At 34.3% G+C, this 72,089-nt stretch overlaps 3 protein-coding genes across 3 annotated transcripts in view; 1 reads left to right on the top strand and 2 right to left on the bottom strand.

Annotated features, from left to right (window-relative positions):
* Nucleotides 1-577, top strand: part of LOC126779263 (cuticle protein 1) — a 2,825-nt gene extending 2,248 nt beyond the window's left edge. The window contains exons 2-3 of the mRNA XM_050503195.1: nt 1-69; nt 270-577. The exon at nt 1-69 is cut by the window's left edge and continues 113 nt beyond it. Coding sequence (XP_050359152.1) covers nt 1-69; nt 270-348 — 148 coding nt within the window. The 3' untranslated portion in view covers nt 349-577. The remainder of the gene's footprint in view (nt 70-269) is intronic.
* Nucleotides 578-19,583: 19,006 nt separating this feature from the next.
* On the bottom strand, nt 19,584-27,438 carry LOC126779198 (glucose-6-phosphatase 2). The gene is made up of 7 exons (XM_050503111.1): nt 27,275-27,438; nt 26,833-26,997; nt 25,764-25,955; nt 24,669-24,799; nt 23,759-23,955; nt 23,228-23,349; nt 19,584-21,458 (listed from the first exon to the last, which is right to left on the bottom strand). Exons 1-7 carry the CDS (start codon nt 27,325-27,327, stop codon nt 21,230-21,232), a joined length of 1,089 nt encoding a protein of 362 aa, XP_050359068.1. The 5' UTR covers nt 27,328-27,438; the 3' UTR covers nt 19,584-21,229.
* Nucleotides 27,439-41,425: 13,987 nt separating this feature from the next.
* On the bottom strand, nt 41,426-59,181 carry LOC126779204 (segmentation protein even-skipped-like). Its single transcript, XM_050503120.1, has 4 exons — nt 58,830-59,181; nt 46,272-46,335; nt 45,961-46,093; nt 41,426-41,749 (listed from the first exon to the last, which is right to left on the bottom strand). Exons 1-4 carry the CDS (start codon nt 59,179-59,181, stop codon nt 41,426-41,428), a joined length of 873 nt encoding a protein of 290 aa, XP_050359077.1.
* Nucleotides 59,182-72,089: the final 12,908 nt, after the last annotated feature.

The following is a 72,089-nucleotide window of genomic DNA, read 5'->3' as shown; positions in this document are numbered from 1 at the left end:
TACCCCGGACGGCATGCCGATACCTGAATGGGTCTACAACCCATCCATTCTCCCTGTAGCCCCCGCTGAGTGAGTATAAAAATATATCTGTTTCATTTTTTAAAACAACATTTAAAGAGAACTGTAATTTAATGATCAGTAAGAAACGTCAATTACAGCGATAACTGTCGATAGACACGATTTAAAATAAATTTTTAAGGTTTTAAAAATCCATCAACATAATATCTTAGTTTATGTATAATTAATGTCTAATTTTAATTTTCTTCCAGCCCCAACGCCAACGTTGCTGCTAAATACCCAGCCAACTTCAACGCTGCCAGTTGCCCCAACTACCCCTACTGCTGGTGAACAGTTTAGATACAACGGCCTGCCTTCCGGACGGACTCACATGTTAATTCCAGATATTTCTACGAAACGTCACTTTGACATTTAATTTTTTTTTTCTCAATCGATCCAGCCCTATCCAATGGCCCTGCACGTTTCGTAAAACATCTGCGCGTATTAGCAATGTACTGCCATATTTTTACTGTACCTAATTAAAATTGTAAATACATCTTGACTGATTATTTGCTCGGCATTTGGTATTTTTTTTGTAAAAAAATTGTAAAAATTGTAAATAAATATGGTAAAAAAATTTCCTTTTTTATTTTATTACTCTGTGAAATAATATAATGTATTTTTGCGTCTATATTTTTGACGTCTACAAAAGCCTGGTATATCAAATAGTTTCGTCTACATTCACTAGATACCGCCAACATTTGAACAAAATATACAGCCTAACAGTTTAGATGTGAGTATTCAAAAACAAAAAATTATGATTATTATTTATTGATATTTATTTTATAATAATAAAACTATTTAGTGCATAATAACAATGAATTTAACCATTACTACAATAAATATAGTAGTACACCTCTTACAATGCTAAAACTAACATAAATAAACAACAGTTATTTATTCTTCGACATTGCATTGTATTAAAATATGTCAGCCATTTTGGTAATGCAAGGACGCGCATCCGAACAAGTTTCCCGCGCTGTCAAAAGTTGCTTAATTATGACGAGTAATGAATATAAATCATTGATTACACTTTTACTCGTTTATTTATTGATTTGGAGATAATTGACAATAAAATACACTTTTTTCATTTTTAGATTACTTTTACTAACCAATGGTAAATTAAAATAAGATTTTTGCTACACACAAGCAAGCGCCAAGCGACTGTGTTTGTTTAAATAAGTTTTAGATTTATCTATTTCTTAACTACTTAATTAGGTTTTTTATGTTATCTTATAACATTATTTATATCTAAAAACAACGCCAATTACAAAATAAATAATCAATCATAATATCTTAATTGCTATACTGTTACATGATATATCAAGCGCATATTTTATACTAATTAAAAAATGCGGAAATGAACACTAACATCGAATGGTTTACAAATGAATTTACAGAAGGCGCTAATTGGGTTCTTGTAATCATTTATAAGCAACATCATATATTTTTCATTAAAGATATATATATGTCAGCCAAATTAATGGAAATAACAACCCTACCCAAGTCAGTACCCTAAAAGTTACATCAGGGCAGTACATCGTTTCTATATATAAAACACCCACAGATATTAATGATTTTACGAATCACAACCATTAAATTTAAACCTTTACTGGTAATAGGGCTTTGTGCAAGCTCGTTTGGGTAGGTACCACCCACTCATCAGATATTGGCTATGTAAGCGATGGTTGACATTTCTTACAATGCCAATGTCTATGGGCGTTGGTGGCCCATATGCTCGTCTGCCTTCCTATTCTATAAAAAACACTCGCCTTCCTTTTATTATTTGAATGTCAGTCGGTAATTTTTGGAATTATTCATCAATTCCAAAACATAAAATTATTCCAAAGATTGTAATTTTTATTTGGTATATTCAATTACTTAAAACCAATTCTTATACATAAGTGTGGAACTAAAACCTTTAAATCAATGTAAAAATATAATTAATTGAGTAACTGTAGTCTCTTCGGACCAATAAATAACTAAGTTATGTATATGCGAAAAAATATTTAAATAAAGCCTTAATAAAAAAATATATATTAATGTATTGTCTAAGCAAAAGTGAATTATTTAAAAAAAAAACGGAGAATAAAATGTAATGTAACTATAATATCATAATATTTTAAAATCAACATCTTTATAAACAATAATAATTTAATAAAACATTATTTTAAATCGTTTTTATAAAACAAAATCATTTTTCAACCATTTAAAGATACTTAAAATGAAAATACTATAACAAATATAAAAAAATTATATATTTTTTTGTTTGAAGCTTGTCATAGTATTTTGTTTATATTTTTCACACAATTAAATATTAAGTTGAACTTTTAAACCTACTATTTATTTTCTGTTCAAGAAGACAAATGAAAATATTTTTATGAACAATTATTAAGAAAAAATAATATCTCCACAATGCGACGACGAGTATCCGAACACAATTTTCCCGCCTTGTTTTGACAGTGACTTAATTACGGCGGAAGGGTAATTTGGTGGGCAGTGTAATCTATATTTGGTCGGTAATTATAAGTAAAATAAATACGAGTAGCTTTTAATGATTGATACATGTCGTTTCGATCTTTAATTATAGTTTTTCATCCGTACATCGCTTTTTAGGTCTTAATAAATATCAAAAGTGTATGAGGAAATCTTACAGCTTTATATAATTGCAGTGCAAAATCATAAAAAAATTCTGATTAACATTTTTTTTTAAAACATCGCTTAAAAATGAAATATTCGTGTCCCTACAATGTAATCATACCAGAAGCCGCTTTTAATCATAATTCTACAATTACTATGTCCGATAAACTCTTTTTATCCGCCCAATGTTGCTAGCTCAGGGCCTTAAAATTACTAGCTACATTCATTTTCAGGGTAAATTATGATAATAATTATTTATATAACAGTAACAGTAACAGCCTGTTAATGTCCCACTGCTGGGCTAAGGCCTCCTCTCCCTTTTGAGGAGAAGGCTTGGAGCTTATTCCACCACGCTGCTCCAATGCGGGTTGGTAGAATACACATGTGGCAGAATTTCAATGAAATTAGACACATGCAGGTTTCCTCACGATGTTTTCCTTCACCGTTAAGCACGAGATGAATTATAAACACAAATTAAGCACATGAAAATTCAGTGGTGCTTGCCCGGATTTGAACCCACGATCATCGGTTAAGATTCACGCGTTCTTACCAATAGGCCATCTCGGCTTTTTATATTATTAAAATAAATTTATAACTTTTATTCATTAATTATTATTTTTTGTTAATGTTTACGTGGAATTAGTACTTAATCATTTTTATTTATGATAATATACAAATTTAATAAATTTTATTTGATTAGTAAATCCTGAGTTTCTTGCCGGTTCTTCCCGGTCCTTCAATTCAATTTTGTAAAATAACGATTCAAAACTTATAAAAAATCGAATTGAATAAAATATATTTTTATTTATTTAATTAATTCTGTTATAAACTTAATCAATACGTGTTGTTGCATAATTAATTAGTTCTTATTTATATATTGCTATTTAAAATATATAGTAATTAATTATTTTATCCATCTAGAGTCGTTTAGCTCGTTTAAAGGTATAAAACCAAGTTGACTGAGTTTTACTTTTATCTTATAACAGAAATGGATGTCTTCTTTCCTGTGTAAAAAATACATACACCATATATATAAGATGTAATTAAACACATCCGATACATTAATTTGAATAAAACCGACCCTGAAATCTTATCAGCTCAGGTAAATCGCAGCTTTTAATTAGCTTGCGAAATAATACTTGGAAAGTCACGTGACAAGCTTTCATTTCATAGTAACTGCCCGTTCTGGCTTGTCTTTTTTTTATAAAATAGGCAGGCGTTTTTTTTTTTTTTTTATATTCGCCGGGAGGGCAAATGACTCTACTCCACCTGATGGTAAGTGGTAGTAGAGTCCAAACGCGACGACGGCCAGTACAGACGGGAAAAACGTTCTGCACTAGCCGCCTTCGCCTTGCCGGCCCGCAAGATGCCTCTTCACGTTCTCGTTTGAAGGCACCCGGGTTGTAAGAGGAGGGGAACACGTGAGCTGGTAAGGAATTCCATTTTTTGGAAGTGCGACAAAGAAAGGAGTTGCCAAATTTCTTTGTTCGCGATGGAATTGATGTCACAGTTAGGCGGTGACATCGAGAACCAGCTCGCGTGGACTTAAGAAGGAAGGGGGAAGCAGGAATTAGAGAGAATAATTCCTCAGAGCACTCGCCGTGATACAGTCGATAGAAAGCGCTCAGTGCTGCTATCTCACGACGCAATTGTAAAGGTTCAAGGGTGTTTGTGACCTTTACGTCGCCAATAATGCGTACGGCACGTCGCTGCAACCGGTCCAAGGCCTCAAGTAGGTACTAGCGGAGTCATCCCAAAGGTGCGAGCAATATTCCACGCAAGACCGTACCTGTGTTTTGTACAGCAGGCACAGTTGTTGTGGCGTGAAAAAGCGCCGCACATTGTTCAGAACTCCGAGTTTCCGTGAAGCTGTTTTTATAACAGCCTCGATGTAATCCCTTGGACTAAGGTCGCAGCGAACGTCAATCCCCAGCATGGCGATTTTGCTTTGCATCACCAGCGGAGTACCACAGAGGGAGGGAAGAGGGGAAAATGTTGACTTTTTCGCCGTGAGAGCGCATACCTGTGTTTTCTTGGCATTAAACTCAACAAGATTATCAGAGCACCATTTGGCGATGAGCTCTAACGTCCTATCGAGTTCAATGACAAGATTCTTCCGCCTCTCCTCAATTTCCGCTCGCCCAGCCACTGCGCGTCCGTGGTATCCACCATGCACTGTACTATCGTCTGCATAGCAATGTATGTTCCCAAGAGAGAGCATATCATTGATATGCAAAAGAAAGAGTGTGGGAGATAGCACAGATCCCTGGAGGACCCCAGCATTCACTACATAGAATTGTGAAGCGCAACCATCAACTAAAACACGAAGGCTACGCTTGTGTAGGAAGCTGGCAATCCAGGTGCATAGCTGAGCAGGCAGACCATATGCCGGTAGCTTGGAGAGACGACTTCTGTGCCAGACCCTGTCGAAAGCCTTGGAGATATCGAGGCTGACAGCCAACGATTCTCCATGCTTGTCGATAGCTTCACCCCAGAGGTGCGTTACGTACGCTAGAAGATCACCTGTGGACCGTTTTGGTCGAAACCCGTATTGACGATCATTAATTAGACAGTGATCTTCTAGGTAATGGATCAGTTGGTTGTTTAAAATCCGTTCCATCACCTTACAAAGTACTGAGGTGATAGCTATTGGCCGATAATTTGCCGGGTCAGACCGATCCCCTTTTTTGGGAACCGCTTGCACATTAGCTCTTCTCCAAGCCTCCGGCACACTTCCCGAAGAGAGAGAAAGTTGGAACAGGCGCGTTAACACAGGAGACAGCTCCGCTGCGCACTTCTTCAGCACTATGGCTGGTATTCCATCGGGACCGCTAGCTTTCTGTACATCAAGTGATTGCAGCTCCGCACGCACATCACGTTGCCTGATTTTAATGTCAGGCATCGTATGGCCACATGCAGGTATTGTAGGTGGCAGTGCACTACAATCATCGATGACGGAATTGTCGGCAAAGAGTTTAGCCAGGAGATCAGCTTGCTCTTGCGGACTGTGAGCTAGCGATCCGTCTGGATTTCTGAGCGGTGGCAGCGAAGGTTGGCAGAAATTGTTTTGCACAGACTTGGTCAGACGCCAGAAGCTACGGGAGCCCCTAGGATGCGAAACAAGGTCATGACCAATCTGTACAATGCGCTGTGCATCCGCTCTCGTGTATGCCTTTGACATACACACACACTTTTTTACACGGGCAAATGGACCTGGTGCTAGTTTGTCACCATCCGTTCCTAAAATTGGCAATGCGCCACTAACCTTGGAAACTAAAATGTTATGTTCCGTGTGCCTGTAATTACACTGGCTGACACAAAGTCCTACCACCGAGTTTAAAAAGAAGAATCCTTCTTTTGTGCACGGAAGCTTTGCGTAGATCAACTCGCCATTCATATTGTAAGAAACCATCTCTTATATCGCCAATATAAAACCAACCTTAGAAACCAAGTTGTCACATCCCTTGTGTGTCTGTAGTTATACTGGCTCAATCACCCTTCAAATCGGTAGAATGGCAACGCAATGAGGGCGCAATACAACCATTTTTATTTATATAGATACAATTTTATAATGATTTATATATATACTGGCCGCCAAAAAAATCGACCCACCCGTATTTTTTTACTTACAAAGTTGTTATCTTAACTATGCGACGACCTAGGTGGATTGTTTTACTTATGGGTCATACATTTAACATTTTATTACCCACTTGATATTGATTTGGAGGAGTTGTAAGTGTTATTGAGGATATTTGGAATATTTTTAAAGTATTGATAAGAAAACGTTACTTTGTGCACAAAGTGCATGGTTAGTTTATTTCCAGTTCTTAACGCGGAGTCATCTCGGTTCGATGTTTATTATTGATTAAGTGTATGAAACTTTGTCGAAACAATAATTTTAATAAGTTTAAACATAAAAAATGGATATTACTGAAGCAGAAGCTGCTCAAGTCGTAGCTCTTATTCATGAGGGGTTAAGTCAGCGAAATGTGGCTAGAACACTAAAATTAAGTCGTTCAGCGGTGCGAAGTGTGTACAAACGCTACTTGGAGACTGGGGAGTATCGCCGGAGACCAGGATCTGGCAGGGGGCGTGTCACGAACCCGACCGATGACCGTTTTATTGGTTTGACGTCTTTAAGAAACCGACATCTTTCGGCTGTTGACGTTCAAGGTAGACTCCGAGAAAGTCGTGGAGTGTCTGTGAGTGAAAATACTGTAAGAAAAAGACTTCGAGAGCAAAACTTAACCTCTCACAAGCCAGCAACAGGACCAAAACTCACAGCATCCCATCGACAAGCAAGACTACAATTTGCTAGGCAGCATGTCGATTGGACACTGGACCAATGGGAGACAGTATTGTTCAGTGATGAAAGCCGAATGTCTCTAGTAGGCTCTGATGGAAGACGTAACGTCATGCGAAGGCCAGGAGAACGCTACTCTCAGTGTTGCATTCGAGAAACAGTCCGATTTGGTGGAGGCTCTACAATGTTTTGGGGAGGTATTTCTTTGACGGGACGCACAGAGCTGGTTTTTTTCCGTATTCGTGCTGTTAATGCTGAAACTTACAAAACGGACATTCTGGAGCCTCATGTGATGCCTTGCGCTGGATATATTGGGGATAATTTCCAACTTATGCACGACAACGCACGACCTCACGTCGCTAGAATTGTTAAAGACTATCTCAGGGAAGTCGAAATTCCAGTTATGCAGTGGCCAGCCAATAGTCCGGACTTAAACCCGATAGAGCACCTCTGGGACCAGCTAAAACGTACGGTTCGAGCACGAAATCCAATTCCAGAAACCCTGAATCAACTGGAAGCTGCCCTAACTGAAGAATGGCAACGGACCCCACAGGAAGACATTAAAAAGCTAATCAGGTCACTTAATAGGCGTATGCAGGCAGTGATTAGGTCAAGAGGAGGAAACACTCCCTATTAAAGTAAGATTTAGGCACCCAAATTTAAAAACAAACGGCATAATCGTTTTGTACACAAAAAAATAAAATTGCGTAAAATTTTGTGTTTTCGTGTTTTGTCACATATTTACCTAAAAACCTATTTTTTGCGCACTATTTCTGTTTTTGTACAATCCTACAAATGCATTTTTTCATTATCAATCTTAAAAATATAAATATGTGGTAGTTTAAAACCATACGATAGCTTTTTTACAAAATATGTAGGTGGGTCGATTTTTTTGGAGGCCAGATACAATTCAAGCGAGTGCAAGTTTTATCTTAAAGATATATTGAAGTTAGGTTATAAAATATAATTTAAAAAAAAATGTTAAGGCAGCTTTTATTTCAATTAAAAAAAAAGATATTTATATATATAAATATATATTTGTTATATAATATATATATTTGTTATTTATTATAATAGACGTACGTCGACATCGACGTGTTATCACGAGTTATCGATCAATCTCTGTACATCAACCAAAGATACCACACTAATATTAGGTCCATCCATATGAAATTGGCGTTTTGTACGGGAGGAATATAAAGTCTTTTTTTTTTTGTAAAATATATTTAATTAATAAAAATATGCACCGTTGTTATCTATGCACTTTTGCAATCTCATTGGTAGTTCATTGATCCCTTTACTGAAAACACCATGGGGGCGAGAATTAATAAGCTCTTTGAAGGCGGTTTGGACTGCCGCATCGGAGTTGAATTTTTTTCCTTGTAAGAAGTTGTCCAAATTCCGGAAAAAATGGTAATCTGTTGGAGCAAGGTCCGGGGAGTATGGTGGATGTCGCAGACATTCCAATTGTAGCTCATCTAACTTAGTTGGTTGTTTGTTGTGCAGTGTGTGGTCTTGCGTTGTCGTGAAGCAGCAGTGGCCTAGAGCGATTGACCAATGTTGGTTGCTAGCAGCTAGTTCTTCCTTCATGGTTTGCAGTTGCTGACAATAGATATCTGCCGTAATCGTTTGGCTAGATTTCAGAAAGCTGTAGTGAACGACACGCTTGTCCACCAAACACTCACAAGTAACTTTTTCTGAGTCAATTTTCGTTTAGGGCAGGATTTGGCTGGGTCTCCAGGGTTCAGCCATTATGACGAGCGCTTCCGATTATGGTACAGTATCCACTTTTTATCACAAGTAATGATCCGATTTAAAATCCTTTCATTATTGTGTCGGTTGAGCAAAGTAACACAGCAGTCGACGCGTGTTTGCAAGTTCGATGGAATTCGAGGAAAAAACAAATGAATGACTGTTTTCAAAACTCAAATGTACTAGCTAAATTAATATATAACTTCGAACAACGACTTACGACAAAACACTAATATCATATGTAAGGACCTAACAACAACAAATATGAATAATTACCATGTATGCCAATTGTTGAAAAGAAAAAGGAAAATGTCGTTGATTTCTTTCTTCGGTTCTCAGGTCTGAGGTGTTCCTTTCCGAACCAGTGGTAAACTTTATTAAATGTATAAGATTTTATTAAAGTTTTTGATTTAACTTAAAATTTATGTCGATCAATGTCATCGATCGGCTATAGAACCATTGGTGCCATAACACCTTAAGTTCATGTGACATTTAAGATGTCAAAATTATAAAAAGTATAACTGGAGGATAAACAAACTTTTTGCTATAAAACCTTTTTTTTATTGAAGGATTATCACATTTTATGTTGGTATCGTCAACTAATTCCTACTTATCGTAAGCAAAGATCTATTGCTTAAAATAATTCCAAGTTCACATTAAGTTGTCCTGATCAATTAGTAATGCAAATTAGAGGAAGCGAAGTTGTTTTTATGGTCAGCCGGTATTTGGTTTTTGCATTAGTTATTAGGTATTACTGTCAAATATTTTTATTATAAGATCATAAATAAACATAATGATTAATCCAATATTATCTGTGGCCTATTGTGATAATTGAAATCAACGGCGTAAAGTTTGTTGTTTCTTATCCTATTATAAAAGACAAAGGATTAATGCATCCTCTTCTAATTTTTTAATTTATTTTTTTTCAATTTTATGGCTCAAATAAATGAATTGTGTATACGTATCCAGGTTAGGTATCGAGCAATCGTTTTATTTACCTTTGTCATTTATCACAAGAAAGGGCAATTTTATTATTATATATCAATATTTTATATTTTTAAGTGCAATTTTTGAAACTATTATTGTTCAGCTTTTGACCCAAAACGTCTTTCATTTTGATCAGTACTTCGCAAGTCACTTGCAAAAACTAAATGTAAATAAATATGTTATCACGAGACCGTTTCTTACTTTGGTAGTATATATACTATACTCCATTATTTTACTACCATTATTTAGAGGATAGAAGTCATTCAGTAGTGTATATATCGTTGGCGTAAAAGGTGCTGTAATCACCCAAAGCACGACGCATTCAAAACCAAATTACCACCACACAATATGTTGACTTAGTATTTATTCAGCAGTACATTGATCAGGACGATCAATGTACTGATGGGTGATCAGGGGTGACCTTTGACAGAAGTCACGAGGTTATAGCAGGTATAAATAAAACTCATACTTATTAGCATTAAAAGTTTGAAATTACAGAGTTTAAAAATGGTTTTTTTTTCAGAAAATTGACGATTGCTCTTCCACTACCTAACCTAACGTAAAAAACTGGCGTGAAGGAGCTCGATCAGCAAAAGACACTCCAGTCCTTGACGAACCCTAATGATATCGGTGGAACGTGTTTTTCTCCACAGGCAACGCGTTAGATTGGCGCAGACGAGTGGACATCACGATTTGATGTAATTGTGGCTGTAATGGAAGCGGAGGAAGAGTCATCCACGTCCACCAGAAGGAGCCAGGCTACACCCGACTCTTTTTTTCAAACTCTTTAAGGAACTGCCAAAACCTATCGAATTAACATCACACAAGTACTCTAAAACTCATTATTAGGTACCTACGTAATTAACCATAAATAATTAATTATTAATATAACACATCTTTCTCCTTAAATTTAAGGATCCGACATTTTTTTTGCGCGCGGGCCGCTAAGTCTTAAAGTACAAATAAATTGACATAACATTTATTTTACAATAACAATATAAGCGTATAATGAGTAAATGCACATGTCCGTAATCCGTCTTTAAACTACAAATCATAACATGAAAAACAAAAACTGACTAAAACTGGTATACATTATTAGTATGAAAATTAAGTAATAAATAACTGTATTTACAAAGCAGTCATAACTAAATAGGAAGTCTTGAAACACGAAACCTTACAAAATGTTCGTAGAATAGTAAAAACAACCTTCATTTCATAATTAAATTCTAATTCATTCATTCATTAAATACTGTAAGTCATTGAATTTGTTTTTAAAATAAATTAGGCAGAATATTTTACCCCAAAATAAATACTGGCCAATTAAAAAAAAATATAAAATGACATAAGACATAAAGTGTCATGTTATTAAAAAAAAATAAAGATAAAGTTGCAAGTAATTGAAAAAAAACATTATAACAAATACCAGACCAACGCAATAAACATTCAAATAAACAGCTTACATATACAAATATAATTTTATTAACAACAATTATGCTACGCTCGATTTATTTACCGCTCAATATATTATTTCTTATTCAAGGAAAATGACCACATCAAAATCGGTCTAAGAATTTTTACCGCGATCATTTTTATAAAGTTCGACATGGCCATGAAGGCTTGCAATCAGAGTTTAATGAATATGACGGGCCGGTTGGCGTGGTTGGTAGATACTTACCTTTCACGCCGAAGGTTGTGGGTTCGATTCCCACCCAGGGAAGTCATTTGTGTGCATGAACATGTCTTTTTGTCCTGAGTCTGGGTGTAATTATCTATATAAATACGTATTTACAAAGGAAAAGTAGTATATGTAGTATATCAGTTGCCTGGTTTCCATAGTACAAGCTCTGCTTAATTTGGGATCAGATGACCGTGTGTGAATAATGTCCCAGGATATTATTTGTTTATTTATTTATAATTCATATAAGTACATTGAAATTAATTGTAGGCATTTTGAATATTTATTTAATAAAATGAATAAATAAGGTTCTATTTACCTATGTGTATTCTTTCGTTTATCAGATTTCAGATAATATTTCAATTGATACTATATCTTGATAACACAACAGCACCGTATATTTTGATTTACATCTGGGTGTAATTTATTCTTTTTTTTTTAAATATATCGTATTTCTTCATACCCAACGACGAAGCGATTTAGATCCAAGACGATAATTTAAAAACGTTAATTTAAAAAAATGTTTTCGATTTAAATTCGAGACAACATAATATATCTCTATGCTATACGCTTTAAAAAAATGTCACTACGTTTAGTCTATGTACCACATTAATTACTTAAATAAGTATAGATTACAATTGCCATTTTATTTCGCATTTTAATTTTATTAGCAAGGACGTTGCATTGAAAGCTAAAACATTTTAAGCACATGTGATTTGAACACTTGGAGCATTGGCTGAATATTTGTCGGCCTAAGGCATAACTATTTGATATTAAATTTTTTTAACCCAGATAGGTATTGGTAAAAAAATTACATTAAATGCTTGTTAGCCAGTTTTGAAGTAAAAAAACATAGTCCATTCATTGTAGCATTTCGAGTCAGGGATGAATTTTTTAGGGAAAATTAAATAATGCAATAAAAAATATGAATTATGCGTTGTATTTATTTTTATAATATAAATTTGTGTTGCAATTTAAAAAAAAACATCCCAACGAATAAATACAAATCGTTACATGGCGTAAGTATCCCATATTTTAAATTACTTTCATTATTTATATATTTGTAAGTTCGTACATCGGAATACTGTATTTATGATTACACGACCAGCCATTAAGTGTTAACAAGGACTCATCGCGGCTTTGCTCGTTAATGTTGTATATTAATTTAATTAACATTTTGTAATTTTTTATAGATAAACTTATAAATGAATTTCTGAAATAAATATTATTGACTGTTAAAAATTTGGTCCTTAGGCGAATATAAAAAAAGAATAACATACAAATGAACGAATGAAAAAAAAATTGCCGCGTAATTTTAATTCTATTACGGTCTTTAATTTAGTATACTATCTGTCTTTATGTAAAAGATATAATAATATAAAATAAAAACACTTAAAAAACTGATAAACATACCCACACAATGTTATAAAATTTTACTAAGTAAAAAGACTTCAATAATTTTTAGACGGGAAATGTCAACTGTCAAGATCCATTTTGCAATTTAAAAAAAGAACGAGATTCAGAGCGACACATTGTTTTTGTTCAATTTATCCAATTAAGTCGACGTTTATCTACTTTTGTACGGAATACAATGAGATTTAACGATACAGTAATAATAAATAAATTGTTTTTGTTTTATTGAATGACGTGGTCACCTATATTAATAGACGTTGGTATTTCTTATGTAGATAACCTACCCAATTATTTTCAAATGAATAATCCAACTCAAAATATCAGGTGAAAATAAAAAAATATCACAAAATCAATCACAAAAGAACTAAAAAAAAATAGTTGACATAACTTTGTAACAGCGAAATAAAAAAAAAACGGTTTTTAATATATAATTAAAATTATCATTAGTGCAAAGTTATGAATTTATTAGTAAGTCAATATAATGATTTACGGCTTTACTTAAAAGCGTTGTTGTATTTAAATCTATTTTAGTATAAATGAAAGGCTTGAACGCCGTCCGTCACATTTAGGATTTGTTTTACATATCTTCCCTCTCTCTTTCACCATCTTGACATTTCGCTCTAACAGCTGAATGTTTTCTTCCTCGTCCAGAAGTTTCGAGAAGACAGTAATAATGTCACTCGGTAGCATGTTGGATTCGTCAGCTAATCTGTCAAGTTTGACAGCAATGGCGGCTCGAGACTGTGACGTCAGCTACAAGTTGGAAACAAAGTCTTATAAATTATTATTAGCAATATGAATATCACTTTGTTTTGTATTTTTTATTACACTTATAACAAATTTCATTATCTAACTCTGAGAAGGAACTGATTGAAATCTATAATAAAGCCTTTAGCCTAAAGTCTTACACAAACATAAATATATAAGTTCATAAATAGCAATGATATGATCGACTAATTGTCGAGTTATTGTCTATAAACAATTGCTTGGTACAAAAGCCGGACGTAACGCCATCTACGTGTTCTTTACCAGTCAACCTTTATACTAAACTTTCATTATTTACGATGGTGACAAATGCAATAATATGTAACAGCGTAATAAATATACCCCATAATAGAGACGACCGCATCATGAACAGTTCTAACAGGCTGAACCGAACATCTAGGTGTTCGGTTCAGCCTGTTAGAACGTCTAGAACGACCTAGGAACCCAGAATCACAAAAAGATTAAAAAATGTAATACAAAAATTTTGATTGTGTCTGGAAATAAAAACATGCAGGCACATAAAATACCGAGCTATAAACCGATATAAAGATACAACGAAGAGACTGTCTCTGGAGAGCACAAGACAACATAATAAAAAAATGAAAGCCTTAGCCTAGCAGTCGGACGTTCACTGGCTATTACTCAAGTGAGTCATTTTATTAGAATGATATAGTAAGTACTATATTATTCTAATAAAATTCTAGAATTTAAATAATTTTAGTATTATACAAACTTTCAAAATTGTATTGTTAAATTTCTCCAATCCAATTTCAACTTCATCCATTGGATTCCTGGATTTCAACCATCCGTAATTGGTGGTGATTGAACCTCGACGCTGCTGAAACTTTGACTCCTTAATCAACGTTTCAATCTAAAGAAATAAAAAACGCCTACATATTTTTAATTGCAAATACACATTAAATATAAAATGCTATTATTTATAAAAGTTTCCTCGGATAATGAATAAATAAACCAAAGATAATATTTTCAACTCACCAAAGTTTCATCACTATCGGATGAGTGGTTTAGGAAAGCATAAAGGTCAAACAAACAAACATTAATTTTTATATATTAAGAAGAAGATAACTGTAATTCTAGTAATGTTATCCATTCAGTACTGATTTAACTAATAATAATAGTGATGTCCTCCAGACCGATTTTGGCCACGGTGGCCAATCTCAATAGAGATTAGCCAACTGTACAGGAGCTATTATAGTTCACAAGTGTGTGCGCAAACACAGATGCACTCTATTTTTTTACTCTCATAATCCGATGGGACGGCACGACCGGAAAAAGTTCAGGCGCAGGACCAACGGCTTTACGTGTTTTCTATGGCATGGGAGTACACACTTTCAACTTCCAGACTCTGGGCTGCTAATGAGAATTTTCGACGGAAAAACTTAATAACTTTTTAATGTTACGAACTGGGATTTGAAACCTGGTCTGCGACCTCACACGTAGCCACTAGACCAACGACGGTGAAATAAAAATATACTTACATACTGAAGTAGATCAGATGAGGAGAAATTATTGTCGGAAACTAATAGTTTTTCGCCGAAAAACATTATGGATCGTGGTTTCTGAACGAAGATAATCAAATAATAAAAAAAAATGAAATCGCTTTTTTATAAAAAGATATAATAGACACAATCTCAAGTGCCTGATAATGTTTTTTTTAATTTAACCATTCATATTGACGATAGTTGTTATCAAAACGATTCTTAATTAAATTAACCGAACAGAGTACCGCATGAATGAATAATCCAAAAAAAAAAACTGAGTGCGACCCGTGCAGCTCACATGAATAACTTGGAGGAATAAAAAACTATTAAATACATTTTTAAATCGATTTCAATTTATTAATTTTATAATTACATTAACAATTTTATCGCGAGATAATCGAGACGTAAGATAATTCCGAACGTACATAAGAACAAACGCACATACACACACACAGCATCTCTATAAAAAAGTTGGATTTGGATTCTGGCGACCTTGAAATATTCTACCAACCCGCATTGGAGCAGCGTGGTGGAATAAGCTCCAAACCTTCTCCTCAAAATGAAGAGGAGGCCTTAGCCCAGCAGTGGGACATTAACAGGATGTTACTGTTGTTGTTGACCTTGAAATGGTAAGATATGCAAAAATGGGGATTCAATAATCAGCCCCGTTAAATTTTAAAAATATTACAGGCTTAAGCTCATATAAAAAACCCTAGATACACACTCAGCGTCTCAAAATCGTCCGCATAAAATGAGCACACAGTTCAAAATTGTGCGCTCATTTCAAATAGTCTCGCGTCGCCCGCGTCACTGCACGCTCGTTAAAAATGCCGAAGTGTTCGTTGAAAAATTGTAAAAATATTACGACAAGAACGTTAGAAAAGGAAGCGATATCGTATTTTCGGTAAGTAAAAGTGTTTATTGATATGTTTTTGTTGTTTTTATGACTTTATATACAAAGCAATATGTGATTTTGATTTAATTTGTCACAAAACTTCACTCATCGGTCACAAGTATAATACAGCAAATTTGAATGGCCGCATTGTCAGTGTAAGAACGATGCGTAACAGCCGCCTTTTATTTTAGTCGCACAATACAAATGCCCCGTTCTTATTCAATGGAGTCGATTTTTTTTATTATGTTTAATAAATTAATAATTTTGAACTTTTCTGTGTTAAAGTTTTTGACAAATATTTATACCTTCTATATTATAATATAGTTTTTAATCGAATCCCATAAGTAGAAATGGTCGTCAAACAACTCTACAATAAACTAAATTTATTCCAAGGAAATTAATGTGTTGACCTGCTGTTGGCCATGTCTGTTTAAAAAATAAAATGTTGCTTAAAAAATAAAATATTCTACTAATATTATTTGAACTTTTAAATATATGCTTAGAACACAATTTAACAAACTCTTAAAAACGAATCCAATGTCGTGTAAAAATAAACAGTATAAATAATATTCGTCTCCACTCCATGCCTTGTCCTACTAACTTATTTCTTTACTCTGCTTTGCGAAAACAATTTTAAGCAATCCGCGTAAGGTTGAATTTGCAAAAAAAAATGTTTATAGTATAACTATAACTACTTATGTAGAATTTCCGAGTGTTTGATGACAGTTTCGAGTGTTACTTTCGTTCGTGACTGTATCTAGAGTTTTTTTTTTTAATATATTAATGCTTAAGCTCGAACAAGAACCGCTACATACACAATATCATGTTTTTTTATCTGTGCTTACAAATTAACTCGTTCAATAAATATAGAAAGGTAACCAGCCTGAAGCTAATGGACTTGTTATATATTCCCAAACTGTGTTGATATATTTTTTTAGCCGTAAGAACTAGATACACAGTCCCGTAAAAAATCATTTAAAAACTGTCCCTTAACGTGTTTATGTAGTTGTAGTCGAAACAAAAACACATCAATGCAAATTCAATCTTAAGACAATTATTTAAAGTTGTATTCACAACTCATACACATATTTACACACACTCATATATCGACCGACAATAGCTGGTCTATATACATTACAAATTCAACCTTACGTGCTTAACTTAAAGTAGAATTTGAAAAACGGTAAAAAAGGCAATAAAATTTTACTAGGTAGGCTCGTCGCTAGCACAAGGACGAATGGAGCCAAACTGTTATAAATATATTTATTTTCATACTCAAATTTGAAATGAAATTTTTTTTTGTAATTATGTCAAAGGTGTGTTTTGTGTTATAAACATAATTTATTATTAAAAGGGAAGGACATTAATAATCAATGAAACTAAGATAAAATAGACATAATTATATATTTACATAATCAATCATCAAAATCAAAATATAAGATAGGTGGACCATGGAAGGCCACGCACGCAGGCTCCTTTGATGGCCAACTATTGAAAAGTCGTAGTTATTGACATATAAAGACATATTCCTTCTGCTATACACTAAGATCCATCAAACTCAACCACCCACAGGCCACAGATGCGGCGGCGAGTCGCTCGCGCCGCTATTGTGGCAGAGCGATCACACACTTCGTAGACTTTGGTCGTCGACGTTATAATTGTTATTCGCGCGCACAGCAAAACGCAAGTTTTTAGTTACCTATTATTATCTCATATTTTTTACTGTGAATTGTCGTATAAGGATATTTTTATGGTACTAAAGAAAAAAAAATAGTTTAGCCTTGATTTAAGTTAAAATATTGGTAGTGCTCCTAGGAAAGCCGGTGGTTCCTTATAAGGCCAATCAAAAATTTGACGGTTGGCCTTACAAGGAACATCTACAAATCATGAACATATGAATAGTGACTTTTTAGTTATAAATACGTACTGTTGTAGTTAAAACAATTTTTATATTTATAATATTTTTATTTATAAAGGTTATTAAACTTTTTAACTCATATGGAATAGACATTTTTTTTACAAAATTATTTTATTTCCAGTATATATTTAAATTTCTTTTATGGAAAGGTTATGTCTGAAAATAAACTAAACTAATTTACATGAAAAGCAACGAATATAAAAAATATTTGCATGTTAAAAACGGTAAAGTATGTGATAAAGTAAGTATGTGATAAGTTATATATAAGAAGTCATAAGATAGTATGTCTATAACCATACTTTAAGCAAAAAAAAAAAACCTTATAGCAATAAGCCGGTAATTGAATAGATGATTAAATTTTATGCGTATAATTTCTGATTTCAAGAATGTCGGAGTCAAAACCTAGAAAAAGAGGTAGTACATTGGATGAAGACAGTTTAAGACGTGCCATGGAAACAGTACAAAATAATCAACTTAATACAACTGCTGCAGCGTTTAAGTTCAATATTCCAAGACGCACCCTTAGAAACCTTTAGTAAGCGGTAATAGTACTAAAATAATTGGGACGCCAACTATTCTCACAAAACGATTAGAAGACGATTTATCGTAGCGAATGAAACGTTTTGAAAAAGTGGGTGTACCACTTACGCCTAAATTTATCGGAAAAAAAGCCTTTTTATTTTGTGAGGTTTAAAATCATGCACTCGTTCAATATGTCAACAAGAATAGCTGGACGCAAATGGCTCAAAATGTTTTTGGCTCGAAACCCATCAATATCATAAAGAAAACACAAATTTAAGAAACCGGCTAGAGCTCAAAAAATGAATAAGCCAACACCATTTTGAAGAAGTGAAGGAACCCTATGAAGAGCTAGACATTATTGTACATCCAGAACGCTTGTATAACACGGATGAAAAAGGGTGTCGCATTACGGTCTACAAACAAATTGTAGTTTTGGCTGAAAAGGGAATACAAGAGTACATCTTGTTGCTTCGGAACACGCCGAGAACGTTACAATAGCGATGTGCGTTTAGCACAACATAAATTACCTGGTAAGTGTCTGCTTATCTTTGATGGCACAAGGTGTCATTTATCATATAATACTCTGGGAGAAGCAGATAAAAATAATATAGTACTATACTGCTTACCTTCTTACCTTCGAACACTACGCACGAACTCCAACCTCGAGATAAATCAGTGAATCGCTCCTTCGAACATCACTGGAGTGAAGAAGTTTTGAACTACCTGGGCAATTCTCAAGAGAGAACTTTAAACAAAGCTGCATTTAACAAAATTTTCTCCCAAACATGGCCAAAGTGTATGTCTCAGACCAATATCACGAATGGATTCAAAGCAACTGGTTTATACCCCCTTGATCCTGATGCAATACCCGAAGATGCTTATGCTCCTTCAATTATAACTGAAAGTTCTTTATCGGAAACGTTACAATTGCTTACATCACCAATGCGCCACCAACCTTGGGAACTAAGATGTTATGTCCCTTGTGCCTGTAATTGCACTGGCTCAGTCACCCTTAAAATCAGAAAACAACAATACCAAGTACTACTGTTTTGCGGTAGAATATCTGATGAGTGGGTGGTACCTACCCAGACGAGCACAAAGCTCTACCACCAGGAACATGCCTACCTTCAGGAAGCAAAAAAAAAAACATAAAGTGATTGGTATTTAATTTTATTAACATAAATTATATTCAAACTTTTGGTGTAGCGTAAATATATCACAGGAAAATGTAATAAATTGAATAACAAAAAAAGCATACATATATATGTTATTACTTAGTTGTATATAATCTGTGGGATCAACTTAATTTTTGATTATCTATATTACTTGAGTCCGCCCGAAGGCTGTCTGAATAAAGTCTATGCCGAATGACCTTGCATTAATAAATATACATGAAGCATATATAAAACAACCATTCACAATCAAAATGTGTGCGTTTACAATAAAACAAATAACATTATATAAAAAATTAAATTTGAAAATGGAATCAAATTTTAAAAAAAGGAATTTTTAAACCTGCGTTACTTCATTATAGTAATGGATTAAAGATGAAATGTCAAATTTGCTTCCAAAATCAAAGAAGACATATTTATACAACAAGTAAATGACAGTGGTGCCATCTTTATTTTCAAATCCAAATATCATATTTTCTATCACCCGTATCACTGCTGTATTATAGCAGAGAAAAACAAAAAAGTACATAAATCTAGACATTTCAACTCATTTAATTATTTATATATAGATATTCTATTTTATAAAATATCTATTAAAAACTAAAAGTAAAACGCTTACATATTTAACAAGGCATAATTGAGGCATACGTTGCGTACCTAAGCCCATTTACAAATATTTATGTATTATATACATATGTATGTATGCAAATGGTTCATCCTGATGGTAAATGGCCACACTACACAAACATTGGCACTGTAAGAAATATTAACAATTCCTTAAATCACCAATACACCACCAACCTTGGGAACTAAGATGTTATGTTCCTTGTATAGTTTTTTATTACACTGGCTCACTTCCCTTCATTCCGGAACACAACAATAGTATTATTTTTTTATAGAATAGGAAGGCGGACGAGCATATGGGCCACCTGATGGTAAATGGTCACCAAACGACCTTAGACATTGGCATTGTAAGAAATGTCAACCATCGCTTACATAGCCAATGCGCCACCAACCTTGGGAACTAAGATTTTATGTCCCTTGTGCCTGTAATAACACTGGCTCACTCACCCATAGTATTGCTGTTTGGTAGTAGAATATATAATAATATGATAAGTGGGTGGTACCTACACAAGTACACAGACTGGCTTTGACAAAGCCCTACCAATAACTATATATTAATTATAATATTTTTTGGCGTAACACTATTTCATTGCAAGAACTAAACGCTTCGTGTAGTCTAGTAGATGATTGTCAATCACAGACATAAAAATTAAAAAAAAAAAAATGTATTTTTGAGTAGTAATTGTTTTCGTGAACATGTTTACTAATCTCAATATTTTTTGTTATTTTTTTATATACAAGCTATGTTTTAATGTCTAAAGCTTCATAGATTATATACAGTATGTGTTAAGCTTTTATAGTACATGAATTAAAGTCTTTGTTTTATCTAGGAGACAATTGTCAATTATGTTATTATTTAAAACTAAAACATACGAAATAAAATTTTAGAGTTGTATGTACTTGATAATTTTTATTACCATGTTTATTTATAACTTTTTTGTATTTATTTTAAATAGAGATTTTTCATTTTTAAATATTTCGTTTTTCTATCTAATTTTAATCTATTAATTAACTTTCTCTTTAATCTGACCGGAATACGGCCACTGGGCTACTGCTGGAACGAATCTTAATAGCAAGGCTGGTCTTGCCATGTTCAATATAAACTGTAATGTATAGTACTTAAACGCGCTAGCTCTAGTGATGTTCTCTTCGAGTTGTTTGAACGCGTATATCGATATAACGGTTGCGAGGATCGACATGATGAGCGACCTGTTCTTTGTGTTGTGACGGTACCTGAAAAGAAATGTTAATTTTTTTAATTCTAACGACTAGTGTCGTCAGCCGTGAAAAATTTCGACATTTTAATTGTCGATTGTGTTTATGGAGCAATGGTTCTCATCGCACTCACAAGAAATAAGAGTAAGACGACTCACGACTCGCTTCACTTTTGCTATTATACAGGCTGACTGGTTGAATACTATCAATATTTTAGGAGGATACTCGGTACATGATTCTCATTCGAATTATGTAAAAAAAATAGGTACTTAATTTTTGACCAAATTTACAAAAATTTAAATTTAAATAAATGAAGCGTGGACACAAGTGGGCGGCGCCGGCGGCGCGTGCGGCGCGGTGTTGTCCTGTGCCGCTTGGCACCCGCGACACCTGCCCCGCGGACAATTAGTCGGACGAGCGCCGCCGTAAGGTTCGTATGTCCGTTATCCCGCGCGCGCGCCTAGCGATCGATCTTAAGCGTATACCTAATCTGTCGTGTGTGATTCGTCATTAATAATTAAGTATGGCTTATCAATACACAAATGCAGAATACCTGGACATGGTTCGTGCTTATGCGCGTGCGGCTTACCGGGTGCTATCAATTTGTACCGGGAGATGTTCCCCAATCGCCGAGTACCTACTGCCAGCGTAATCTTAAACGCTAATCAAACGCTACGAGACTTTGGACAGTTCCGTACTCCAACACATGCCCAAGGACGAGCAGGAGCGGCATACCCTGTCTCCCTACAAGCAGACATTCGCGAGTATTTCGAGAACAATCCAGAAGCGAGTACTCACCAGTGCTTTCGAAAGTGTTAAAAGTGACCCATTCGTGTTATATCATGTGAAAGACTATATGCGTAAACGTGCCGAACTGTGTATCACACGAGAAGGAGCTCACTTTGAACATTTGTTAAGGTTAGTGTAGTTATGTAGGTAAATAGTTTAGTTTAATGAATGACAATCGTTGTAAATAAGTATAATTCCATTTTTAAATACTCCGGAAATACCAAGATAGGTAAACAGTTCATATTAATTTTTGTCCCAAGTTCACATCATTTACCTAGTCAACAAATTTGTTGCTTAAACGAGTGAAATATCTTGGTATTTTTGCCTATCCTAAGCCAGGATTAAAGTATGAAGAGGGATTGGATCATGCTTGTTTATCAAAGGTAGCCTGCTACCCTGTTAACACGTGGCGGCGTTTGGATGTAGGTATACCACCGCGCGATAACTAAATGCACCTACCTGTTTTGTGTCGACAGCGCAGCTAGGGTGTCCACACGACGCGTAATTAATTACATAACTCTTGGTTAACTTTACTTAGAAGTTTATTAATATTTATGTTATGTTTTTTTTTAATCATATATGATCGTCAAAAATCACGTCCTTAAGTATCGATAGTATTCAACCAGTCACCCTGTATATGTGTGCTTACGAGCGTATGTCTATATTATCTGTGAAGCTGTGCTTTTTTTTTGAATAGGAAGGCGGATGAGCATATGGGCCATCTGATGGTAAGTGGTCACCAACGCCCATAGACATTAACATTGTAAGAAATGTTAACAATCCCTTACATCACCAATGCGCCACAAACCTTAGGAACTAAGATGTTATGTCCCTTGTGCCTGTAATTACACTGGCTCACTCACCCTTCAAACCGGAACACAACAATACCAAGTACTGCTGTTTTGCGGTAGAATATAGATGCCTTCTCTCCATTTGAGAGATTTTTAGACATTATTCGACGTCACGCGCTAGAGCGAGATGTACTGCAGCTTACTCACTCAGCAAGTACGGGTGACATACAAAGCGCGCAGCCGAGCAGATTGGCGGTGCACTGCACCAAAGCGAACATGGGCGTCGTCGACACGTGGATGCTGTCTGGATCCTCGCACCAGCGGAATGCCTAAAAAAAATCATTAATATATTAGTATGAGAGCCGAGATGGCCTATAGTTCAAACCCGGGCAAGCACCACTGAATTCTCATGTGCTTAATTTGTGTTTATAATTCATCTCGTACTTGACGGTGAAGGAAAACATCGCGAGGAAACCTGCATGTGTCCAATTTCACTGAAATTTTGCCACATGTGTATTCCACCAACCCGCATTGGAGCAGCGTGGTGGAATAAGGTCCAAAACCTTCTCTTCAAAAAATTAGAAGAGGCCATAGCCCAGCAGTGGGACATTCACGGGCAATTACGTTACGTTTATATTAGTATGGCAATTTTTAATAGAAATATTCTAGAAACTTCGAAACATGCAAAAGGTTATTTTAAGCTCTTATTACAAAAAAAACGTTCATAATAACCCTCACCAGTTTAACAGTGTAATGTGGGTCAACACCACACAGCACAAGACTATAGTAAGTGACGACACTTATCAATATGGCGACTATGGCGCTGACCACGTGCCATATCACCGCCTGTTTGATTGGCATTGTGGCGTGAACGCTGTACCGCCATATAAATGGATCAGTCACATATATGCAGAGCGCTGGCGCCAGGAATAAACCTAAAAAAAATTAAGACAAGTAAAATAACAATTAAAAATAATAATTAATACAAAAAAAAAACTAATTTAACGACATCTTATCAAGACACGAAAGGAGCATTCAAATTAGCCAATTATGTGATAAAAATCATTTACAGATTACTTCGATATCTTTTACTGACAGAATAATTAATTATTACAGTGTAATTACAGGCACAAGGGACATAACATCTATATGTACCTTATATATATATATATATATATATATATATATATATGTGTGAGAGATAATAAATTTAAGTGGGTATACGTCAATTATTAGAATAGCAACACCACACAACGTGATGTATGTCATGTAGGTTGGTCGGCTGTCAGACGTCAAGTGTGAAATTTTTTTTTTTTTTTATAGAGTAGGAAGGTGGACGAGCATATGGGCCACCTGATGGTAAGTGGTCACCAAACGCCCTTAGACATTGGCATTGTAAGAAATGTCAACCATCGCTTACATCGCCAATGCGCCACCAACCTTGGGAACTAAGATGTTATGTTCCTCGTGCCTGTAATTACACTGGCTCATTCAACCTTCAAACCGGAACACAACAATATGAAGTACTGCTGTTTTGCGGTAGAATATCTGATGAGTGGGTGGTATCTACCCAGACGAGCTTGCACAAAGCCCTACCACCAGTATTGTGTCATTTCAATGTCAAATATATACAGGCAATATTTCTCACCCAATATAGCGCCCAACAAACACTGATGGGGGAAGTGTGTAGCTACAAACAATCTTGCAAACATTACAGATGCAAGCGCAAACCCAAACAATGGATATGTGAAATATTTCCACCAAAACGGATTCCATTTCCTGGAAACAATGAAACAAACGATTAATATTCTCTTAAAAAGACTAATAAAGGAATACTACTTCTTAAGATATTCCAAAAACATATCAGCTATATTTATTGACTATAAAATAAAAATATTATTACATTTGACTTAAATAAAATATACAAATAATTTTATTTCCTTCTTTCCGATATAACTAAACATTTGTTTAGTTGATGGTTGATCTTTATGCAATTACATCTGGGTTTGTACCATCCTACATTAGTGAATATATGATGATACAAACCCAGATGGCCAAGCAGCAATATTTAGTATTGTTATGTTCCAGTTTGAAAAATACCAGTGTAACTACAGGAATACATATTAGTTCAATGTTGGTGGGGCATTGATGCCACTATCCATCAGCCGACCTTAAATATCAAATAAAAAATAACTACAATCGAAGTACCAATAATTTGATAGAATAAATTACTACTAACTACTACCAAGTCGCTGCTGTCTGGGTAGGTTTTTTTTTTTTTTTATATGCCCCGGGATGGCAAATGACTCTACTCCACCTGATGGTAAGTGGTAGTAGAGTCCAAACGCGACGACGGCCAGTACAGTCGGGAAGAATGTTCTGTACTAGCCGTCCCCGCCTTGCCGGCCCGCAAGATGCCTCTTCACGCCTCGTTTGAAGGATCCCGGGTTGTAAGAGGAGGGGAACACGTGAGCTGGTAAGGTTCCCACCCACCCATCACATTTCACCGCCAAACAGCAATACTTATACTCTTTTTATGTTCCGATTTGAAGGATGACTGAGCAAGTGTAACTACAAGCACATAACATCTTAGTTCTCAATGTTGGTGGCACATTGGCGATGCAAGGAATGGTTCAAGTTTCTTACAGCACCAAAGTGTTTGGACGATGATGACTTACCATCAGGTAGCTCCTTTACCACTCTACCGATTTTATAAATAAAAAAAAAGAAAGAATTGTCTTACCTGTCGTTACATATGTGTGATATCCACATCACAGCAAGGATCAGCACAGAAGCGGCTGTGGTGGTATGACCGGACGGACTACCGGGACCTGTCTCGCAAGTTTGAAATGTTTGGTGTAAATGTGGTCTATTTGTGTTGCTATAGAATGTCGTTTCTCTGACCCACCAATACGGACGGTCTTCTAAAAGCCACCTGAAATTTTATTATATTATCCATTGAACAGTGATAACTATATGAAAATAGGTGCTGTAGTTTTTGAGTTTATCACGTTTAGACAGACGGGCAGATGCGGAGGGAAACTTTCTTTTAGAATATACAGTTATGTAGTGATAATATATTAAATTATAATATACTGGTGGTAGGGCTTTGTGCAAGCTCGTCTGGGTAGGTACCACCCACTCATCAGATATTCTACCGCAAAACAGCAATACTTGATATTGTTGTGTTCCGGTTTGAAGGGTGAGTGAGCCAGTGTAATTACAGGCACAAGGGACATAAAATCTTAGTTCCCAAGGTTGGTGGCGCATTGGCTATAAGCGATGGTTGACATTTCTTACAATGCCAATGTCTAAGAGCGTTTGGTGACCACTTACCATCAGGTGGTCCATATGCTCGTCCACCTTCCTATTCTATATATAAAAAAAAAAAAAAAAAAAAAAAAAAAAAAAAAAAAAAAAAAAAAAAAAAAAAAAAATTATAAAAAAGAATATAATTTATATGAAAATAAAGACACTAACTATATAAATATATAGTCTTATAAAATCCAATTTGTCATAAATAACCATCGTTATATACCACAGTATGGTAGAGAAAGCATCAAATCTTCAAAAGAGAATGCTTTTACAATTTAATATATGCTTATAAATTAGTAGTTTATTATAGATAACTATTATAATCATCATCCTGTTCTCATCAACTGCTGGACATAGGACTCTCCAATGGTGGTGGAGCTCGCTCAGACTAAAAGACTTCACCAAGTTTCCTATACGCTGCTCAGTCCAGCTGTACTCTTAGATGACTATATTATAAATAGTTAATGGTATAAAAAATATAGTTCATTATCTCTTACCATTTCAAGACGGCATTCATCCAGCCTCCAAACGACATGCATACAATCAGCTGAGAAGCAAATACAGAGTCCAGAATACTGATAAGGGGAAATAACACTTCCAAAACGTAGTGTGGATTGGAGAAGTGATTGACAATTCTAAAATAGTCCCCATAGTCTTCGAGCCTTTAATGAAAATTGTTAAAATTTTAATAATTAAAAAAAATTTCCAAAGTATGTACAGAAATATAAATTTTGTTCGAAAAACGTTAATTTATTTGCAAAAAAGCATTAATATTAATAATTGCATTAGTATATACTTTATGATTAGTGATTTCATAAAACTATTATATTTTATTACTATCATGATTTTTTTCCAATTCCATTACTAAAATATTCTCGGAATTAACAAGAATCCAAATTTTTCGTGCATTGCAATATTATTATTAAACCAATTATTTACCAATATTGTACCAGTTCAATACATGACACGCCGAGCGCGTACACCTGCTCCATATTTATTAAATTTACTGTATGTTTGTGTAATGTTACATAAGCATGTTAATTGATTTTAATCGCAAAAAAAGTGTGTAATTTAAATCATAACAATTCGGCCTGTTTAATTATTGTGAATGTGAACTGTCAAGGTGACATAACATATATTACAGATAACAAAGACATCACCAAATATTTTAATAGAAAACACAAAAAAATATTAAATTCAAAACATTATATGTAAGTAAGACAATTTTAGTCGCACTTTTATTTCATAATTACTTATTAAATAATATTAAAACTAATAAAATAATTAATCAATATTAAGTCATTTTTGTATTCGTCCATAGATGGCGCTTAACATTTTTTCATCAATTACTATTGCATAAGAGATGGCGCAACTAACTAAACTAACATAACTATACAACTTGGCCGGCACAACTTTGAGAAGGAGGCTAAAAGAAGAATACGTTTGGGCTGGGCGGCATTCGGGAGGTTACGTCATATTTTTGAATCGTCGATCCCACAGTCGCTTAAGACCAGGGTCTTCAATCAGTGCGTCCTACCTGTAATGACTTACGGTGCCGAAACGTGGACACTTACCGTAGGACTGGTCCACCAATTTAGGGTCACTCAGCGAGCAATGGAACGCGCGATGCTTGGGGTTTCTCTGGCAGATAGAATCCGAAATGAGGACATTCGCCAGAGAACTAAAGTCACCGACATCGCGCTTAGAATTAGCTCGCTGAAGTGGAAGTGGGCTGGTCATGTCTCCAGGCGCATTGATGGCCGATGGAGCCGACACGTGTTGGAGTGGAGACCACGCTTAGGCAAACGTAGTGTAGGACGCCCTGTGACAAGATGGGCCGACGATTTAAAAAAGGTGGCAGGTTCGGGATGGATGCGGACTGCTCAAGATCGGGATGGTTGGCGTTCTATGGGGGAGGCTTTCGTCCAGCAGTGGACGGCAAAAGGCTGAAAAGGAAAAAAGGAAAAAAGGAAGAGATGGCGCTACAATGTTGTGTTTTTAGATAATCATATATATATAGATATAGATTTTAAATCATTTATGTAAGTTAAATTGTTATTATTAATACTAAAACTGCACATTTAAAAAGTATTTAATACTTATATATTACAGTAAAAATATATATATCAGCATATTGAATGATATATATATATATATATATATATATATATATATATATATATATGTATATATATATATATATATCAGTAATGATTTATTTGTATATTATACGTTTATGTTAATAGAATAGTACTAAGATTTATAAATTTTTATAAAAATCATGATTTTAAGCATTCGCGAATTTTAAATTTAAATTTTCAACATAAATATCTTACGGCATACATTTTGAAGATCTCCCGCTGTTTTGCTAGTATATTTTTCACCAATTACATTGGTGAAAAATAAATAAATATACTGTAATATATATTGTTTAATACAAAATAATTTTATAAACATACCTACATTTATATATTTATATCGTTGCGTTGTTGTTCGATGGTATTGTAAGGGAGGTATGTATCTACTTCTTACAATTGTAATTTAAATGGCGGAAAAGAGTAACTACTGAGATACTTGCCGGTTCTTCGAGTAATCACGGTATCCGCGCAAACTAATATTGAAGTTAAAACAGCAGGTAAAAAAATAGTAATCTTTTTTTTTAATAATATTGTAATCGTTTTTAACTTTATATTACAATAATGTAAATAATTAAGGTCTTGATAACACAAGAAATTACTTACTTAATTGATATAGTAGTTAGGTTAGCTTCATTTCGTCAGAGCGTCACGGTAGCATGCGAAAGCGATCCCGTGGCGCTCCTTGTTAAGACGGAAAGGGTACCGCTGGTTTTTTAGTGGGTATTCCGGTGTGCGGGGCGCACTCGGCGCCTTGGACGCCGGCGAGCCCCACATACCCACTGTTCCCGTGGTGGAAACGCGTAACGCGTTTTTCCAGCAAAAAAAAAAAAACAAAAGGTTAGGTTCATTTAATTTAACCATATTGGACCATGCAAACCATTTGATTTATTTACATAATTTGTATTACTTCCTGCTTTTATAAAAACATTATTCAAGAGTACAAACATATACAAATCAATTAAGCATATCACAGAATTAATATTTTACTGAAAGCTAAGTGTGTCATTTACATGCTGTTAGTTTTTACAAATATGTATATATATATCTTATATTATGTATACAACACCTGTAGGCTGGTAGCCCTGCCAGGGAGTGAGACGCAACGGGGTCTATATATTTCTACACGTTCTCACTGATTTACGTATGGCCAACATTCTATAGACACAGATGGGCTATGCTGTCGCATAAATTCGGTTGAAATCTTTCTTTTAAAAACAATGGTAAAGAAAGAAGTATCAACATTATTTAATTTATTTAAATCCTTACTAATATTATAAATTCGAAAGTGAGTTTGTTTGTTTGTTACGCTTTCAGGTTTTAACTACTGAACCGATCATCATGATTTTTTTAATTCGTTGATTTTTTTAACCTAACCTAACCTAAAGTCTTCCCCTACTTACTACTACGAAGTCGCGCGCGCAATTTAGTACTTTATAGTATTTACTTATTTATTTTATTTATTTAAATACTTTTTTGACCACCATACATTGTGTAGTAGGACAAAAGACTTAAAGGCATTCTCTACCAGTCAACCTTTAGGCTAAGCAGAAATTCGTGAAGGCGGTAATTGATAATAAGAAATCTATATACATACAAATATAACAAAAAACAAAGAAAATAAAAAACAGAAGACGAGAACTAGGAACTTTCTGACAAAATATGCTCGCGATATAAATAATACTGTTATGAACGCTATTGCATTTTCTACCAACCTTCATAATGTACACGAAGTTATACAAAATTAAAGTAGACCAATAACAATATATAAGACGTGTGTAATAGAATAATATGTGTTAAGGTTTGTGTTTGGTTGTTAGTTAAACGAACGATTGAACGGACTTTTATAAGCGGTCATTGTTGTTTATTTTATGTTAAAGTCAGTGTTTTTGTTTCTTGTCTCTGAAGAAAACTTTGTAATATTTTTATGTTAACACTAGTAACTGAGTATCAAAATACTTTACGTAGGAAATCTATAAACAAAATAATAACTACTATACCTTCTCCTCAAAAGGGAGAGGAGGCCTTAGCCCAGCTGTGGGACATTAACAGGCTGCTACTGATACTGTACTTAAGATCTTCTGTTTGCACATCTTTCTGTTTACATTTGTTACATAAGTAATAAATAGGTATTGCAGTGTTTTTTCTAGCAGCCAGATTTATAATTTAATATTAATAGAAAATTAATTTTTAGAAAATAAAGAAAAAATATTGTCGAGTTTTTAAGACATAATAAAGCTATGAAGTATATCCATAATATTTTGAATTCATAATATATACAGTAAGGACGTATCTTGTTGTGTTTTATCATTATTAGTATCATTTTTTTCTGTAAGAAAAGCTTGCGATTTGGTTGTGTTAATAGGTACATTTGTAAATATACCTCTTATATAAAAATGCTTACAATGCAATTACAATTAAATAAAGACTCATTAGATGGAAAAAATACGAAAATGATACGGATTAACATGACCTTTTATTATATTAGGTCCTTACATATGAAATTGGCGTTTTTTACGGGAGGAAAATAAAGTCAATATTTTTTTTTGTAAAATATATTTCATTAATCAAAGTATGCACCGTTGTTATCTATTCACTTTTGATATCTCATAGGTAGTTCATTGATCCATTTACTTTACTAAAAAACCATGGGGGCGAGAATCAATAAACTCTTTGAAGGCGGTTTAGACTGCCGCATAGGAAAAAAGGTCCAAATTCCGGAAAAAATGGTAATCTGTTGGAGCAAGGTCCGGGAATACGGAGGATATCACAGACATTCCAATTGTAGCTTGTAGTAATTGTAGTGGTTGTTTGTTGTGCAGCGTGTGGTCTTGCATTGTCGTGAAGCAGCAGTGACCTAGAGCGATTGACCAATCTCTGTTGTTAGCAGCTAGTTCTTCCTTCATGGTTTGCAGTTGCTTACAATAGATATCTGCCGTAATCGTTTGGCCAGTGTAGTGTTTGTATCTATACAATAGATACAATACATTGTCTCATGTACACGAGTAGAGGGTAGCCGTCAATCAAGCAGTCGGGTGTTAGACACCGTGCGGATTGGACGTGCGCCTGCGCTACTGCTGCGTGTAGTAGTGAGCCAGTGATAGTGACCATTACAAGTGGCGACGAGAGTAAAGGTCAGTAAATAAAAAACGTTATTTTTTTTAAAGGAAAGGAAGATGATAATACTAAGTGATTAATTGTTCATGAAATCTAATAAGTCACATTACAATATATTTACGGCATGAATTCTATTTTAATATAGTAAAAGTAATCTGTCAGATCGTTAAGGAATATGTTTATACAAAATAATTCCAATGAGTCATCTATGATTTTAATTCGCTAAACGGTGAAAATCGTATGGAAAAAGGGAAAAACGTTAACCTACCATTCCTTATGTTTTAATAATATTTAAACTAATAGAACAGGTGTTACTGTCCGTTGTATTATCGGTATTTTTTCACATAATATCTAATTAAGAAAACAACAAGTAACTTGTTAAATGTACCGTCGTGTTTATTCAATAAAATCGTAACAAAATAATTATATATTTATACTTCTTACAATAATTTCTTTTTGTAACCTAATTAACACTTTGTTCATAAGTAGGTAATCCAAATAAAATATTAAATACCTGTTTGAACATTTATTGGTGATCTGATTTTTTTGATAACGTTGTATTTTCTACAAGTTTTATGTTTTTAATTAACCACAATATACTCACATAGAGGTTACAAGCTTAAATTCAATACATTTGATAATTATTAACTAACTATGTTTTATTGAAAGGAACATACTTAACGTGGCAAAGTGAATAAAATGGAATGGAATGGAAAGGAATTATTAGGTATAGTATTTATTGTGGTCCAAGTTTAGATTTTCATTCAATTGAAAATAAACTTTAAATTTAGATTTCCATTAAATTGGAAACAAGAAGTTCATTAAATTGAATTGAGAGAATTTCAAATTAATTCTAGATTTTCATTCAATTGAAAATATACTTTAAACTTAGATTTCCATTAAATTGGAAATAAGAAGTTCATTAAATTGAATTTAGAACATATTGGACATCTCTTAAATAAGAGTATTGTACCCGTATGTAGGTACTTCTTGCACTTTACGGAGTGACTTTTATTAAATTAAGTGTTTAGACGTCCATTCAATTGGGTGTATTTCCAGGTCACCCCGATACGATTAATCATGGCAAATCAGTTACCGCCACCTGAAAAATTAGTTACTGAGGGTGACAGCGCTTCAGTTGGCCTGAGTTGGGAAAAATGGAAACGATCCTTGCAAATTTACCTTGAAGCCGCCAATATCACGATTCCAGCTAAAAAGAGAGCTACATTGCTAGTTCTAGGTGGGAGTGCTTTGCAGGAAATATTCTACAATTTGCCTGGAGCAAACGTGGAACCTGAGGAGAATGTTGATATTTTGAGAATAGCTCTTAGTAAACTAGATGAATATTTCCTCCCCAAACAAAATAAGACTTTTGAACGGCACATTTTTCGTCTTATCAAACAAGAGGTAGGGGAAAGTTTTGAAACTTTATTTATCAAGCTAAGGAATCAAGCGGCGAAATGTAAATTCGAGAAACTTGATGACCATATAATCGACCAAATACTAGAAAAATCCTTGTCATCAGAGTTAAGAAAAAAAATTCTAACAATGGTGGATGAAATTACATTAGATAAAGTGATTACTGTAGCTAATACCTTCGAAATTGTGAATTATCAACTGGATTGTTAAGAACAAAAAGATAAGAATAAGACAAATGAGATTAACGCAATAAAAATTAGGAACAAGGATAATTCAAGAGGGACTAAACAAGGAAAAGAGTTTAGTGAAGAGAAAAAGACGCCAAAGTGGAACTCCCGAGGTCTTCCTTGCCCAGCCACAGCCAGCCAATATATTTTACAAAAAAAAATGTAACGGATGTGCTAAATTACGCCACTATCAAAGATGCTGCAAAATTAAATCATTTCGACAAAAGCGTAAACTCGCACAATATCAAGAAAGAGAAAAAGACGGTAACAAACGACAACGAATTGAAACAACAGTAAATTCCTTGGAAAATGAAGAAGTACAATACATATTTAATCTGAACGATGACGCAACAATCAAATGCGAGATAGGAGGAGTCAATTTAGAAATGTTAATTGATTCAGGATGCAAATTAAATTTAATATCCTGCAAAGCCTGGGAATATTTAAAGAAAAACAAGATAAATTGTGACAAACAAGTGAAAGAGCCAAATAAAATACTACTAGCATATGGAAGTAAGACACCTTCACAAATCAAAGGTTCTTTTGAAGCAGTAATAAAAGCAAACGGAAAAATGGAATGCGCTACTATTTACGTAATTGAAGAGGGATCACGGAATCTACTTGGTAAAGACACTGCATCGCGATTGGGTGTTCTAAAGATAGGCATGGGAGTAAATCAAGTTGAACTAGAATCAAATAAACCTTTCCGAAGTTTAAAGATATTTTAATCGAGGTTCCTATTGATCCATCAGTAAGACCAATTATGCAACCCTACCGGAGAATACCAATACCATTAGAGAAAACCATAAATAAGAAAATCAAAGAATTACTAGATTTAGATATAATAGAAGAGGTTCATGAACCGTCACCATGGGTATCTCCAATAGTTCCAATTCTTAAGGATGATGGAGGTGATGTTCGCTTATGTGTTGATATGCGACGCGCCAATACAGCCATTTTAAGAGAAAACCACCCATTACCCTGCATGGAGAACTTACTACCAAAAATAAAGAAGGCGAAATATTTTTCTAAACTAGACATAAAAAATGCATTCCATCAAGTAGAACTGCACCCGGATTTAAGATATTTGACCACTTTCATAACATCTAACGGCCTTTACAGATATAAAAGGCTTATGTTCGAAGTCACATGTGCTCCAGAACTTTTTCAAAAAATCATGGAAAAGATGTTAATAAAATGCGAAGGATCTACAAATTTTATTGATGACATATTAATTTGGGGGAGCAACGAAAGAGAACATGACTTGCAACTTTCCAGAGTGATGGAGGTGTTGAAGCAAAACAATGTTTTGTTGAATCAAGAGAAATGTATTTACAAAGTACAGACAATACATTTCTTAGGACATGAACTTAAACCGGAAGGAGTAAAACCGCTGCCAAAATATATAAAAAGTATAACTGAATTTAGATTGCCAAAAACAATAGAAGAATTGCAAAGTTTTTTAAGTCTAGTTAACTATATAAACAAATGGATCCCGAATTTGGCCACGACAACAGAACCACTAAAACAAATATTAAAACAGAAACTTGGAAAAAAGGCAAACATAGAAAAATACTGGAAGAATGATCAGAATGAAGCATTTGAGAAGCTAAAGGAGATACTATCTAAAATAGAAACGTTGGGATATTACGATATCAAAGACAAGACGCAAGTAATAGCGGACGCAAGCCCTGTAGGACTAGGAGCAGTCTTAGTGCAAATAGGTAAAGGACCAAGAATTATTGCATATGGAAATAGGACACTCAGTCAATGTGAGCGAAAATATAGCCAAACAGAAAAAGAGGCTCTTGCGCTGGTATGGGCGATTGAGCATTTTAATTCGTTTCTGTTTGGTAAAGAATTTGATTTAATAACAGATCACAAGCCATTGGAATTTCTGTTCAGTCCGAAATCAAAACCATGCGCCCGTGTTGAAAGATGGGTTTTGCGACTCCAGGCGTATCGTTACAACGTAAAATATAAACTGGGTAAGAGCAATATTGCAGACCCATTATCACGGCTGTGTAAATACTCAGATCGGCCAATCCCTTCATTGGACGAGAATTATGTTCACCAAATAGTCGAACTCGCCAGACCCTGTGCAACTTTAATGCAAGAAATAATAAAAGAATCAGCAAGTGATCAGGAAATCACCAATGTTAAGAATGGAATTTACAGTGACCAGTGGGATGAGTCTGTGAAATCATATAAAATATTTTCGGACGAATTGTGTTTTTATGAGAATATGCTTTTGAGAGGAAACAGGATAGTTATTCCTCAGAACCTCAGGAAACAGGTTTTACTAGCAGCTCATGAGGGACATCCGGGAATTGTTGCCATGAAGAGTCGCCTTCGTTCTAAGGTTTGGTGGCCTAGAATGGATAAAGACGTCGAATTGATGGTAAAAAGCTGTAAAGGATGCACCCTAGTGAGCTTACCAAACCCTCCGGCACCAATGAAACGTCGAGAACTTCCATCTGAACCTTGGGTTGATATTGCTATGGATCTATTAGGTCCCTTACCGAATAATGATTATATCCTAGTAGTCATTGACTATTACAGTCGCTATAAAGAAATCAAGATTACCAGAACCATAACAAGCTCGCAAATAATAAAGATTTTAAAAGAACTTTTTAGTCGACTGGGCGACCCGCTATCAATTACCGCTGATAACGGGCGGCAATTCGTTAGTGAGGAATTCAAGATTTTTTGTCGTAATTGTAACATTAAACTTTTTAATACGGTGCCATATTGGCCGCAAATGAATGGAGAAGTGGAGCGTCAAAACAAAGACAAAGTAAAACGACTTAAAATAGGTCCTAGTGAAAAACGAGATGTGAGAGATTCACTATATGAATATTTAATGATGTACAACTCCACTCCTCATTCAGTCACAGGAAGACGCCGTCAGAACTTTTCTTCAAAAGGTTGAACAGGGACAAAATCCCTATGTTGAAATGAAAGAGTATGGAGATCGTAAAAGAAGGGCGGAAAACCTAGAACTGACAGAAGAAGAGAAGGTGTACGCAAAAGAAATGGAAAAGGCTAATAAGCTCTCAACTACCTTTAACCCTACGCCACATGTAGTGGAAATATCAGAAGAAGGGGATATAACATAAGGAATGAAGAAACTAAACAAAGATTACGAAGGAACGTAATTCACTTGAAGCGTGTGGAGGGACAGTGGGAATCGATAGAAGAAGAGCCCGATTAAAACAAGGATCACATAATGGAAGAAAATAATACTTGAATTAATATTTGATAACTATTCAAGTTTGATTGTATAAGTAAAAAAAAATGTTTGTATAACTAAAACAGTATGAGTAAAAAAATTAAAAGTAATTCAGTGTGATTATTTAACAACATTGATTACGTTTACAATAACTGCAATTTGTTAAAAGGGAAGGGATGTAGTGGTTGTATCTATACAATAGATACAATACATTGTCTCATGTACACGAGTAGAGGGTAGCTGTCAATCAAGCAGTCGGGTGTTAGACACCGTGCGGATTGGACGTGCGCCTGCGCTATTGCCGCGTGTATTAGTGAGCCAGTGATAGTGATCATTACAGCCAGATTTCAGAAAGCTGTAGTGAACGACACCGGCGCTAGTCCACCAGACACTCACAAGTAACTTTTTCTGAGTCAATTTTCAGGGTTCAGCCATGCGACGAGCGCTTCCGATTATCGTACAGTATCCACTTTTCATCTCAAGTAATGATTCGATTTAAAATCCTTTCAATATTGTGTCGGTTGAGCAAAGTAACACAGCAGTCGACGCGTGTTTGCAAGTTCGATTCACTCGATTCATGAGGTACTTATCGTTCAAGTTTTTTTACTATTCCGATTTGCTTCAACTGGATTAATAGTTTTAACACTTACCCCGAAGCCTGTAGCTATCTCTGAAGTGCTTTGTGATGGATCCGCTTCCACAATAGCCTTTAATTCTTCATTTTCCACTTTGGTCTCCGGCCGTCAACGGGGTTGGTTCTGAAGGTCGAAATTTCCAGAAAGAAAACGTTGAAACCAAAAACGTACCATGCTTTCTTTTGCGACACTAGCGCCGTACACATCATTAATCCTTCGAGCTGTTTCTGCAGCACTGGTGCTACGGTAGAACTCGTACTCGTAAATATACCGATATTTCATGTTTTCCATTTTGCGGTAATAAGCCACGCCAAAGAAAAAAATAATGAGGAAAAAACAAATAAATGACTGTTTTCAAAACTCAAATGTACCAGCTAAATGAATTTATAAATTTGAATTTGGAATTCTTAAGCAAAGAGGAGATATTTCAGATCAAAGTGGTCAGTACGACAAAACGCTAATTTCATATGTAAGGACCTAAAATAAATAATTTTGGGATATCCGGCTCGAAGGACCGAAACATATGTACTGTTTCGTGTGTACTCTTATAGAAAGAAAAGGCTAGATATAAAAGTCTCTGATTTGATTAATACAATGATATATTATATATATATTATATTTATATTCGACGGGAGGGCAAATGACTACTCCACCTGATGGTAAGTGGTAGTAGAGTCCAAACGCGACGACGGCCAGTACAGACGGGAAAAACGTTCTGCACTAGCCGCCTTCGCCTTGCCGGCCCGCAAGATGCCTCTTCACGCCTCGTTTGAAGGAACCCGGGTTGTAAGAGGAGGGGAACACGTGAGCTGGTAAGGAATTCCATTTTTTGGAAGTGCGACAAAGAAAGGAGTTGCCAAATTTCTTTGTTCGCGATGGAATTGATGTCACAGTTAGGCGGTGACATCGAGAACCAGCTCGCGTGGACTTAAGAAGGAAGGGGGAAGCAGGAATTAGAGAGAATAATTCCTCAGAGCACTCGCCGTGATACAGTCGATAGAAAGCGCTCAGTGCTGCTATCTCACGACGCAATTGTAAAGGTTCAAGGGTGTTTGTGACCTTTATGTCGCCAATAATGCGTACGGCACGTCGCTGCAACCGGTCCAAGGCCTCAAGTAGGTACTTAGCGGAGCCATCCCAAAGGTGCGAGCAATATTCCACGCAAGACCGTACCTGTGTTTTGTACAGCAGGCACAGTTGTTGTGGCGTGAAAAAGCGCCGCACCTTGTTCAGAACTCCAGATCCCTGGGGGACCCCAGCATTCACTACATAGAATTGTGAAGCGCAACCATCTACTAAAACACGAAGGCTACGCTTGTGTAGGAAGCTGGCAATCCAGGTGCATAGCTGAGCAGGCAGACCATATGCCGGTAGCTTGGAGAGAAGACTTCTGTGCCAGACCCTGTCGAAAGCCTTGGAGATATCGAGGCTGACAGCCAACGATTCTCCATGCTTGTCGATAGCTTCACCCCAGAGGTGTGTTACGTACGCTAGAAGATCACCTGTGGACCGTTTTGGTCGAAACCCGTACTGACGATCATTAATTAGACAGTGACCTTCTAGGTAATGGATCAGTTGGTTGTTTAAAATCCGTTCCATCACCTTACAAAGTACTGAGGTAATAGCTATTGGCCGATAATTTGCCGGGTCAGACCGATCCCCTTTTTTGGGAACCGCTTGCACATTAGCTCTTCTCCAAGCTTCCGGCACACTTCCCGAAGAGAGAGAAAGTTGGAACAGGCGCGTTAACACAGGAGACAGCTCCGCTGCGCACTTCTTCAGTACTATGGCTGGTATTCCATCGGGACCGCTAGCTTTCCGTACATCAAGTGATTGCAGCTCCGCACGCACATCACGTTGCCTGATTTTAATGTCAGGCATCGTATGGCCACATGCAGGTATTGTAGGTGGCAGTGCACTACAATCATCGATGACGGAATTGTCGGCAAAGAGTTTAGCCAGGAGATCAGCTTGCTCTTGCGGACTGTGAGCTAGCGATCCGTCCGGATTTCTGAACGGTGGCAGCGAAGGTTGGCAGAAATTGTTTTGCACAGACTTGGTCAGACGCCAGAAGCTACGGGAGCCCCTAGGATGCGAAACAAGGTCATGACCAATCTGTACAATGCGCTGTGCATCCGCTCTCGTGTATGCCTTTCTACAGGACTTGGAATTTTTATTATAGTTTGCTTTCAGTGAGTCAATGTTAGATGCCCCGCTAATGCAGCCGTTGATCCACTTGCGATATGCCGCCTGCTTAGATGATACAGCATCGGCACATTCACGAGTGAACCAACGGTTACGCGTACTCCTACTGACGAGATCTGAGCTAGGAATGTAGTATTCCATTCCCAGCATGATCTCGCCAGCAACAGCAGTGGCACTAGCTGTCGGGTCATTCCCACTGAAGCAACGTTCCTTCCAAGGGACCGACGCATAGTAATCGCGCATACCGTCCCAATCCGCCGACTTATAGTGCCAAACGCGACGTTTGAATACCGCTAGTGGCGGCAGCTTGACCTGTGGCACTCTGGTAGAAATAAGGCTGTGATCCAAAGAGCCAAGAGGGGCCTGAACCACAACCTGATATTCCACCGGGTGAGAAGTCAGCAGAAGGTCCAGTAGAGAAGGTGCTTGCCCATCAATGTCTGGGATCCTGGTGGGCTGATCAACCAGTTGGGTCAAGTATACAGTATTACTAATGTAAATAAAAATCCTAGATTTAGTAATACTGCAAACAAATTGTCTACATGATTCTTTTGGGTGTAAATAAATTTATTATTATTATTATTAGTATATTGTAGGATAGCATGTAACAGATTGGTATACAAGTGATTAGTAAGGTAATTAGATGTGTACTGATTGGTTAGGTAGAAGAAATGGTAAAATGCTAACTCATATTGAGGTCACGCGAACCGATCGGTAATTGGACCTTATTAAATTGGTAGTAACTGAAAGGATTAAAAATGTACTAACTTATATCGATGTTCGGTGCGCTAAATTGTTGCCTTGTAATCCACGCGTAGACAATTAATATACGTACAATTATATATTAAAATGTCAAGTGTTGTTTAAAAACATGTGTTTTGTTTTCTATGTTATTATGGAAAAATAAATTAAACAAAAGTTTATATAACCTCATAATTGTCTTTTATATTTAATATTTTACAATGAGCTTAAACGAAGACATTATATAATGATAAAACATTAATTTCTATGAACACTTAAACCTTGCTACCACAAATATACAATTTTTTTTATATAACAATACATATTGGCAAAGAAACCTCTTACGAATGGGATCTCTTTAATTTCTAAATTATTAAGATTGAACTTATTCCAAAATTAAGCCTGCTTAAAAATTTGACGGTTATCATCAAGTTTAGAAAAAAAAAACAGATTGTTATTAAAATATAGGTATTGCACTAATAACATAATAATTATGATACTTTGGTTTATTACTTATATTTTTTAACTGGGGTTAGTTGTGACATAACTATATTATCTATGATGTTGTGTCAAATTATGCCGCGCAACATTACAGATTAAAAATAAAAATAATTTGTACATAATGGAATGAGTTAAAATTTACAAATTGTCTTTTATAAATAGGATAAAATATATTTTACAGTTTAATAATAAACTCGCAAAATAATATTTGTAGACTTACCTAAAAGCATCTTTTATTACGTCATTATTAATAAAATATAATGAATACTCTTTATAGGTTATATGTATGTAATTCTACATTTATTATTCTAAAGTTTAATAAATTACCTAATTTTTTTTAAAAAACTTTTTTACATATACACATTAGCATAAACTCAACTGACTTTTGAATCTTTAGACGCGTTTCGTTCTTGCAACATAAAATTACATCTTTTTACACAGAGTAATTTGTAAAACGATTTAAAGTATGGTTGGTTTTGTTTTTGGGTAGGAGATATAAATATATCTCAACATAATCAAATAAAAGTTTCTTTTGTTTAAAAATAACATAAAACTTCAACATAAAATGTATATATTAGTTAATAAAAATTATATAAATTTATTTAGCTCTGTTCTTCGAAACCTTATCACAATGACAAATCGTGCAACCGTTCCTGATTTGAAAACATTTTTTGTCAATTCGAATGAATGCTGAGAATTGAAAATTGTAATGCCTTAACAAATATTAAAAAAAAAGAAATTGAGCATTCAGACATGTTGAGCGTAAAAGTGAAATTACCTTCGTAATTTCTGTTTGTGAGTTTCTTATAACTTTCTTAATTTATTTTGTATATTTTTAATCAATTCTTAAAAATTATTTCTTTATCTTATATAAAATCTTATTTGTCGACATTAATATTAAAGTTTTGGTATGATGGCCGGAGATTTGATTCAGTATTGACCGGGGATGGAGGTGTTGGAGGAATATAGGGATACCTGGGGTAAGGTGGATACGGGTAGGGATACCCTGAGGGTAATAGCTGTGGGTTGTGGAAAGGAGGGAGCAGTGCTGGGGATGGATATCCATAGGGTAATCCCACTGATGATGCAGCGGCTTGGAGTATAGATGCTGCGAATGCTGGGTCACTGTAAACAGCTGCGTACGGCCAAGCTACTGCAATGCGCTGTCTCTTGTCTTTCATCCTACGGTTTTGGAACCATACCTTTAGACAAATAAAAAAAATCGTTAAAATTTAACCAAAGAATCTCTTTGACGAGCCGGTACTTGCCTTTCACGCCGAAGGTTGTGGGTTCGATTCCCACCCAGGACAGACATTTGTGTGCATGAACATGTCTGTTTGACCTGAGTCTGGGTGTAATTATCCATATAAGTATGTATTTACAAAAGAAAAGTAGTATATGTAGTATATCAGTTGTCTGGTTTCCATAGCACAAGCTCTGTACAAGCTTAATTTGGGATCAGATGGCCGTGTGTGAGAAATGTCCCAGGATATTATTATTATTATTATTATTTCATTTATTTACAAAATGCAAGTGTTTAATTATTTTTTTTAATATTATATGTTTACGTTTGTAATAGATTCTGCATAGATATATAAAACGTATTAGGCGTAATTATTTTGACGTATAAATTTTTATGTACTTTAAAAACGAGATAGTCTTTGAGAAAAAACACAATTTTTTTTACAGTATTGGTAGGCCGACGAGCATAAGGGCCACCTGATAGAAAGTGGTCACCAACGCCCATAGACATTGGCATTGTAAGAAATGTTAACCAACGCTTACATCGCCAATGCGCCACCAAACTTGAGAACTAAGATGTTATGTCCCTTGTGCCTGTAATTACTCTGGCTCACTCACCCTTCAAACCAGAACACAACAATACCAAGTACGACTGTTTTGCGATAGAATATCTGATGAGGGGATGGTACCTACCCAGACGAGCTTGCACAAAGCCCTACCACCAGTATAACAAATAATAACTAACTATACTTACATCGTAGCTTAAATGATATTTGCGCGTTATGCGTTTTAATAACATATTAGACTTGCATTCACAGCAAATGGTCGAAAAATGTCATGATGCTAATGTGGCACACAAACTCAACTGTTTTGACAGACTTATAATTTATGCTATCTCTTTCTAATGTATAGAATTAAAATGCGCTAAGAAGTCCTTTAAAGAATTTAACTTTTTAAGATTTTTTTTTTATTCTTTAAATTAAAAATTAAAAAAAAAAAAGAAAACAAAATAATAATTTATGCTATCTCTTTCTAATGTATAGAATAAAAATGCACAAACAAGTCGTCTAGACCAGCCCTTTAAAGACTTTAACTTTTTAAGACTATATTGTAAAATAATTTAAATCAGAGAAAACAAAGATATAATTAAAACAAAAATTAAATAAAAAAAATAAAAAGACCTGTATAACATGACACTATAAAGAACCTTATAAAACTCGAATCTGGCAAACGGGTATCAATAAATACCTAATGCGTTATCACTTGGTTTAATTTTCCGATCATTCTTAAATTTACAACTTTTTAATTCACACTATATCGCTAATGACTTGTATATAAAATATGTATATTAATATGTACATGTATAGTATTATATTAAATAACTGGCTCAGTATTATAAATGTGAAAGTTTGTTAAATTTTATAAATTTTCTTTTTTTTTAATTACAGAATACAATTAATATCGGTAGATATACAATTATACTGCACTGCTATTCTGTATGATCTCACGTCATTACCCACCTGTGAAATGTTGACAAGCATGGTGATAAAAAAATATTATAATAATTGAGGTCAATGTTGCATATCACTCTGCTGTTTTACGATTTTCTGCGGTGAGTTTCGACTTTGTTCTTAAAGAATAGCCTTATTGGTTAATTTTTCGCGCCGGTTCCTGAACGGAGATTTTTTTTTTTCGAACCGTTGATTTTAAACAATCAAGGCAAGTGTACAAATTAATTAAGATTTGAGTTTGGCTAAAATAATTAAATACTTTTTGCTATGATTTTAAATCTCAAAGTCTTAGCATTCATTATTAAAATAACCTATTACGAACACAAGAATAAAATATCTTTATAGCACGTTATTTAATTTAATAATAAATTAAAGTTTATTATTGATATTTCGTACTAAGCTAGAAGTATTTACATTCCATTTATATTTCATAACAAATATAGGTACTTATAACCTTTTATTTGAATGGTAAAAGGATTATTTTCACTTCTGCATGTGCTTAAAATAAAACAAACATTCACTGAACACTAATATTAAAAGCCATCTTGAAATCATTAAAACTGTTATGGTCGCTCAGACAACAAAGTATACAAACAAAAACCCTTATAAACCTTTAAAACGCCTTTTGTGTATATGCAAAGAGTGACGTGTTAATTGGCGGGTATTTTGCGAGGGAACGCACGCAAAATGGCGGATTTTCAGTTGCATCATAGACAAGATTATTACCTTTAGATTAGACCTTTTAAGATTAAGAAATACTACAACTAAACCCTTTAGATACAGCCAAATATAATTATTTGTTTAATATTTGAATTGATATATAATATGTTTCCAACTCATAGAACCAAATGTTTTAATATTCAAACCTTCTGAGCCTTTTATATCATCATAAAACTTCATCACAATAAACAAACACACGAAAAATCCAGCTTTATAACTCATCAAATGGTAGCCGCGGCTTAATTTAATAGTTTTTAATTGGTATAATCTCCCCATAAAACAGCTGCTCGACCATAGACAACCGATGAACTTTTCATAGAGCTATTTTATGGACTTACAAAACAAATTGTGCGATAAAGTCAATTTATATCAACATTAATAATTAAATTGAAAATATATATATCTGGTACAGTTTCTCAAAATATTTATTTACTATGTATAATAATATATATTTACTGTTTGTAACAATAAATTATTCCATTTTTGTTAAACTTTTAATACACAGATACAGCAATAAAAATAATATAATTTTTAAAAAAAAAAAAAAACATGAGCGAACACATTTTTAGACTCTTTTCTAAGCATTGTGCAGTCTATTTGTCTATGGTTATAATGATAACCTTTTTTTTAATCTTGAACGTTCTTTTCGGCATTAATGTTCATTAGCGTCGTACAGCTACTGAATAATTCGGTCGGTTTCTTTTATTAATGCACATCAACAAATTAGCGTGAATGTAAAATTCGAATGAGCCATAAACACGTTTTTTTTACCGCCGGTTTTCTTTTTTTTTTTTACTGGAAGTGATAATTGACATTATGACTGGACAGGCTATGTTTACGGTGAATTTGAATTTAAATTGGCGTACGGTATTTGAATTTGGAATTAATTATGTTTATTGGGTAGATAAAAGGTATAGTTTTTTTTAAATCATGAATAAATATTAATAATTTTACAGAGAAGTGAATGATAAATTACAAAATAATAATAAAAAAACGAATAATACTTCTTTAAAAGACAAGGTACGACGGGCCGTTATGAAAAAAAAGGCAACTATTTTAAAAATCGGACACGTTTTTATTCATAAGGCCAAATTCAAATTGATCAGTTGTTTCACACGTTTGTATCATCTTTCTGCGAATTAGCAGACCGCCATAAATTGTTCGTGATGGAAATTATTGGGGATCTAATTGAAGCATCATACTGTACTCGTAAAACACTAAATGCGCCTTCGTCTTAGACAAATAGTACGTATGGCTGTGTGTACATATGAGCTAAGTAATATGATCGCACATTGAAGATTATTTATAAATAACCTATAGCGATTGAAAATGATCGGTATTCTGACGTCTATATTTATCAACTATGCGTAGACATAATTATATTGTTTACCCGCATATATAAAACTATAAATTAACAATTTAAAAATGGAATACTCTTATTCACACAGATTTTATCAAATGAGTTTATACTAAACAGGTTATATATAATTTTTAATTGAAGTATATTTAACTTTAGTATTCTCATCTATAATGCATATCACTAAGTATTTAAGTAGTTTTAATACGAAGCCTTTGGTTATAATGTGTCACTTCCTTAGCTACTCTACAAAGTATGATATCGACATGTCATGGAGCTGTCATGTTACGAAAACGTCTGTCCGTTGCGATGTTATGAACAGAGCCTGTTTATTCGGGTCACAACGTGGGCGGTTGAAACTTCAGTTTCAAAACTCGTGTAGGCTTTACGGTTGATACGTGAAAATAATGAAAATGAACGTAGGAGCCGAGGTTGAATCTATTAGAACGAGGTGAGACAATATTCGTGGAAATCTTATTTAAAAAAAAACATTTCAATATACATATATTTTTTAATGTTTTGTTTTTATAATTGTCAAGTAATTATAAGGCCGAAGTAGTGATTATAAAGATAAACAAATTACCTTAATGGTGGATTCAGGTAATTGCAGCTGCGCTGCCAATTCACATCGCCTGGGTCTGGAGACGTAGTTCTCTTTCATGAATTCCTTTTCAAGCCGTGCTAATTGTTCTCTTGTGAATGCTGTGCGATATCTCCTAAACAAAAAAAACAATTAGTTAAATAATAATACTAAATAAAGATTTGATTCACAACATTTAAAAAGTTAAATAGATTAATTTAAAAAATATATATTAATGTTATATTTAATAATTATTATTACGTAATATTATATAACCATTATTTAAGTATATTTCAAGGATAAAATTAACTTACCTAATATTTGGATCAGGGGCTGAATTGCTTGTATTCATCGGTTCCGACTGCGGACTCAAGGATTCTATGGGCAAAAAAAGTCATTAGATACAGTAACAGCCTGTTAATGTCCCACTGCTGGGCTAAGGCCTCCTCTCCCTTTTTGAGGAGACGATTTAGAGCTAAATCTACGCTGCTCCAATGCGGGTTGGTAGAATACACATGTGACACAATTTCAATGAAATTAGACACATGCAGATTTCCTCACTATGTCTTCCTTCACCGTCAAGCACGAGATGAATTATAATAACAAATTAAGCACATGACAATTCAATGGTGCTTGTCCGGTTTGAACCCACGATCATCGCTTAAGATTCACGCGTTCTAACCACTAAGCCATCTCGGCTTCGGCTAGATACATGGCTTGTCAATGACTGCGGCTGTCATTGATTGTACCACTATAAAAATACTACAATTATATATTTTGTAAATAAAAAAAAATGAAAACATATTTAATTATGAAGATTAGCTTCAATAAATAATAAATGTATGTGTTCATGAGTTTATTGAAATATTAGGCATGCTGTAATTAAAATTCAAATTATTTTTTAATCTTTATTTGTTATATATGTATTAAAACATTGTAACTTTTGCTAGTAGTTTTAAAATAATTATATAAACATATTAAATACACAATCTACATCCGAATGGCGTTTAATTCAATCTGTCATGTTGCCTTACAAAACTGCTTGAGCTAATTGAATAATGTATTTTTATTTTATCATAAAAATAACAAAAATAGATTTAAATACAAGTAATAAGAATGAACATTATTTATAATTAACAACAATTCAAGTATTGTACCGCTTAGTAAAACAGAATTAGACTTATCTCTTCAAAGAAGCTCTAAAGGGTTATAAGTACTACTCGAAGCGGCAACTTTCAATGGATTTATCTTAATTACTGTTTTGTCTAGACATTAGCTACTTGTACTAAGGAATACTTAATCCCTACCCTTAGTTGATGGCTTAAGAACTTATCTCATTAAAAGTTTTTTTTGTTACGAAGAACTTACATTTAATATTTGCACTTTAATTAAAGCTACATTACAATATGATATTAAAAGATGAAAAATTGTTTCCTTTGTCAGGATAAATTAAAAATTAATTAAATTATTTGTGCATAATTAAGCCTTTTCGCTAAATTCGTGAACGAGATTAGTTAATAAATTAATTTCATATACATATACAATTGTTTTAAATCAGATTTTGTTTTTATTTCATTCTTTTTTATATATGGCAATTCAAAGTATTATCATCAATAAGTCGATCTTGATGTACCGTAATAAATAATATCACACCTTTTACTTTTGATACACTGATGTTTAAAACTAATTACACCCAGCAATTGACTTATCATAAAATCGCTTCGGAGGAACCAGTAGCTAGATGTGTTAATTATACACCCAGAGTTTCAAAAGGAGTACATTAACACAAAACAAACACAAATAAGCTATTGTATAATTAAATATTTTCCCATGCTTTCTGTTATAAGTATTTTACAAAGGCACCGAAGACGGGCGATCGCCGGCTTAATTTAGAAAAAAGAAACTACCAAAAACCGCCGACTTTACCGATCTGATTAGTCGTTGAAGTGGTTCTAAATTTAAAAGGGCACGCCGTTATTGACACTGGCCGTTGAATGCTTTCAAGTCACGTTTATTGTCTATGGACGTAATGGCGGCGTGATTAAGACGTTCGATTGTCATTTCCGGCGCTTCATATAAGTGATATTTAAATTATAAAGTATTGATTGGTTAAGTTAATACCAACTAAATTATTATTTATTCTATTATTGTTACTATTTTAGTAATTAAGGTTGTATAATGTATAGGATAATCTTCAAATATAGCTATATATAATGTAAATAATATAATAAATAGGTATAAACATATATCTGCGCAGTTGTTATAACTTAGATCGCACATCCTGTACTAAAAATTATCAAATTCTATTTGTAATATGGTTTATTGTAGATACGGCCTCCTATATTAATTTCCTAGTGACATAACTTTAAAAGGAACTAAGAACACTCATTTTTAAATGTCACAATTTGAAGATGCTTTCTTGTAACAGGCTATGGCATTATCGTCGATGCCAACGTAGTTAGATATAAACGAACATCATTATAGAATATTTATTGCGTGTGGTGCTCTTTTTTTAACGTCTCAACCACTTGAAATATTCCCATGCTGGGTGGCGACAGATCACTTAAACAATTCGCAATAGTCTAGCCTAACTTCCTTTTTGTTAGAAACAGCATGAGACCTCTTTAGTCGGACCTCTTTGAACCAGCTGTATTGGCGTGTGTCTTTAAAAAAAAACATGTCAGACAACTTCGAACGCTTCCTGAATTAGCTTCCGTTCCATTTTAAATGGATATTTTTATAACTGGCGACATGAGATGTGTTTTATAATTGGATTTTAAGTGAGCAACAAGTATCAGGCGAAGTGCATGACATTTTAATTGGTTAAAAAAATTAAGTGGGTCGTCATACATTTTATCCTTCTAAACCGACATTACAGACTATGCTTTATTAAATAGAGGTTATATTGAAAAAAAAAGTTTTTTTTTAAATATTTTTAATTACTTTAGTGTTCGATTCAACTTCATAATGCCATATAAAAGTAGTTGTCTTTCTGTAAATCATTTCGTAACCAAGCCGTAGTCATTGTTTCAACATACGCTAATTGACAAACAAACGAAAGATCGTAAACTTAAAACATAAAGGTGATGACATACAAGAGTTGATGTTTTTCAACGTATCATTTTATAATATCTTATTCAGTAACAGCCTGTTAATATCCCACTGCTGGGCTAAGGCCTCCTCTCCCTTTTGAGGAGAAGGTTTGGAGCTTATCCCTAAGCGCTGCTCCAATGCGGATTGTAGAATACACATGTGGCATAATTTCAATGAAATTAGATACATGCAGGTTTCCTCACGATGTTTTCCTTCACCGTCAAGCACGAGATGAATTATAATCACAAATTAAGCACATGAAAATTCAGTGGTGCTTGCCCGGGTTTGAAACTACGATCGTCGGTTAAGATTCACGCGTTCTAACCACTAGGCCATCTCGGCTTTTTTATATCTTATTATTATTTCAATATTAACTAGATATGTTATGTGACTTTTAAACCACATAGTGGTAAGAGATACATTAAAACGTTGCTGGTGATTTGATGATAGCTACGCAATACTGCAAGGTTTTATTAATAAATTGAAAATGTAAATATCCTTTCATAAGCCGTCTTTGAATTGTCATTTTTAAATCCAATAAAATCCGGTTAAAACCGGTTCGAATTGTAAATACCGTGAAGTTACCGAGTCACTCTTTTTATGAATTAAATTCTTTGTGAAAACCAATTGATAACTAAACATTATGTTTGAACTGTATTTTTATTATTAATACTATACATACACCCTGACCTACTAAAGCATCACGAAATTATAGACTTATTTCAATCGTGATAGAGGTCATTTTTGTTTGATTCAATATGATTCTAATAAGCACATTATTAAGATGTTACGAAATAATGTTTTTGTTTCATTATCGCTTTTCAATGAAGCAAAATCGTAACATTTATACTCTAGATATTCACGTTCATGTATGTACAGATTATAAATCATTTTTTACTGAATAGGAATTGCGGTTCAACAGAGAAATGCTAAAATTATTGCCACCATTCCACACGGTCATGATTTGTATACTAGCTATATTTACTGGTGGTAGGGCTACTGGTGGTAGGGCTTTGTGTAAGCTCATCTTGGTAAGTACCACCGACTCATCAGATATTCTACCGCAAATAGCAGTACTTGGTATTGTTGTTTTCCGGTTTGAAGGGTGATTGAGCCAGTGTAATCACAGGCACAAGGGACATAGCATCTTAGTTCTCAAGGTTGGCGGCGCCTTGGCGATATAAGCGATGGTTAACATTTCTTACAATGCCAATGTCTATGGGCGACCACTTACCACCAGATGGTCCATATGCTCGTCCGCCTACCTATGCAATAAACAAAAAAATATTTAATTCATATTTGTATATACTTAAAGACTGGTTATAAATAAAATTTATGTAAATAATATTTAATTCTATTTAATTGGTATACGATTTGAAACTAACTAATATTATAAATTCATCTTGAGCTTAGTTGCGAAGGCACATCGTGAGGAAACCTGCATGTGTCTATATTCACTGATATTCTACCTCATGTATCCGGTTCGAATCTATTTTATCAAATGGAGAGCGGTAGTAGAATTATGCTACATACTTCAATAATATCAATAACATGATTTAATATATGTCAGTAAATCTGAATAATTCATTCACTTATATCTATTGTCTAAATCATTTAAGAAGACCGTAGTGGCGCGTAGTTTTAAGAAGAAGACTTTTTATTAGTAAACCGTATTGTAACAGCCTATGAATGTCCCACTGCTGGGCTAAAGGCCTCCTCTCCCTTTTTGAGGAGAAGGTATGGAGCTACTATTCCACCACGCTGCTCTAGTGCGGATTGGTGGAATACACATGTGGCAGAATTTCAGTGAAATTAGACACATGCAGGTTTCCTCACGATGTTTTCCTTCACCGTAAAGCACGAATTGAACCCACGATCATCGGTTAAGATTTACGCGTTCTTACCACTGGGCCGTCTCGGCCTTTTTTATTAGTGCCTATCTCTTATTGTTTTCGTCTAAGAACCTATTTTTAATTAAATAAATACATGTCCTATTATAAGCCGACGCATGAAAACGATAATACTCACACATTCCGATCGCTTAATCGGCTAAACCGATTACCTTTACACTAAATGGCTAATTAATAGTAACACCGGTCAATTTGGATACCAAATAGCCCTTGTAATGGCCGTAAAGCGATTGGCATCCATTAACAATTGGAATTATCGAGAATGGCCATCGCCACCCTCCGCACACGCACGCCACGCGTCATATATTGTTCTGTAATTGTAGCAATGTTTATTGTCTATGACACGATGTAACCGTTACGGTTCATTCGAAATTAGAACGTTAATTTCTTTTTGATATTAGTTCTGATAACATTTTGTCAATAAATAATATTTTTCCGCTACGTATTCTGTAATATAATAGTTACTGAAGAAACTTATTATTATAATCAGCTTATTTATTTAGAAGCAGAATCTGTATTAAAAAAGTTTTTCTTAAAATTATTAGGTATAGAATTTTGATTATCTGTTGCACTATAAGTCATACAGTTATAAGATATATAATGTGATTATAAAAACGGATAGTTCACCCTAAGTATAAAAACAATTTAGCAAGTATGAAAGCAAAACATTTGCCGAACAATTATCCAATGTAGAACCAATTATACGGTGTCATCCCTCGGCACGCTCCCCTAAACCAATTTTCATAATAAAATCCGTATCCACTAGTCGGCAACAATGTAATGAAGATAAATATCTCTACAGGGAGCCGGGTACGATAAAAACGAAATCAGTTTAAGCCCAATTGACAAGACATACTGCCTTGACATTGTGACGTGTAATTAAAAATCGAGTTCTGTCAAATAGTGGCGGGAAATACACCCACGCATTGACATTTTGGTTTTTCTATAGGTCATAGACAATTCATGGGCGATTGACTTTTGTTGAGGACAGCTGTGGTCGTTTCGTGGTCAGCTTTATTATCCCTAATTGGTTTAAATTATGTATATAAATTAATTTTGTAACACACATAAATTGATACGTATAATTAAATGATTTTCTGTCGTAAGCAGTTACTTCACTATTTAAAAAAAACATCGGCTTTTAACTTGTCAAAAATGTCTTCTCTAAATAATTATTGTTTTTTTTGCAATTGTTTTGAAATTTCTCGAAAGTGCTATTTAAATATAGAATAATCTAAGGGATGCGACAGATTTTACGGGTACCTAACGGTAAATATATTGACCGATAATAAATATAACAAAAGATAAAGCGGTTTCAAATACACCGTCGGTATCTCTCAAAGTCGTGTAAAAATCTCATAATTGCTTTACAACACAAGCACAAAAAATACTTAACACATATTGTGAAGGTCTTTATTTTTAAATAATTAAGGTCGATAGTCGTTTGAAAATATTGCGCTTTCAAATTACCTGCGGAAATATTGTTTACAAAACATGATATAGTCCTGTGCGGGTTTTTGGTTATTTTGAAGGTAGTGTTGTAATCATGGATATTTGTATCATGTTGGCTGACAATAGTAATTGAAAATAATATTACTATAACCTTATTGCTTTGCCGTAAAGAATAAAAAAATCAGAAAGAAGAAAGAGAAGCATTAAAAGCATTAAAAATACTTTAAGCAATGATTATTATTATAGAGAATTATTTAATTACAGGTTTAAAGGGGGAATGCTAGCATACATGATTTGTACAGAAGCTGTTTGTATATAGCTAAGGCTTCTATGTAAATAATTATTGTATGTCAATATAAACTGTGTTCAAAGTTATGCAAATTGTTTTAAAATAAAACACACTTACAAAACAGACAGTTATCATAGATTGTTTATCAATAAAATATAAACAGCAACAAATACGTTACATGCTGAAACGGTCCTAAACTGCACGATAATAGATTTATAGTTTTTTCAAAAAAAAAATTACCTTTTTTAACTATTAATTTATCTTTTTTTATAGTTTACAGTTGTATCTAAAATGGTGTCTTTATTGAGTATATATATAATAACATATATAGACAGAAATCTCGTATGAAATATAATAACAATGGTAAGACAAAAATCAAAAAGTCCGAGAATGTAATCGTTAAAATTTTTTTGAGATATATTATTGGACTGTTTCTTATAACGTACTATAATACATATGTTGTATTAAGCAAATTTTCATATTATAAACATTTTTACTAATTAAAAACGAGTTATTAAAAGAAAAAACCTTGTTCAAATACATTTGAAAATTTTAAATTTCTTTCTTTTTTTTTTCCATACCCGATGGAAAGTGAAGATACAGTCTAAGGTGGAGCGCGCTTGCCTAGAAGATGCCTATTCACTCTTGACTTGAAGGTACCCTATATTTATTACCTTCAAATATATTAATTAAAATAATTTATAATTAAAATAGAATGAATATATAATACATAATATAATATTAAGAGAAACAGATAAGAAACATAATATTGGAAGTGAAGTAAAGATTTAATGTTTTATATACCTTTAGTTTTGGGTGAAGAAGGCGGTGTGTTTTGTATAATGTCACTATAAACATGAACTTTTCATATCCGACGACAGATCTTTTAATTTGTGTTCGATCGAAAAATTCCTGAATGAATCCATTATAAAAAATGATAAAAAAAAAAAAAAAATTAAAACACTGGCAGCTTACAGTTGCGCGCTGAAAAAGTAAACTGTCACTGTCAATGTGTGCGTGGAACGCCTTAAGCTCGACACACATATACAGATTCAGTAAGCCGTTCTCTATTTTCAAAGTGATAAGGACTTAAGTTGCTTACGTCAGAGCGTGGTTAACTCCACTAAAAATCCATAATTCGCTAGCCAATAACGCAGCCCGTTTCTCTCCCCACCAATGAGGGCGGGGCCGATATAATGTATCTGTCCCTTTCACTCACGAGCTTTCACGTTATAAGCTTATTGCACGTAAATGCTTTAAGCTCGCTACATACTGGCGTTTTACAATTTTATTGAGGTCTTTATGACATCTGGTGCTTACTTTGTAATTAAAAATAAAAAAGATTTTCATCGTCATCGTGTAATTTAGTTTTAACCGATATCCATTGCCAGTAATATTAAACTAAAACCATTTGTCTATATAAAAGAACTATGTAACTACCTAATGAGTGTTTCGACAGTTTTTACATAATCTGTATTCCATTGTTTATGGCTATTAAGCTATCCTTGTGAAATGACTATCAAAATTGCTTGCTATGCTTTGTACTTCGATTAAATATATATTTTTTAATTACTTATTACAACTGTTATATATTTATAAAACATATGTGTAAAAAACATTAAACAAACTAAGACCTCCTTCGAAGTAACATCTAGTGTGCACCAGCCCTAACAATTTAATTCCGTTCATCTCATTTTAATCTCACAGCATCATCGGGCGTTATTACTCGACCGGAGTTATTAATACATTACAACACCTCAGATAAATTGTTTTATTAACTGTTCTGTTTTAGAGATAAAATCTATAATTCTAGATAACTTAAGCATTTACTTAACGCATCTATATATTTGAGTTTAATAACAAAATAGAATGAAAAAGATTCAACAAGATTTCAATATGAGATTCTTGGAAATTTTATCGTATAGTTAAGATGAATTATTTAGCGAACTACGGCTTATCATAGATTGAGGTGAGATATTTTATTACAGCAGAGCATAGACAATTTACTTTATTTATTTTTTCTGTCTTTAAGAATGAATAAAATTGTTTAATAAAAAATAATAACAAAAAAAGGTATTTGTAACTAGGTAATTTATACATCATAATAAATGACTACCTACAATATTTTAAGAATGTGGATTCTACCAGAAGAATTAGCAAATATAATCATTTCATAATCATCAATATAAACAACAACAGCTACGAAATATATTATACATAAAATAATATAAGGAATTCATTTCATTTACAGAAATACATTTGATTATACCATTTTCAATATGCAAAACAATTAAGTCACATTACTTGGAACTGTGAACTTGGAAGCAATAAAATCCGAAAATATTAAAATAGACCAGGGACCATAAAAGAGAAATTTTTAACCGATGTCTATTGTGAAATTGGCCACAATGCACAACTCCATAATTGAGCAAAGAACTGTGTACCAAACACGAAAAAAAAATTGTTATTGTTTATACATCCATATTGTCTATGTTAAACAATTGTTTTGGCGGTAAATTTAACAAATATCAAGCTGCGAGAAAATGTATGTCACGTATTATAACGAAACATAGTTGCTTAAACAAATAGCTACTGGATGTGACGGTTGCTTATTGATAATTAAAGCGTGAATTTGTATTGTGAGATTTCCATTAAGTCTTCATTGTATAAACATTACGAAAAATGTAGAAAATGAAATGACGCGCAGGAAATAGTTCGAAAAACAACATGCCTAAAACGTTAGTAGGTATTAATTAAGAAATCGTTAGATTTTCAAGAATATTTATAAGGTAAATTGGATTGAAATTGGTTTTGACAATTTTATTTTATACTTTTCCGAGTACTAAATCATAAATATATGTAAAAATAATAGTTTTGAATTCATCTACCGATTTTCTGAGGATTCTGATTAACCAATCACGCAAGTATATTTTAAACTTCTTATTTTTTCGCGCTGAAAAAACGCATTACGCCTTTCCGCCACAGAAACAGTGGTGCAGTATGTGAGACTCGCCGGTTTCCAAAGTGCCGAGTGCGCCAAAAATATCGGAATACTAATAATAGTTTTTTATTATTATTTTTAAATATATTAGCTAGCGCTTGACTGTTATCACACCTGATTGAAAGTGATGATACAGTCTAAGAGCGCGCTTACCTAGAAGATGCCTATTCACTCTAGACTTGAAGGTACCAATATTGTAGGTAAAATTCTCTAGGGAGAATTCCCAGGACATTGAGAGGCCCCCTAGTCCCGGCGACGCTAATTACGGTGGGGGGAGAAGGTGCGCATAGCGCCTCTTTCTTCTCCCTGGTTTTTTTCGGCGGAGCAGGTCTGCAGTGGCATACTCTTCCCACTCCGCGGCCTCCTTCTGCGACATCACACTTTCACAGAAAGAGACCATTGTCGACCAGCACTCCCCGCTTCCGAGCATAGCGTTGATGATACTCAGCAAGGAGTCGCTAACAACCGCCGCCAGGGAATGCCTCTGGGGCCCCCACGCGACACACTCCGTTAGGGTGTGTTGCACCGCGTCGAACGGAGCATCACACTCGTGACAGGAATTCCGCCATGCTATCTTTTGCAGGTACTTACCGAAGCAGCCGTGTCTGGTAAGTACCTATGTCAACCTGAACGAGAGCATGCCTCGTTTTCTTTTGACCCAGTGACTCACGTGGGGACGTACCGCCTCCACTGTCGCCAAGCCCACTGTGGGAGACCCCAGATCCTCCTCTCATCGGGCTATCAAGGCTTGCTGGGCTAGAGCCCTGATACGGTCGACCTTCGCTGACCCTGGACGGTCGCCGCGGTCTCTCGCCTCGGCCCGGAAACGGTACACCTCCGCGAGCACCTGCCCTTTTTTATATATATAGTTGAAATGGAATAGGCGTTTGTCTTCCATCTCACCTGATGGAAAGTGTAGATGAAGACACGCCCATCCAAAAGAAACCTGTTCACTCTACAAGGCTCTTAAAGGCTCCAAAGTTCAATTTATCAGGAAAAATAGACCCAGGCAGGTCGTTCCAAATCTTGGCGACCCTCACCAAAAACGAGCTGTCAAACCGTTTAGTTGGACTTTTGGGTATGTCAACAACGTATGGATAAAACTTTTGCCTGCGCCTAGTAGTCCGATAAAGGAATGGAGATGGCTCAATCAGTTCGAAAAGAGCCTTCGAGCACTCTCCAAAGGGTATCCTATAAAAAACCGATAAGCTGGCAACTCGACGACGATGATCAAGGGTGTGTAGTCTGCTGTTTGAGAGCTTTTCGTTGTTAATTAACCTATGGGCTCTTCGGTCAACTGAGTCCAAAGCTTCCAGATGATATTTGGCTGCACCGTCCAAGAGGTGACTGCAGTACTCCATGCAGGATCGGACTTGGGCAGTGTAAAGGTTAATACGCGCGCTTACCTACTAACTTAAATACATTTAAACTGAACATATACACTATACATATAAAAAAGTTTGACATATAGATTTAAAATATTGAACATACAGATTGAACTATTGAGTGTTGAAAGCTAAAACTTGCAAAATTGTTTTGTTTCCCGTACCGTAACAGCCTGTGAATGTCCCACTGCTGGGCTAAAGGCCTCCTCTCCTCTTTTTGAGGAGAAGGTTTGGAGCTTATTCCACCACGCTGATCCAATACGGGTTGGTAGAATACACATGTGGAAGAATTTCAGTGAAATTAGACACATCCAGGTTTCCTCAGGATGTTTTCCTTCACCGCAAAACACAAGATGAATTATAATCACAACTTAAGCACATAAAAATTCAGTGGTGCTTGCCCGGGTTTGAACCCACGATCATCATCGGTTAAGATTCACGCGTTCTTACCACAGGGCCATCTCGGCTTTTTGGTTTGTTTCATAACGTAAGTATTCGCTAAGAAACGATTTTTCAATTTAACATTTAATATTGAAAAATTGGAGATGCAACTTTTATAAATTTTACCCTCACGAAATCGAAACGGACATTTAGTACATATAAGTAAACACTAACTGTTATATACTGATAATACGCTTATATAAAGAATTTTCTAGTTACACGATCTATTTAAAAATAACACGACACGACACTATTCATACATTTTACACATTTTATGTATTTATTCCGTCTACATGTACTATAAAACTATAAAGAGCGCTCAACTTATCACGTGACAGAAGTTAAACGTCAGAAACATTTGAATTTGGAACGTTAAATGTAGAAACGTTGCACTTAAATTCGATATTGAAAATTTCTCTTAACGGTTTTAATTTATAGCTGTCAAATGTTTTAATCCAACACTTAAATAATTAGTATAAAGTATTTTTTAATTTAATTCTAATTAAGTATTTGGTTTTTATTAACATATCAAAAAATAATCACATAATATAATGTTTATATATAATTTAATTTTATATAGCCGTTATTTTTTATATGTTAGCAAAAATATAATAAGGTCCTTTTATATCCACTGGCAACATTAGATTGACTATTTTTTTATAGTATGTATACATGTATTATAATCGGCACAATAAATTATCTCTTTGTTTATTCGTTGCTACCATAATTATTTCTTAAATATCTTTTAAAAGATTTGCCTAAAGATAAAATTAACAATGTTTCTGCCATCCAATTTCACGTACATACATTCTATAACTTTTCTTTTATTAACGTTACTTAAAAATAACATCAAAATTTATGGTACAATTATATAACTTTAAGTCTATGACCGACGGTCCTTTGAAGATACAATACGCCGTCGTTAAGCATTCATCGCTACATTCTAAAACCGGTAATTTAACAAAAGAAATTCAAAAAGTTTTTATATGCTATTAAATAATATAATTTTTTCACTATGATTTTTATGTGTATATTACAACTGACCTATATTTAATATTTTCTAATGTTTAAGCATATTGTTTTCGATAATTAGTTTGTTATTCCTATGTTAATACTACTATGATGAAAATTGCAGTCTGTAGTTCTAATCATCTACTGTATATACAGATTAAATTAAAAAATTTCTTTAGGAATATCATCCATATTCATATCAACAAAAACATCATTTTTGTATAAACATTAAAGTTTTTAATTTTCCAACGATCCTATTCAAAATGTTATACAGGAAATGGTAGACTTACCATGGGGCCGATCATCAGCGCCGTCGCTATCAACTTCGCTCCTCGCACTTCCGGGACTCGCCCTCTTCAAGTCCTCAGCGGCTTGAGCTTCTGGATATCCATTACCGATAACTCTCTTATCATATGACATGAAAAACGGAAAATTCGGTACTCGATTCTGTTGAAAATAGTACCCCATTTTCCCTTCCCTGATTTTTAAGTCTTCATCTTCAGAGTGTTCGTTATTAAAATCTCCAATCGTATTCTCAATATCGATTTCTGGTGAACGCCGGTCGTTTAGACCGACGATCGATTCGATCGAGAAATTTTTGGGCGGTATCTTTGTCTGCATCTTGTTTATTTCCGAATCCATCACTTGATATATCGTTTCCCCCCAATCACTACACGCACTGGCCACTAACACAGTTTGAATTTCGAACGTCCGTATCTGACAGATCCCTGATGAGTTTTGTGGAATCTGTACGGATTGTGAATAACCACGCCTTCTAGTGGGGGAGTTGACTAAAGAAATAACGCTACAATTCATTTTATGCCTTATATGTACGAAGATAAAGTATATTTCGATATGAGTTCATATCCGTATAGACGTTGAAAAAAATACTTCGAAACAAATTCAACTTTAAATTAAGAGACATAAAGTCGGTTTTATTAGTTTGTAAGAAAGCAATATAATTGCACGTAATCTGTTGCGGTTACCATTGAAAAAATGAGACTTTTTTCATACTAAGACTTCATTATATTGTATCGTCTTTTTACACACGACGATCCATCGATGACACTTTTTTTTTGTTTTTTAAATAATGGTTGTACAATTTGTACTGTCTTTACAGACATGTCAAACCAAAAAGGTTTTCATGCCCATTGACATAAAAAATACCATGAGATGTTTACAAAAAGGATATCTTTGAGTACGAGGTAATATTTTTTTTATAAGTATGTAAGAATATTTAGACTGAGCCATTGTATATCGTAGTTAGCGATGACCCTGCCTTCGGCTACGGGGTTGCAGGTTCGATTTCCTTTCCGAGTCGGGATATATTATTTATAAAAGTATGTATTCTTTATTTATATATTTATTTAAAATTAAAACACCTGTATATAATAAGGTTGTTGTACTAAGCTCAATTAAAAAAAAAACTTAATTTAGAAAAAAAAACCATTAGTCTCGCAATATTCAATTACCTTTCAATAGATGAGACTAATAAAATCGACATACTTTCTAATTAACGTCAATATGTCACAGAAAATACACGGCTGGCCTGATTAACACGCCACTGTCACTATACACGGGACTTTATTAGACGTTGAAAATGCTATGTCTTAATTTCCTTCATCTCTATAATTACCTACGTTTATCTTTTTTTAATTTTTTTTTTATTTTATTAACAACAAAAAATTACGACAATAGTATGCTAGTATAGTGTGATACACTATTATAATCACAATAATAAAAAAATAATGTTGATTAAAAGAAGTTGCCATTTAAAAAATATGTTTAAGTATACTTTAATATAATTTGATTTGAACTACTGACGTATTCAAATTAAAGCTTAATTTAAAAGAAATTAATAAATGTTTTTTTTTTTTTGTAATGTCTGATTTTTTTATTTTGTATTTTTTTTTTCTACCCTATAGTGCAAAGGCGTAAATTCGATCCAGACTTAGGCATGCACACAAGCATTACGCGTAATTGGACTTTTGATTGGATTGATATTAGTAATGACTTAAAAACGGGCGTTGCTATTAATCTTTAAATATTATTAAAAATAATAGTAAGTAAAATTGTACCTAGTTTTTTACTGTTTCTGGTGTTATCTATTCATTTAAATATTTTATAATATATATCTTTGAAAAAGGCCTTATGTAGGTAAATGGCAGATTATAAAGGATTTTAATCACGAACTGAATTCCACGTTGCCAAAGCCGTTGATTTTGTTAGTTAGTCAATAAAAATAGCTACATGGGAATAATTAGACGGTTTACTTAAGAAGACTTAAGAAATTCATAAACGTAACATTTTAATGGATAGTAGACATGGTAAGGCTTTGTGCAAGCTTGTCTGAATAGGTACCATCTACATATTACATATTCTACCGCCAAAAAGCAATACTTAATATTGTTGCGTTTCGGTTGAAAGGATAAACAGTAACAGCCTGTAAATGTCCCACTGCTGGGCTAAGGCCTCCGTTTTTGAGGAGAAGGTTTGGAGCTTATTACACCGCGCTGCTCCAATGCGGGTTGGTGGTAATACACATGTGGCAGAATTTTGATGAAATTAAACACATGCAGGTTTCCTCACGATGTTTTCCTTCACCGTCAAGCACGAGATTAATTATAATAACAAATTCAGCACATGAAATTTCAGTGGTGCTTGTCCGGGTTTGAACCCACGATCATCGGTTAAGATTCACGCGTTCTCACCACTGGGCCATCTCGACTTTGAAGGGATATAACATCGTAGTTTCCAAGGTTGGTGGCGCATTCGCGATGTATGGAATGTTTAATATTTCTTACATCGCCAATGTCCATGGGCGATGGTGACCACCAGAAATCGACTCCCTCCACCTAGCTATAATATAATAAAACGTACATCCCCTATTTTGAAGTGATACAAACATATTCTCTATATTCCAGTTAAGAAAAATCTTTATGATAAATTTTCGCATAATAACAACGTTATAACAAATATGAGACATACATCCACTTTTAGATACGAATAATAAATGATAAGCGTGTTACGGATGAAAACGTTCCGTGTAGGGTGACCATTTTTTGTCCGTTTGCTTTCAGGAGTGAAATTGATATAAAAAAAATCTTGAATTGGTCTTTTTAAAAATAGAACACCAAATCATAAAATTGACGTAATTTACTCTCTCAATTACTCTTTATATTCGAATCACCGAGTATTAAAGCCGAGATGACCCAGTGGTGAGAACGCGTGAATCTTAACCGATGATCGTGGGTTCAAACCCGGACAAGCACCACTGAAATTTCATGTGCTGAATTTGTTATTATAATTAATCTCGTGCTTGACGGTGAAGGAAAACATCGTGAGGAAACCTGCATGTGTCTAATTTCATTGAAATTCTGCCACATGTGTATTACACCAACCCGCATTGGAGCGCGGTGTAATAAGCTCCAAACCTTCTCCTCAAAAACGGAGGCCTTAGCCCAGCAGTGGGACATTCACAGGCTGTTAGTGTTACCATTACTACTCAAATCACACAATTCAACACATTCAACAAATCAAAAGTCCCACCAATAATTAATTACAATACTTTTCTGTCCACCAAGGAAATGGCGGTTTTTAAATATATGCACATATAGGTAACAAGGAATCTCTAAACTATATACTATTATTATATTATTACATATATATATTACATATATATTTTATAAATAAATAAGGCATAGAATACTGTACAGGATTATAAACATACATACATTGTAAATGATATATGAGCTTGGCTTTAGTACTTGTTGATGTTCATTCAGGGTATATAAACTTAATTATATATAATTATTAAATTATTTTTTTTTAATTTAGAAATTAAAGTAATTACCGAGTTTCTTGCCGGTTCTTCTCGGTAGAATCTACATTCCGAACCGGTGGTAATGAACATATACAATTATTTAACGAGCCGGTTTACGTGGTGGATGCTTGCCTTTCACGCCGAAGGTTGTGGGTTCGATTCCCACCCAGGATAGATATTTGTGTGCATGAACATGTCTGTTTGTCCTGAGTGTAATTATCTATATAAGTATGAATTGTCTGGTTTCCATAGTACAAGCTCTGTACAAGCTTAATTTGGGATCAGACGGCCGTGTGTGAAAAATACAAATACCTTTATATATCCCGTATGAACATTGAATACTAACTACAAGCTCTTATGTCATTTATATAATCCTGTAAAGTATAATAGGCCTTATTTATTAAGGTATTTGTAATACGTATTGGTAAACGTAAATGGTCTGATATATGTAAATCTACTCGAAGACTTTGGTACTTAATTATCGCTATCACAGCCACACGTCAATCGGATATCGACCTAATAAAATAATAATAATAATTGTTATTTCATATAATCAATCCATATTAGTAACAATAAGAAACGAAGCCAATGTTGCTTACAAATATCATATAAATCTTAACTCTGTATAAAAACTAAACTTATCACCAACTTACAATGCTACTTCAACATCCTTTACGCTGAGGTGTGTAGCTTTCCATACTCTCCAAAGAGGGGCTGTCTAGCCACCAAGACCATGTACTCAAATATCTAATTTTATACTGTCAAATTGTGTGTGTGTGTGTGTGTGTGTGTGTGTGTGTGTGTGTATTAACATTATACTAAATGTTACTTCGAACGTTATTGTATTCTATGTTTAAATTCCTTATGTTGATAACTATTTAGGTTCAAGTTTTTTTTTTTTTTTTATAGAATAGGAAGGCGGACGAGCATATGGGCCACCTGATGGTAAGTGGTCACCAACGCTCTTAGACATTAGCATTGTAAGAAATGTCAACCATCGCTTACATATCCAATGCGCCACCAACCTTGGGAACTAAGATTTTATGTCCCTTGTGCCTGTAATTACACTGGCTCACTCACCCTTCAAACCGGAACACAACAATATCAAGTATTGCTGTTTTGCGGTAGAATATCTGATGAGTGGGTGGTACCTACCCAGACGAGCTTGCACAAAGCCCTACCACCAGTAAATAGTACTAGTGTGCGTGAGCGTGTGAGCGTGTGTGCGTGTGTGTCCGTCATTTTATACTGGAGCAAAGCACTGGAGTAAGCTTAAAACCTTACCCACAACCGGAGACGAGACCTGTGTCCAGCAGTCGGACAATAACGGAATCAAACAATTTATTCAAAAGCATATACATGCTCAAATAAAAAAAAAACAGGAAAATAGAATTAAACTAACAAAACCTTATCTTCATAACATGATGTCTTAATATATAACATAGTATTTATATAGTATGTAATATAGCTGCTACAATAGTGAGTTAACTGACCGCCCATAGAAGATCAAAGAAAACATCAAATATGACAGCCAATATAAGTCACGATTATACTGGATCGCTTTAAATATCCCTTATAATAATATGCCATGAAAAATATATTCATTCGATCAAGATATCGACGCAATAAATGATAAGGGATGCTGAGGGAAATGGTATATTGCTACAGAGTGACCATGATTTTAGTAGGTAGCCAGGACTGTCTTGTTGTGCAACGTTTGATGTGAAAAGTTTCTGACGTAAATTTGTTTCAATTTCGCGTGTAATAATTTGCATATACTTTGAAGATTAAAAACACCCGTTTTTTTTTAAATATCATTCGTTACTTCTATATATCGCTTACTGAAGATGAGAACTCTATAACTTAACAGGGCTACCCAGCTGAATATACTGTATACCAGTTACGAGTTAAAGAAACAGATAATTTTGCATTAAAAACGTTACACAGTAAAACGCCCAGCAAGCAACGCACACAAATTCGACCTTTAAATTAAGACATATAATTCCAATCCCCAACACCACTGTATATGAAACTGTTATAATACCAACCCACACACACACAAATATAAAATCAACGCTATAAAACACAACCAAAGCAAAAATACAATAAAGACAGTCGAATTATAGCGATTCAGCGACTAATGAAAAATACACCCAATGAATATTAAGGGTAAACAGACGCGTCACTCTATTATTTAGCGGAGATACGACGTGAGGTATTGCTTTAAAAGCTTATTTATAACATACGACTTCTGGCATTCAAATTTAGAAAACTTTATTCCATTTTTTTTTTTTTTTTATAGAATAGGAAGGCGGACGAGCATATGGGCCACCTGATGGTAAGTGGTCACCAACGCTCTTAGACATTGGCATTGTAAGAAATGTCAACCATCGCTTACATATCCAATGCGCCACCAACCTTGGGAACTAAGATTTTATGTCCCTTGTGCCTGTAATTACACTGGCTCACTCACCCTTCAAACCGGAACACAACAATATCAAGTATTGCTGTTTTGCGGTAGAATATCTGATGAGTGGGTGGTACCCACCCAGACGAGCTTGCACAAAGCCCTACCACCAGTAAATTTTAGAAGTATAACACTTATTGACTGTCATACTACCACAGATTCGAAAAAAAATGTTTTTTTTTTATTGTTGTTACATAATTACATATGACTCGAAGGTATACGACACAGTCTATAGATATTATATCTAAAGTTCATCCGTCAATATAGCAAACGTCTTATTATTTATATAAAAATAATAAATAATCGAATTTTTTGGCGATCTAAATATAGATGTGACTGAATATAGTTGGAATTTTGTGTATTTTATCGGTAAACGTATTTTTTAGTACAAGTTATTTAAACTTAAAAGTTTTACTTTGACACATACATGCATTTTGCAGGCGAAGCTGCTGTGAACCTTGACCTGTATCAGTTCATACTATAAGCTTAACGTCGTAACATTATAAAATACTAACACTACTATACAAGTGCAGTGAAATTTAATTACAAAATTTTATTACCACCCGTGATAGACAGAGGTTAGAACAGGTGAATCAATCAAAGATGACGCGTTCAAAGTTCGGGCAAACGTCTCTAAATATTGCTTAATTTGTGAGTAAAATTCCTATCGTGCTCGTCTGCAGAGGAAAACATCGTGTGAAAACCTGCCTGTCTCAAAACGAAATCTGCCACATGTGCATCCAAATACAAGTATGACAATCTTGGACTTTACTATATGTCAACGATAATATAACAAAAATCGAAAGCACTTTTAGTTTAATGACGAGTATCGTACGATGTATCGTACGATGTATCGCATTGACTAAACAACTTCACGTTTGTAATTTTGGGGTGCATAATATAGAAAAGTATAGAGGTGGCATTCGCTCCATCTTAATTTCGTATGTAATGAGGCAGTCTAAATTATTTGTAACGTTCAGACTAACATAACAGAAAGAAAGACTAATTTTACCAAAATCATTTATTTCTAGCAATTAATTGTGTTTTTGTTTTCTCACTGGAAAATCTTCATTTCCTTTTAATTCATTCACCTTTTGCCTTCACGTGAATTGGGTTTTTTATATTTATTTATTAATAGGCCAGCGTTTGACCGTTGACTTGCCTGATGTTAAGCATCGACGACAAAGTCTAGGATGTAGCACGCTTACCTATAAGAAACCTGTTTACTCTGGATTTGAAGACACCAACATTGTACCTATCAGGAAACGTAAATGAAAAGAAACTTTAAAACTCGAGGGCGTTGAGCGCCGGAATACCAACTAAAAAACCATATAGATACCCACTCCGTTTTTTTTTTTATAGAATAGGAAGGTGGACGAGCATATGAGCCACCTGATGGTAAGTGGTCACCAAACGCCCTTAGACATTGGCATTATAAGAAATGTCAACCATCGCTTTTAGCCAATGCGCCACCAACCTTGGGAACTAAGATTTTACGTCCCTTGTGCCTGTAATTACACTGACTCACTCACCCTTCAAACCGGAACACAACAATATCAAGTATTGCTGTTTTGCGGTAGAATATCTGATGAGTGGGTGGTACCTACCTAGACGAGCTTGCACAAAGCCCTACCACCAGTAAACGTAAACGTAATGTACCCGTTTATTTGGGGGGCGACACGGGGTCGTTTAGCAATTGCATGGTCTATTTATATCATGCATATATATGATATAATTTTAATTACCACGATTTTAAACATAAGTTTTAACCAGAAGGGTAATGGCGTCACAAATAATGAAAGCATTCGAGTATATTGTTTCGAAGGTCATTGTTCTTTGCAAACAAACGCATGACTAACAGTAGCAGTTGATTCGACACGGTGCTGACAGTGGATAATATTATTTATGTTTTTATTTTAAAACTATTGATGTTTGTACAAAATTCGCTTTATTACCATAAACTTAGCTCTATGCGTTGTTTCATTTGTCGTTATAAACTATTACCAATACAAAAAAAAACAGATAAACATTTTTGTTGGTTGTAAATTATAAATTAAAGACAATTCTAAAAGTTCATAATGCTCGCGGAAAATCAGATAATTGTACCAAAATTGCATTTTCATTCAGCCAAATAATGTCTGCGTTCACTTATCCGCGCCAAAACTGAAAAGTATAAATTGGACGTGAAAATTCTTTGGTTACGACCTTTTCGATCTGACCTGCATGGCGGTTACGACTTTTTAAATTAACGCTATAAAGAACACGGCGCGAGCAATTTGTTTTGGCCAATCGTGAGCAGAGTTGTTTTTTTAAAACAACCAATAGGTGCGGAGTAAGAAAGCCCGTTTCGTTCCTTTATTCCGTTCGGAAACTCCCTGACCCTCCGAATAAGGTTGCTCGGGAAAAGCGTTCAGTGTATTTTCGCCCGTACTGTATTGTATAATCAGCCATCATGGAAGCCGAGGGCGATTCATGAGCGGTTTCAGAACGCGAAAAAGCTTAGCTCGCTTGATATTTTCCTATGTGCTTGAAAGAGAGGGATTTATGTAAACGAATAAGCGGGAAAGAGACAGTAATGAGTGGTAGTTACGTCGTTTTAAACATTCGTGTCGGTAAAGCAATTTTCTGCCTTTTATTCATCGCGCAGCGCGAGCTGTAACACTACTATGTTGTTTAAGAATATTTATTTTGTAGCTAAAATGTTATTATTGTATGTTATAAAAATAATCGACAACAATAATTTGTTCACTGTGATTGCGTTTAATAATCATATATTCTTTATTTTCTCGTAACAATGAATGTCCAGTATGTACATACGTATAATTTGGACGAGTTGCCCATTTCGTTATTATAATATTTCTTCATTTTATTCTCCAGCTATTCGCTCCAACTTGGAATGGAATGAATAAGATTTGATCCTTACATAATATTTTCTTATAATGTTCATTTTTTTTTTAAGCATAACTCGCAACTTTTTTTAACAGACATATTGCGAAATTACCTGTTCATTTAAAAAAAAATCAACCACTGTAATCATAATTTTTAATCATAATTTTTATTGTTATGGTTTTCTTTAGTTCGAGTAAAACGGTGAGTTTATTGAAGAGACACATTTTATTTCAGTCTGGTCCCATTGGTGCTTGTACTTAAACTCACTTGTCACAAATAATTTGACAATGCTGTAATGTTGCTAACTTATCGAAAAGAAGGTGCCAGGTGATTGGATAGTATATATCTTGCCAAGTACATTTATTTCATATTCGATGACGTCTTTGTTATTAAATCATATATATTAATACTGCAAAATGCATATTAAAGCAGCTATATGTAACAATAAAATAAATTTAAAAATATCACTAAAATTTCGTCCACAAAATTCAAGTAGTAGCGCCGTTTAATAGCATAATATCATAAAACAATCCTGCAGTTTCAGAACGTTGAACGGACAATGATAGCAGTTTATCCGCGGCGGGAAACAATTCTAAATGACGTTAATTTTGGCGCGGAAAGCTGCCATTTTAGTTACACGGCAAAATGGCCGACCTAATTTGTTTTTCAGCGATATAAACTGTTTTCATTACAGTAGTATTATTCCATTGTTTTAATATAAATAAAATAGCATTCGAATTAAGAAGTCATAAAAAAATTAAGTCCAATATTACATAGACTATAACAGGTATTTGCAAGAAATACTTTTTCTTGAATTTCTCTTTTGTGAGAACATTGTTCCAAATTTTAAAATTTCGCTGAAGTATCCGACGGATCCGAATTCCAAAAAAAACTTTTAAGACAAAGCTCGACAATGTATGGTATAATAGGCCCGGCCCGTTGGTATAATAGGTCGTTGGACAAAGTAATAAGAATAATATAATCATTCTTTTGGAATAATTCAAATAATATCATATGTAATAGAACATGCTTAAACTGCACTACATAACAATCTGAAGACTGTTGAAAAACAATTTTGAACGTTTTGACAATTACCTGAGCTAATCTCCAAATTAAGAAGTACTTTATATAGCATATAACAATTTTATCTCTCTATTCCCTAACTCTCATAATCCGATCGGACGGCAATCCGACACGACCGGAAAGAGTTCAGGCGCAGGACCAACAGCGAGCTTTCCGAGGCACGGGAGTGTACACACTTTCAACTTCCAGACGGGCTGCTACTGAGAATTTTTCTGACAGAAAAACTCAATAACTTTTTATTGGCCCGACCTGGGAATTGAACCCAGGACCTCCGGGTCTGTAGCCTTACATCAAGCCACTAGACCAACGAGGCAGATACATTGATACTATTTGTTTTAAGTTTATTTACTTGTTACAAATAGTATTCTTTCTAATTTACCATCAGCATTCCTCATTATCCGATTGATAACCTGATGATTACGGAAGTGGCAACTTGGTCGGCAATAGTATTTTGTAACATAACAAATATCGCATGGCTTGCCCGTACTAGGGGGCGTCGGGTTTTTAGACATATTTTTTATGCAAGTGGGGCAAACGGGCAGGAGGCTCACCTGATGGAAAATGACTACCACCGCCCATGGACATTTGCAACACCGGAAGGCTTGCAGGTGCGTTGCTGGCATTTTAAAAAAATAGCATATATTCTTGCTTGGGGTTTATGCTTACTTTATACCAATTTTCATCAAAATCGGTTCATTAATTTACACGTGAAAGTATATCAAACAGAGTTACTTTCACATTTATAATATAAATACAAAATTAATGATTTTACATTGAGTAACGCTCTATTTTCTACATTTATTTAAAAATATTATACACGCTTGTTACCTGTGACAAATTAATATCTATTAAATCTTAATTATTATTTTTAAGAGATAGAAATTCTTATCTATATGATAATAATTAATACAATTATTTATTTAAAAATTACGATTTTATACAATTTCAAGCAAAATTATACTCCAAAACGTGTACACGGTATGCTCATTAAAATAATATGAACATATTTGCTTATATAATAATTCGTTAAATTATAATAATTCATGTATCGACATTTATACTATACTTTTTTAACTGGTGGTACTGAAATCTACCAGGCAGATTTCTTAACGTATTTTCTTTTAAGATAACTGCTTTATTTATAAAGTTTATAGACATATAACAACATAGCTATATTACAACACGCTACAAATCATGAGGATGAAGAAATAACGCTTATTGATGAAACCGCACGAAGAAGCTAAGAACGAATATAACGTGACGTTTGTGCCTCATCCTTGAATAACCTTATGTCTAAAGAGACATTATCGATATCCATGGTTCTATTTAAAGAGAATGGAATTTAACAAGAGAGATTTGCAAACATATTTCTACTCATCTAAAGTTTTGTGAATACAGAAGTTCGGAAAATTTAGTAGATAATGTAATTGAAAAGAAATGAAATAAACATGGTGAGCGATTACTTAAGACCTGGATCTGATGAAATAGACAAACTAAGTTTGGCTAACTTCGTTTGAAACAAGCTCAAGACTAGACTCTGCGAATAATTCGCGCACGTAAAACATTAAAAAATCTTTAGACATGAATTTCTGAACGGCCATCTGTAGGGCTTATTTATAATAAATTTTTACCGCAGAACACGTTCGTGAAATGTCAGAAAGTTATATGCGACATTCATAAAACGGTTAGAGAGATTTATTATCTCAAAAGACTTACATTTAAATCACTTACAGAGAAAATTATAAAACAATTATAAAAAAAATTAAATAAAAACAAATTAAATGACGAGCCGGTTTGCGCGGTGGATGCTTGCCTTTTACGCCGAATGTTTTGGATTCGATTCCCACCCGGGACAGATATTTGTGTGCATGAACATGTCTGTTTGTCCTGAGTCTGGGTGTAATTATCTATATAAGTATGTATTTACAAAAGAAATATAGTATATGTAGTATATCAGTTGTCTGGTTTCCATAGTACAAGCTCTGCTTAATTTGGGATCAGATGGCCGTTTGCGAAAAATGTCCCAGTATATTATTATTATTATTTTAGTATACATACATAGTTAATTAGTAATTTTAGTAGTTATTTTATAAGATATATCTATAAGTAATGTTATTTTAAGTTAGGAGTAGTGTATTGTTATTAGGTATTATATGACATTAGTTACAACTTTGTTTATTTAGATTAATTTTATATAATATTAAATAGATTTTTAGGAATAATCCTTTAAAATGAGGCTCTTAAGACATTTTTTTTTAATTTAAAATTATAATAATCATAACATTTGAAGAATACACGCATCATCATAAGTCGCTTGTCAACATTTGACGGGTGAGCGAATAAATAAATGAAGTGAGTTCTTTCAAAATAACACTGCTGATATCGCGTTTATTGCACAAACTAAGTGATTTCCCAAAATATTAAAAACTTTAACGAATAATTACATTTTCTACTACTATCTACTACTAGACTAACCTTTTAAAAGGCCAGCACAGATATGTAGTTTTCGTACATATAAATGGCCGATGAAACCGTGATGGCCCAGTGGTAAGAACGCGTGATTCTTAAACGATGATCGTGGGTTCAAACCCGGGCAAGCACCACTGAATTTTCATGTGCTTAATTTGTGTTTATTCCATCTCGTGCTTGACGGTGAAGGAAAACATCGTGAAGAAACCTGCATGTGTTTAATTTCACTGAAATTCTGCCACATGTGTATTCCACCTACTCGCATTGTAGCAGCGTGGTGGAATAAGCTCCATACCTTCTCCTCAAAAAGGGAGGAGGCCTTAGTCCAGTAGTGGGACATTCACAGGCTGTTACTGTACATATAAATATGTTTAAAGACAAAGTGTTTTTTTTCTTCTTATCAATAAAACATGTATAATGTAGAAGTTTGTTAAAAAAAACAACAATTGTTATTAGAAACGTCTTAACCATACAAATTCTTCGTTTACAACTAACCAGAAAGAAATTGTAACAAATTTCTTCCAGAGTTGGCGAAACAAACGCTTTTATTGCTTTGTACATAATGAATCAAACACAAAGCGGTGACAGCGCGCCATTGTTTCGATGGAAACGTTTTGAGATACAAAAAAAATGATGGCTGATGTTTATTGCGTTCAGAAATCGTACCGTAATTGTTCAAAAAAGGTTTCATATTTGTCAATAATGGGCCATTCCCCGCTGAGATGAGTTTGTTAATACGGCTACCGGTAGCAAGTAATTAGTTTCAGTGAACATTTTAAAGTGTGAATAATCTTGGCTTATATTGTGTGTGGTTCCATT

The sequence above is a fragment of the Nymphalis io genome, chromosome 28, assembly GCF_905147045.1.
Source record: "Nymphalis io chromosome 28, ilAglIoxx1.1, whole genome shotgun sequence".
Taxonomy (NCBI): domain Eukaryota; kingdom Metazoa; phylum Arthropoda; class Insecta; order Lepidoptera; family Nymphalidae; genus Nymphalis; species Nymphalis io.
This window is presented reverse-complemented; position numbering and strand designations above follow the sequence as displayed.

Excerpts from the sequence above, each read along its gene's own strand:
- LOC126779204 (XM_050503120.1), bottom strand. The coding sequence starts at position 59,181 with ATGGATTCGGAAATAAACAAGATGCAGACAAAGATACCGCCCAAAAAT. Across the intron at positions 46,094-46,271 it reads GCCCCTGATCCAAATATTAG|GAGATATCGCACAGCATTCA; the intron begins GTAAGTTAATTT and ends TTTTTTGTTTAG. Across the intron at positions 41,750-45,960 it reads TACCTGAATCCACCATTAAG|GTATGGTTCCAAAACCGTAG; the intron begins GTAATTTGTTTA and ends ATTTGTCTAAAG.
- LOC126779198 (XM_050503111.1), bottom strand. The coding sequence starts at position 27,327 with ATGGAGCAGGTGTACGCGCTCGGCGTGTCATGTATTGAACTGGTACAA. Across the intron at positions 23,956-24,668 it reads TTTGTTGGGCGCTATATTGG|GTTTATTCCTGGCGCCAGCG; the intron begins GTGAGAAATATT and ends AATTTTTTTTAG. Across the intron at positions 21,459-23,227 it reads ATGTCACCCGTACTTGCTGA|GTACCGTCACAACACAAAGA; the intron begins GTGAGTAAGCTG and ends ATTTCTTTTCAG.